Source organism: Lepeophtheirus salmonis, chromosome 9, assembly GCF_016086655.4.
Source record: "Lepeophtheirus salmonis chromosome 9, UVic_Lsal_1.4, whole genome shotgun sequence".
Classification (NCBI taxonomy): Eukaryota; Metazoa; Arthropoda; class Copepoda; order Siphonostomatoida; family Caligidae; genus Lepeophtheirus; species Lepeophtheirus salmonis.
In genome coordinates, this window is record NC_052139.2 from 25,903,917 (window position 1) to 25,975,006 (window position 71,090).

The window sequence follows — 71,090 nt, forward strand, 5'->3', positions numbered from 1 at the left end:
CATTCAAATTGTACTACGAGTTTTTTCCCACGTAATTTTTTTCTGCAATATACTTTTTAACAAACGTGATTACCTCATCATCTGACAAAGATATTGACAGTCTACTGTTTCGACTGTATTTGTATTGCGGGCCTATAATGGTGTATCCAAGTTTCATCTAGAGTAATGCCTCATTTCCAAAACTCTGATTTATTGCATTTAAACTCTGCAAACAGCTAACTTGATAATCAATTTTGTACATTTTCACAAAAAGACGCACATCAACTCACTCAAACGACTGTCACATAACAACTACGGGTCCAAAATGGTTGAAACTTTGGTGAGGTCATATATTTCAAAAGATGATAAATATATGCGATAATCTTTTATTGACGAGTTCTTCACGTTGAGGTCGGAAACTTTTCAGAACACCCTCCTATATTGTGAGTTGTGAATCGTGTGTATTTTCTAGCCGGTCCATTATTGATGAATTGGTAATATAAATAATGAATTTTCTTATCCGGGGCGCGGTTGGCTTACATATTTAATTCTTAAATACATTCAAGTATACTCAAAACCTCATTGGTGTGTCAGAAATGTCCTCATAAATCACGGAGAGTAACATTGAGGGTTTGTTGCAGGATTTTATTTTGAAGACCCTGTTAGACTAAGAGTTGAATCAATGATCAACATCGTCGTAATTCTTGCAAATGTCCTTGTTTGTTTCCTTCTCTCCCTCCTTCCTTGCCACAACTGATTCTAGCTGACCAAAACATCTTCCAAGTTGTCATGGTTACCATGTTGAATTTCGGTTACCTTATACACAGGATTTTTATTCGTAACTATACTGTTAGATATAGCGCTGTGATTGTCCATATTTAGACAGAGGACTACAGTCCAGTCCCCTTTAGTCTAGGTCCACTTGTCAGGTCCTAAATAAGATAAAATCGATCCCTCGTGATGTCATTGAGCGTGCATTTTCTTTTTTATTATTGCGTGATGTAATAGGATAAATAATATTACGAAATAGAAATAAAATATGTTCGTTATATATTGCATTATCATGAAAAAATGAATATTATTTGCAAATATGTGCAATACTCTTATTAAATTACTCGTAGTAGAGTAGGTTTATCTGGAGTTGCCCGGGATATTAAGCAATATATACCTTTAAATTTTAAGAATTCATTTTGTTGGTTGTTGATATGTATCTTTGCACACTCCAAAAAAAAGATGATTGTAAGGTTTAGAGAGTAAAAAAATATTGAAGTTGAACATTCGTTTGCTCAACTTTTATATTATTGTCAAAAAAAATCTCCTTTTACAATCTCCTTTAATAAAAAGAGTAAAAAAAAACACATGGGAACTTGCAGTAAGAATAATTCAAAGAACATTAAGGGTTTTATTTTTTGTTTGATATAAAGTAGTCGTTTTTTTAGTCAACTTTTTGTTATGTTAGAAAAAAGTTATTTTAAGGGCACTATGGCTGTTAAAGAAAAAAAAATGTTAGCAAAACCATTTCTTGAGCTTAAAAGCCTATATAATAAAGAACCAATTTTATTTTCCTCAGCAGTTGTCATTATTATTTAATTCCTGAGTAGTGAAGTTTCTTTCCTAAATATGTCGATTCATTTATATTCAAAACCTGATTGAACATTCGTGCGTACTCATAAAAGAACGAGTGTAACCCAAATGATATGTTACAGTGTTAGAATTGAAGGTCCTTGTTGGACTCAGAGTAGAATTGAGGATCAACAACGGAGTAATTTTGGCGGCAAATTTCTTTGTTTATATCCTTTTCTCCTTCCTCCATTGTCACATCTGATTGTAGATGATCTAACCATACGTCATGAACATTATTCTTCCTTTCCTCCGAAACATTGTTCACATTATCAGGGTTACCAGTCTGATTTTTTATTTTGTTGTTGTTTTTGCATGCCCATTCTACGGTGGATTTTCATAATTCGGAATAAGTATTATTCCTTGTCAGGCAGAGTAGTTATGTCCTTTCTCAATAAGGAGTGGGATTTGTGCTAATTTCCTTTGCCGCTTGGCTGCTTGTGGCTGATCTAATTGTAATACAACAGTTATAGCAGCTAAGCTGCTAATTCTTCAAACTATTAGTATTGTCCCATTAATTTTTCGTTTCTTTTTACCCACCGGCAGGGTGCATTACTATATATATGAGGGTCGTTGGAAAAGTCCGTATATTGTTGGAAAAATGGTACTACTTTTGTATATCAAGGAAATGTTAGGTTCTTCCATCCTTTGGAAGAGTAGATACCAACTTTCAGCCAGATCCGTCTATTTCTTTCTGTTTGACATTTGTTTGAATCGAAGAACGGTCTTCCCCTTTTATGGCGCATATATCCCTGTGATAAACCATTGTTTAGTTTGTTTTTTGGTTGTTTAAGGGACTCTAAATGGGAGACATTGGTAGATGAATCAGTAATTCGTTGTAATCAATATCATTGCCAGACCTGGAGTAGGGCTTTTGTCTATTTACTTCATCTTAGAACACGTCGCAGCTCACACTTTTGGTACATCCTCACTAAACAAAAGTGAAGCCGTCAAAATTACATTGCAACCGTTATGTTGTTTCTACCCATAAGAACAGAAACTGACTTAATACCACCAATTTTTTCCACAGTGGCCTTAAGGTCAATCATTACATCAAGCTGCCGGATGATCATTTCCAGCTCTTGATTGAATAAGTTGCAGTGGAAAGGTCATTTGTCTGACAACAAGACTATGCACCATGCAAACGTTTACCTGGTTGTCATATTTTTATTTTTGACTTTAATAGACCCTTTGTTTGGCCTTCAGGGTCACCCTTGTACCCCCATGTACTTTTTTTTGCGTGAGGCACAGTTCAGTGGTACAGTCATAGATCATCCTGCAACACAAAATCTGTCCTGATGTACAGGATCTGGGAGGAATTCCAGAATCTGCCAAAGGAGACTTTCGTCAAAACCTGAGCCTGTTAAGTTGGGTGAGTCGAGGCTGTTATTGACGAGATAAACGATCATAGTAAACATTTTATTTAGTTTTAATCAGCTTTTATTTATAATTGGTTTTATAAAAAAAACAGATAATTAGTCTATGAGAAAATCTGTTTCAAAAATAGATCGTGTTGGTTGTGAAACAAACATTGCATCCTATATGTTCAACTCGAGGAAATTGAACTCGGGGAAAGAAAATAGACTGCGGGTGTGAGTAAAGAACTCAATTAGATGCAAGTACATTTTTATATATATAACACATTCTCCCCTTTAATTTTACTTTTTGTAGGACAAGACTAATGGTTATTGGGGTGGAGGTGATGGTAGTTGGTTGGGTGGATGGTTGGTGGAGTTCAACTTCTACTAAATTACGTTACTCCCTCATTCCATTCCTCCTCTCTTTCTCTCCGTCTAAGTTATTCTTTAATAAATCAAACGACATCCCTTCTATATATATACTACAAAACAACGGATTCCTTAGTTTGTATAGCCATCAATAGTTAACGTCGCTAAATCTTATTTAATTCATATATTGATTCTCCTGGGATTACCCTATTATTAACTCGTAGGGTATTCATTTCTTCTTATTAACTACTCAGATGAAGTTGTAAACATCTTTCTAATTGACTCTGTCAATAAAAACAGTTCTAGAAGGACCTCAGCAGGGAGGGGGTGGCTGGAAGGGCTGTAGACCCCTCCCCTTTCAGGATTGTTTTATTCTTACTAGGAAATTTAACATTTGAAATTTAATAAAATTTCTTCAAATTTTTAAAAAAAAAATTTACTTTTCTGTGAATAGTTGTGGATTTTAGAAATTTTTCTCACAAAAATAAAAGTTTGAAATTTAATTAAACTTAATTTTCCGTGTAATCTATGGATTTTTGAAATTTTTTTCCGAATGATTCAAATATCATTTTTTTTTACAAAACATTACAAAAAAAAAGTCAGTTTTTCTGACAAACTCTGAATTTTTTATTTTTTTTTTGCAAAAATCAATTTTTGAAAATAACTTTGGATTTTTATGAATTTTTTTTCAAAAAATTTTTTTTTTTTTTGAATAACTGGATTTTTGACAAAAATTCCGAAAATTTTAATTTTCTTACAATTTTTTTTTTTTTTTATTAATCCGAAACCCAAGCCCTTGCACAGCCCCCCAGCCCCCAAATATAATTCTGCGGACGCCCGTGTTCTAGGACACTTAGCCGATAACGTTTTTAGTTCCTGACATTTTGCTGAAGGACAATTTGCTGAAAGGACATTTCGCTAAAATAACATTTGGCCAAAAACGATATTTAATTTATTCTTATAGACGATTGTATATTTTTATTCACTTATAAATGTAATATAAGTAAATTAACAAAATTCTTTTGCAGAAAAATATTTTATTTATTTATTATCATTATATAATCAGAACAAATTAGTATGTAGTTTGTAGGTATTTTGAAGTTTTACTGTTGCAGTACTTTAAGTAATAAATAAACACGATAGCGATTCGAATGAAAGAAGTGATAATCACTCAAACTATACTCTTCTTTACATTTTCCCTGGCTTACTTGTCTCGACCTTTGAGAGCCTCCTTGAATCTTCTCGTTGGTTTGCCTCACAACAGCCCTTATTTTTGACATATTTTAGATCCTAAGGACATGGAATAAACTGCTATTGTCTAAGATAAAACTTGTAAGTAAGCATTAGATGATAACAAAAAAGTAATTCACATTGCTATCGTGTTTATTTATTACTTTAAGTACACCAGCGGTAAATATTCAAACCACATACTAATGTGTTGTTTATTTATAACGATCATTTATGAATATAATTATTAAATATATATATTTTTAATTGAATTAAAATATATAATCACATAAATCAATATATTACATTTCATTTTTCGAGCAAATCTCCCTAAATGGTCCTTTGTCAAATTGTCCTTCAACAAAATGTACATTTGGGAAATTGTCGTTTCGGCAAAAATGTTTTCGAACAATTGTATTAGGAATGTATTCGAATCGGCCTGACTTTCAATATCTAACAAAAGAGGGATGTAGGATTTCATAATATGAGCCAACCTGAAATTAATTGACTCCTGAGTACGGAGAGAAACTCCCTCTTTTTAATTAAATTTATTAACAACTATTTATGCTTAAATAAATTATGTATTTTTTTAATATCCGTAATTAGTTAAAAGTTAAACATTACAAAAAGTAAGCAATTTTGAAACTTATTAATCAAGTTCCTTTTTATATAAAAATGATTAGGAATTGTCCATATAGACGGTACAGGATCCAGAATGGACTTATACTTTGGTATTGGTTCATCCCTACCTAAAACTCTTAAGGCCCTTAATTTTCTATAATGATAAAACTACAAAAATGAAAACATACGTAGGCTGCTATATATATTTCTTGCCTAGGCTACACTAAGTGTTGTCAGGTGCAATTTGACATGTTCTTTGGCAAGTTTGAGAGCATAATCCTACTCAGAATGTTTTGACGCACGACCATCATTGGTGTTGTTTACTGTGACTCAAAATAATTAATTTGACAAAAAAATGAAATTAAGTCGTGAATATATTCGTGCAATCATTTTTCACAACTTTCGGCGCGGATGATCCCGACAAGAGTGTATTGATTGACTTAAGTCTTTGAGTGTTGATAAAGCATCATCTTATAGTACTGTGAAAAACTGGTTTAATGAATTCAATCGTCCAAAAACGGCCATTCTACTAGAAAATATTGATGCTGTGCGTGAAGTGATAATGCGAGACGAGCCAAATCCAACGAAATTTGTTTGTTGAAGAAACACTTTGAATTAAATGGTCGCCTGTTTCTTCGGCAACACTGGTCATGTGGCAACGATTCTACTTGAGCATCGTAGAAGGGTCAATTCTGAGTGGTACATCACAATTTGTTTGTCTGAAGTCTTTGGAGAAATTCGAAAAGCAAACAAGAGAAGACAAATCATTCTTCACCATGACAATGGATGCTCTTACACATTGGCTCACCCCGGTGCCTTTTTGACCGGTCAAAACGTCCAATTGAGGAGTCATCCGCCGTCCAGCCATGACTTGTCACCCAAAAAGATACTGTTGAAGCGTTTTAAATCCATGTTTTGAACGTGTCTCAGTCAGAGTGGAAAAAGAGTTCCGACAATTGGTTTGAGCCCCTGTATAAATCATGCTGGAGAATACTTTGAAAAACAATAAAGCCATTTTTGATGATAAATATTCCCATTTTGATTATTAAGCCAGAGATATATATAGTAGGCTACGTAGGTACATAAAAGAAAAGGAAGTGTTTATTCCATAGACGAGAGAGATGTGAAATTGATCAAGACAGTCAAGTTTGTATGTTGGGTAGCTATAGGTAAATATGTATGTAATTTAAACTAATACTCTGTAGGGGAAAGAGCTAGGTTACACTTCTCATACTTTGAATTGAAGAGAGGGATGGGATGTGAAATAGGGGAAGAAAATGAAAATTTATTGTTCTTCTATTAGGTAAGACAAGAAAGGCGAAACTTATTTTATTTTTGACTGTAATGAACAAAGAGAGAGGTTCATTCTCTGTTATTTTTTCTTATTTTTGTTTTATTATGGATCCTTAAGTTTTTATTTCCATACCTAATTTTTTCAGGTCATAAAATAATGTATATACAAATGTACAATTTTATACACACCTTACAAAGTCATGCTTGAAGCAAAATAGTCTAAATATAGTTTATGTACAAAACTTTGATTAGTTTTAGCTCTTTTTCCTATGGACTTCCTTTCAAACTTCTTCTTCTTCAACAAAAACAAAACATGCCTTCACTTTCTTTAATTTAACAGGCAAATCCATAAACAAAAGAAAAGAATAATGGTCCCCTACCATCAAACTAAGTCATGTTTAATATTTAAGGTACACTCTGCAGAGAAGACGGGGAACAGTTGACAACATGGTCTTCTATGGACGGACACAAAACTTACATTAAAATTGCATAAGAAGAAGTTAATTTTTTTGATAAAAATTTGAAAAATTGAATTTCAAATTTCAAATTTTTTACTTTATTTTTTTTTAAATTAATATTTGAAATTATTTCCCTGCAAAAAATTTTATTTATTGAATTTTTTTTCCAAAAAAATTATTTTATTAAAATTTAAGTTGTTAAATTTTGATTATTTTACTCAAAATGATAAGTTTTCATTAAATACCTTTTGATTTTTTACTTTGAATACCTTTGGACTTTTTTTTTATAACTAAAATATTAACATTTGAAATTTTTTTCCCTAGGAAAAAAATTTTGAAGAAAAAATGAAAAATTAAATTTTTCCTAGGGAAAAAAATTTCAAATGTTAGGAAAAATTTAATTTTTCATTTTTTCTTCAAAATTTTTTTTTTTAGATTTAAAAAAAAAAACCAAGCCCTCCCCCCTAAAAAAATAGATATAATCTCCATACCTATTTTTGTTTGTTCATTGTTTAAAAAAAGGAGATTTTTTCCTCTCCCCCATGTTCTAATGTTGGGTTTTGGTGTTAGGGTTAGGATTCTGACTGAAAACAAACTAATTCTGCCCTTCTAAGAAGTCTGGATTAGTCTCAAAGAAAAATTCGGTCTACATGTGTCTCAAAGAAAAAAATCCATTCTAACCCGATTTTATAGATGAACTAGCAATGACGTCATATGTATTTCAAAACTGTGAACACGTGTATAACATCCTCATCTTCAAATCAATTATATATATTATACAGCTCATAAATCAGATTAAGCTAAAAAATCGACCTCACTATGTATCATGTCTTACCTATAATGTATCGCGCAACCTTTCATAGACATATGAACAGAGGGGGAAAGCGCAAAATCAGTTGAAACTTATGTAATTTTGGGCCAAGTCCTCCCAACACTATTAATAAACCAAAGTTAATCTCTATGAATGTATCTTAGATAAAAAAACATTCATTCCTGATCTATAAAATAACAATATAGTCATGACAATAAAATCTTGCAGGCGTTTTGTATGTAGCATCGAGCGTCTGTAGAAAAGGTTTAGCCAGGTAGCGTACTAGAGACTAAAGTACTTGCTGGTTCATTATTCATCACGTCATATTAAGTATTATGATTTTTATTCTTTCATTCTTCGTGGAGATAACTTTTCATATTGAGTAACTACACGTGAATATACTCATAAAAACGGTGAGTAACACTGACAATTTATTTTTAAAACTAGGTTTGTCTGTTCAAAGACGCGTAATACCTCTATCTAATGCCGTGTACTACCACTAGCTATACAATGATAGTTGAAATTTTTCCTTAGTTTAACTTGAATTAATTTTTATTCTAACAATCAACGTTCAAAATACGGATGAAGGAAAAGACGCAAAAACATCCTTAGCTGACGACAAGATACACTGGATGTATATTTTGTTTGCTAGTGAGGTTACAACTTTATATATTGAGACCGGTTCTGAGTTCTGAGATTGCCGTCTGGACCGAAATATTGGTACATGACATGAAAAAATTATTAATGAGCGAACCGATCTAAAAATTCGGTCTGAGACACAGTGCTAACACTAATATCAATATATTCACCTATGTAGGTAAATTAATATACATAGTTTCATATTTGCTTACGTATCTATTATTTCAATTAATTATTCATGACTCTCGTTGAAACTACTGTATTAATGTACTTTAATGTGCCCTTTTTATGTAGGCATAGAAAACAAGGACATTTTGATAACGATCCCACTATGCATATTGTACATATATTATGTGCATAAAACCAAGCTTATTAATGCTGCTGCTTTATAACAAGGCGACGGGGGGGGTACCTGCTGCTGGGCGTAAGCGGGAAAATAAAACTCTGCATTATATGAAATCTGCTTTATGCGGGGACTTTTTTAAACTAAAACTCAGTGTAGTATTAGCCCTTATTTATTCAGTACAGTTCAGTCTAGTTTTAGCACCGGTCCCATCAATCCTTGGGACCGGTCCTTCAGACTGCCGGTCTTACGGACTGTCAGTACCAGAACTCATAAAAAAAGGAGAAGTAAAGTTGAGTGACGTCATCAAGAACCAACAACATAAACTTTCATGACTGAGTTGCAAGGGGCGTCCGCAGGATTATATATATATATTTTTGGGGGGTACGGCTTGGTTTTTCAAAGCATTTTTTCAAAAATTCAAAACTTGGACTTATTGGAGTGATAATTCTTAGCGTTTCACAGAAAGTTAAATATGTTGTAGAAAAAAAAATAGTTAATTTTATATCAAAAATTAACTTACAAATATAATTTTTTTGAAATAAAATTTATAATATGTAATTTCTTGGAATTTTTTTTGCAAAATCCACACCTATTTGTAGGGATACAGCCCCTTCAACCCACACCTGATGAATGACTGAAGTGGAACGGACCGAGACTGAGCTGGACGGGACTGCAGTCTTTAGTATTTAATTAAAACTGACACAAAACTACTAAAATCTGTAAAATATTATAAACTATTTTTCAAAATCCACTTTATACTATCTTTCCTTTTTTTTAAAGTATGGTATGTGCATACATATAAATCCGGTTTGTTTTTAGCTTGCCTATCAATTTGTAATTGGTAGTATAAAGAACGATTTTTTTTTTCAAAACCTGTTTGAATGTACGTTTGTGCTCATAAATAAAGCAAAGGATTTTTTGGAGAGAAAATATATTTCGTCTCTAGTAATCACCTGAACGTAAACCTACATATATTAAGAGCAAGAGAATAACTTCTCCAAAGCTCGTAGCATGACCTACGGCGATTGTGTCAGATTCATTTTCCTTTCTTAAAGCAATTTTTTATGATTATTTTGAGCTTTTAATTATGTGATAGTTAGGACTTTAAATAAATGCTACATTTAAAATGAATGAAAATCCTTCATCAATTCGATTGATGTCTTTTGGGAAATTAAATATTTTCATGAGCATAAGTCTTGATACTTTTTACTCGAACTTGATCTATTATTACGATGAACTGCACACCACTTTACCAATATTAGAAATATATTACAATTAATAAGTATTCACTAATTATGATAAATAATGGAACTAAGCCCGCAATGTAGTATATAAATTGGCTTCAATACCTTTAAAATAGACCTAATGGTAACCGACAATTTTAAGCCTATCATTAACGGGAATTATTCTTCTGATTCTCCATTCCTTTAATATCAACGAACTCTTCCGAAAATTACAAATAATCTTGTTTTCCTCAATATATAATTTTTTTAAATTTATCAAATTGAAGCTTGGAGTATATTTATATTCTTCAAGGCACGAATTTTTATTTGTGGGACCCACTAAGGGACAAATTGGAGACTGCTTGTCCCCGGGACAAATGTGGACTTAGAATGCCAGATTTTTTTACATTTCTATTCAAACAAGTTTAAATATTAAATATATCCATGTACTATTAACTTATTTTCACTTTTGTTTTTTCTAACGGTCCTCAGGATAATCATAAACATATATAATTGCATTCTTTGTATGTTAAGAAGTACTTTTAGAATAAATCTTGTTTAGTTTTATTCATCAAAGTAAGTTCAAAAATAGCACGCCTAAGAATGTAATAACATTTTTTTGCTTTTTTTAGACAGACATACTTTTTTAAATACTATACCAGATTTTAGAACATAGGCTTATGTGTACAAATTTTTGAGACTCATGGACTCATTTGCTATTTAAAAAAATATCATTTCAATATAAGGATGCTTAATCCAGTTTATTGATTTACTACAAAAATAAATAAGCAAACTTACAACAAACATAATTAGGTTCATCTTAATATCTGTATCTGCTGGAATGAAATCCAAAGACAGATTTGGAATCAGCGTCAAAAATACTGTAAGATATACTCGAAGCTATTTCTGATGAAAATTCTATGTTGACCCAAGTAATGACCCTATATAGTACTCACATATATCAATAAAATATTTGACTGTATGAAGTAAACAAATACACTAGGATTTTCTCCATTAGTTCATTTTTATTCAAGATTGATTTCAATTTGACGTACCGCTATTCGTGTTGAGACTCTGTTTTTGATTTGCTTTGTGGCATATAAAACTAAAACTGACATAATTACTCTAAATTTAGATTGAAGATGACATTTGTATTCTTTGATAAATAAGCATCTTCAATTTCTATGAACAAAATATTTTTATTAAACATTTGTAGATAGAACAAATTTTTCTTAAAGTACATAAAATTGTTCACCACAATAAAATATTGAGGAATAGATAATTATTCTATGCAAGGTAGAACATTGGGGTCAATATAAGTCCTTTAAATCAAATTAAGGATTTAAACTAAAGCTAACATTCTTATGTATTTTTACGTATCTCACAAATTTGAATAAGCCTATAATTGACAAAAATATTTCCACATGGTATGGGGATTATTGCTTACATCGGATCTTACTATAAGGTGTTGTGGAGGTGTGATTGGACATTATTGCTCTTGGCCAGTTCTGTAATGAATTATCGTGCGTCGAGTATGGAGGCCTCAAAGGATACAAAGAGAAACACTGCCTGAAAAAGAAAAACGCGTCAAAAGCGATGAAGGAAATTTGCAAAGTATATTTGGTTAATTCTACCCTTTACTGTGAACAACTCGACCGTTTGCAGCTGGCGATCGAACAGAAGCGGCTAGAATTGGTGAATAGGAGACAAGAATACATTGTCAAGATAACGCTAGGCCACACATATCTTTGATGACGCGTCAGAAGCTCTGAAAGCTCGGATAGTAAGTTCTTGTGGTAGTCATCAGGCTTGGGTCTACAAATTTGCCTTCAGCAAATACCTTTTAAAATTGGCTGTCTGAGTTTTTTTCCAATAGTGATAAATACTTTTTGTAAAAGAGCATTATGAAGTTGGACTATCGTTGGCAACAAGTTCTCAAACAGAATGGGGCGTACTTGGCTAAAATTGGATGATTGTAACACTTTTGATATAGCATATATATAGAAAATAACAAACAAATTACTTACAAAAATTGGGATATTCTCATATTTTTTGGATTTTTGATCAAAATCATTTTGATATTAACGCAACACATACTAAAGTTCCGACTGTGTTCGATAAAATTTATGTTTTTGGTTTGCTCATAGAGATAATATGGCCGTTCATTCAAAATCAAGCTTTAAGGCTTTTTCTTAAAATTCTGTAGAACAAACACAAACTTTCAGGCAGATCGGTATTTTTCTTTTTGTTTGGCATTCGTTTGAATCGAGGCAGGTGAGTGATTTTCAAAAAATGAATGAAAAATAATTTATTATATTGATTATATATTACTTTATGAAAAGCAAAACATCTCAGGAGAATGAAAAGAAGCTTGATAAACATTTTATGGGACTCTGCACTTTCTATTAGAGCAGTTTTTATGTGGTTTCAAAAATTTTGGAGTAGCCATATGGCAAGAGTGACGTTGGCCGCACTGTCGAGGTTACTACTCCAGAAATCATTGATGAAATCACTGATATGGGGATGGATGAAAAGAAGAGTGAAGATATTTTAGATTATTACTGCTGTGGGCATCTTGAGTTGAAACCCTATTTCCATTAATTTTGCAACCACAATTCCTGAGGTGTGAGCTGATGCATTGTGGTAATGGAAAATGACTTTTTTGTTGGCCAATCGTGGGCGATTTTCTTGTAGTTCGATTTCGAACGGTCCAATAACGGTGAATAATATGAACCCGTAATAGTTTTACCCTTTTCCAGATAGTCGATGAGGATTATTCCTTGCAAATCCAAACGATAGTCTCCATAATCTTTACGGACGATTCTACAATTCAAGCCAATGCCAAACAGAAAGAAATTAACAAATATGGCTGAAAGTTGGTCTGTGTTCTTTCAAGAGATGATACTAACTAAATATAGTCTCAATACGCTTCAATAGTCCTATCCCTTGCATTTTGCATGGACTTTTAATACACCCCTCGTATTCAGAAATTATAAAAATAAATAGTTCAAAATTGTTTTTATGTTGATGAATCACATATATTTTGTATTTTTATGGAAAGATTTTGTACCTCGACAACTTAAAATTTTATGATATTTAGTATTCATGGATATTTTGCCACTTAAACCTTAAATTTCACTTTTTTACAATCAAATTAATATGAGGACTTTGGATAGCTTCGAGCTATTTGTTAAAATATAACAACAAGTTCCTTAACGCTTATGTTAGTCACATGTACAGTGTAGTCAAATTTAAAAAAATTAATAATTTCAGCAAAATCCATTGTTTTGTCTGGCTATGATACTTGGACACACATATACTTGCATTATGTATATAGAGCCTATATACATAATATGCTGAAATAAAGACAAATCAAAGCTAGAAATTAAATACATGGTCCTATTCTTAATAGTTTAAAAGACAGTTTTCGTAGTCCAAAATTATTAATTCGTCAAATAGGGTGTCTCATTTGACATAAATGAACAGCAAAAGAGTATTTGATAATAATATATTAGACCCTTGGTATCAAAAAACGAGATTTGAGTACTAAAAACGAAGATAAATATCAAAATTAATGCGAGTTATACACGGTACAAAAAGAGAATATTTATTTATGGGCAGCATGTTTGGAACTAAAATACTTACACAATGAGGCAAGTTAAAAAAATTATATGTAGGTGTTGTTGGAAAGTATATGTTTCACCTACATATAATACTTATTTAAAAAAAAAAAAATCATGTATCTGGATTCAAATCAGTAATTTGAAAGAAGCAACATCAAAATTTCATTTTTTTTCCCCTCACTTTACAGATTTTCAAAGACAAAAGCGTCCATGAAGGACCATTTTTTTGGACGTTTGAAGGTTATTTTCCTGTTTAATGGAATAAAAATATCTGACAATACCAAATTCTCAACGTTTCTCATTATGGCACAGTCTAATATATATATATATATATAATAACTTCAAATTGTGAAATTCTATCTTTGTTAATTATGAAAATACACAAATATTCAAGGGTAGTGGTTTGTTTTGAAAAATATTAAACACATGTAATAATCCCACTTGCAGCTTAGCTTGTATTGCTAATGAGTTCCCCCCTGAAAGGAATGAAATAAAAAATGAACCAATTATTTCTTTTATATTCTCCTCATTGGGGAATAAATATTCCAGGTCTCTAGAATTCCATGTCTACAAGATATGTAAAAACTGAGAAGATAATACCTTTTATTTTAAGAATATTACAGTTTGAATTACAAATAAAATGCACTTCATTATCTAAAAATATTATTTTCATCATATTATGAAAATGATATTAAAAATTTAATAGTTATAATATAATGGACTGCATTTCTTCCAAATCAAAAATATCTCTAAAAAAAATTATTTTATCCTTTTATAATTCAATATCATGTAGATATCCTTCGAAGCTAAAACACAAATTAAATTGAACTAGGATATAATTTGATCCATGAGATCAAATTTAATGTAATAGGCTTTAGTTTAAGGTATTATGCTATATCTTAAATAATTTATTTGCGTGTCATGTAAGTCCCCCTTTGAAAAACAATTATAAAAACGCATCTATTTCAAAAACAGAGACAGCTACAGAATTGGACCATAAATAAAAGTTGGTTAGAATTGTGAGTTACGTACGTAAGACTATGTTTCATTCTGATCAGACCAGATTCCTTGGCCTTGGAGGGCAAGTATGATTTTTTTATGTAATAAGTTGATTTGATTTTATAAAAAATGATCGATTTCCCGCGTGATTTTTACAGTTTTTTTTTAAAGTACGGCTTGTAGATTTGAAAATTATGGAGCAAATTGAAAAAAGGGAAAATTTTAATTACATATTAATGAAAAAACAGGAATTATGGAGATCAAAGTGTGTCTAGCACCGAACTTTTTTTTTCGGTTTGGTCTTATGTTTTTTTTCTAGAACATTTGGATCGATTTTTTCGTCCAAACTCTCAGACCGTGGACGGATCTTTTTTTGGGCTCACTTTGTAGAAAAGACTTTATTGAGTCTCACTTTGGAAACCGGTTTTTTTGGGTATTATATATTATGAGAGACCAATTTTTTTTCCTATATCAACTGTCATATCATTTTTTCCAAAAAAAATCTCAAAAGTACACAATATGTTCTGAAAAAAATACAGCGGTTATATAAGAGACGGCAAGATCAAAATTAATTCGAACATTCCCTGTTTAAACTTTATATAACGTCATTGTACATGAAAAAACATATGATGTTATATGTTTAATTTATCTGTAAAAACGGTCAAGTCCACTTTTTTTGGGACTGTCATAAGCAGAATTTTTCCTTGGGACCCATCTAGATGGAATCTTTATATTAGATGGGTCCAATTTGGCCCAACAAAAAATATAACTAATTCAGACCGGTCAAGAATTTCCAAACCGAAACCAAACACCAGTATGTGAGTACAGCAAAGTAAGGTTGATAGGAAGGTCATTTTGGTCGACAAGGAACATGGCAAGTTTGCAATGGGGTTGACCAATAAATAAATCACAAGGTCAAACATTTGAATAAATTGCTTTAAATTTACTACAATCAATATTTCCACTTGGTCAATTATATGTTGCCTTTTCAAGAATGTCAAATGAGGTGTATATTTGATTATATTTACATCAAATGCACAGAAAACAACAACAAAAATGTTGTATACAAGAAGGTTTTTAAGTAGAAATTTACCTATTATATAATTATAGAAAATCGTTAAAATAACAAAAATAAGAATGTTCACTAAAAAAGGGTTAAAAGTATCAAAAATACATAACATTTTATAATTCATCATCCAACGATAAAATGATTTAAAAAAAATGTGAAAACCTACTTCATTAAAATTTCCCATGTTTAAAATATATACACCAAATTTTTATATCCTTCATTGATTGTATACAAACAATACTTTAGTTTGACGGCCCCTTGACTTATTTTTTAATGTGAGGACAAAGAAATCCTCCCTTTCCAATGACCTCCCAAAAACTTTCCTTAATCATGCTACCAGATTTTAAATGATGTGTTGGTCTTAGTATTTTACATTCATGTAGCAAGTGCAATGATGTTTCTTCTTGTTCATTGCACAAGTAGAAAAGTTTATCCCACAGAAAGAAAAACAATGTATAAAAGATAAAATAATTGATTCTGAAACTACTTTCATGCCCTTCAGTTTAGTTGATCATATTTTTCTCCCCTTTAAATTTTTTAAAATCATGCTTCAAGATGACAAGACTTGGGATTTGTGTGACATTGCTCAATCCCTCAAAAGTTGCTCACTTTGTTCTTAAAATAAATACAGAAAATTAAGATTTTACTTTGACTACTCATTCTTTGATAATATTTTTCGAGGGAAAATCCATCTTCAAAACCTTCCGCCATTAGGGTCTCTTTTTGGATGCAGTTAGTGATATAATTAGATAATCGGATATATGAATGAACAAGATTATGACAACAGCTTGTGTTGATATCTTGGCTGTTGCCTGGCAACATCCCCTTACGCCAAAACTGAGGATTTTGGTCTTTGAGCTATGACTCAGTCATAGTAGAAGTGTGTGTAGGAGCACCATTCTGTTGAAAAATCACATCAGACCTACTCTGAACCAGTTTTCTTGATGCAATGCAATTGGACCAGTAGATTTTGATCTCTCGAAAATTGGTTCAAGATGACCTTCCAGACTATCTAGACATAGCTATAAGCTGTCGAGCGAAAGCCTTGTGGCATTATGTGAGTGTCAGAGAGCACAGAAACTGGCATTGCTCCACAGACTTGGATTCCTGGAGATTTCTTAACAGTCTCAACGGGTATAGCATTTTCCCGATCTATTGCGCAAATTCGATCGACCCGCTAGATTGGGATCCAAGACAAGGGAAAGGGTGACTCGTCACGAAAGATAAAACATTTCCAGTCTTCACAAGACAGTTTCCTGGCTGTTTTCGAGAACTCGTGCCTACGATGAATGTTTTTTTTGCGTCAATCCTTTTGATGGACTTGCTGCCAAAAGTTTTTGCTAGATATCTGTTAATAGTATCCTTGGAGCCTATTTTGGTAATCCTTGATAAACAAAAAGCTATTTTTCTGCAGCTTTGAAGCGTTCTTAATAAAGATTTAAAAATAATAATTTTTACTTTGAAGCTGTGTTTTTTCTGTCCCTTTCCAGTCTTGTCTCGCAGGCTATCACCTTTCTTGGACCTCATCAACCACTTATGAACAGTTCTGTATGGTATATCTGTTTCATTAGCCACCTTTTTGAGTGATGATCCAGTCTTTATTCTAGCCACAGTCTCTGATTTTACCTCCAAATCATAAAACATGACTTGGCTCGGACTATTTTCACCTAGTCTTTATTCTAGCCACAGTCTCCAAATCATAATACATGACTTGGCTCGGAATATTTTCACCTCTGCTTTTGAACTATAAATGCTGGCATACGTAGTTATAAACAGTTATTGTATTCAAATCCCTTTTTTTGTGTGTGTGTACTTTTGAATCTTGAAAGTATACCTGTTCTAATTAACAGGAGAGAAATAGGCTGATTGATCAATGTACCACTTATTATGAGACATAGTGGTGGTATATATCAATAATGAAAAAGTACCTTAGATTATTTAAAGTCTCTCCAAAAAAATAAAGAATAATAAATTATTCGTATATTGAATTCATAGAGTCGAGGTTTTGCAAAAATCTAAAAATTGTTCAGAGGAATTCATTATTAAAATGATTTATCTAAAATAAATAATTGTGAAAATAAACAATAACAAACTTATACAACTAATATTGAAGGAATCCCAATACTTACTCCGACAAAAACGTCTTTAAAATTAAATTAACTTATTTACTGCTCAGTTTTTGTCTTAAATCTTAAGAAAATGATCATTTTATGTTAATTTAAAGTAACTAGGTCAAAAGTGGGTAATTTTTTAATGTACATTTATTTGGTCAGATGGAGTTGCACTGATTAAGTATAAGTAAACATTATAGTTTTACACTTACTCCATATGACCTAGGAATGGTATTTGAAATCAAGGAACATTAAAAATCCTTCCTTCTCTAGGATTGATGGAGAATCGAACCTACGCGCATTAAGTTAAAGAGAATAATTTTTCTCCGTATTGTTTTTATATTGACGCACCTCACATAAAAAAATTATTTTTAGGAATGATCCTACTTGTTTTTTAATGGTGTAGGATTGTCTTGAAAATCTCATTTAAAAAAAAAAAAAAAGAAGCAAATTTAGTCATAAAAACATATCTTATTTCAACATCTGTTGAATTTATATACCTAATAGAGTGGTTGAATTGATTTAAGGTCACTTCATATCAAATTGCCTGAATGATATAATAATTTATCACCTCCACAATTCATAATTTGATTAAATTTAGTATACGAGGCTGGATTGAAAAGTTTCCATCCTAACAGAGATGCCATACATTTTTTCTTAATTTTTATTTATTCAACATAGTCTCCTTGTAACTCAAAATACTTTTTTCCAGTTATGCTTCCATCTTTGAAATACGCCAAAGATGTACTCGGCATTTTTCTCCATAAAAAATTTGTTTACAGATGCTTATTATTGTTTTTTGGACAATTACTCCAAGTTTGATTGAATTAAACACGTTCAATTTTAACACAGCAATCCTTTACCAGGTCGTGCAAAATGGATGTACCACGAATCAATGATCCAACTTTTGCTCCACCTTAGTTTCAATTAAGTCAGAGGTGCTAGATTACTTAAAGACATTTATTAAGAGCACAATGACAGATATTATTTACGAATTTGACCTCAATTGCTCTCAATGGAGGCCTTCAAGCTGCCACGGAAGCTGGACTCCACTCTGCTAAGGAAGTCACTTCCCACCAGCTTCCATTCCTTCTCAACGAAGAACTTCAGGTCGGTGACATTGCTGATCTGTAGACATTAGACTCGACTTGCCCCCAGATAGATTAATCCAAAAGATTCCGATCGGGGCTCCGGGGAGGCAAGAAGTTCTTGGTTCAAAACTCCATGTTCACTTTCATTGAGGGTTGTACAACATTGACTCTGTGGGTGGGTGCCACATCCTACTGTAAGATGTAGGACGCATTGCCCAACTTCTTGGTAATCTTGAGGACCTACGCGAGTACTTTAGTCTTCAAGATCTCCAAGTAGTCGGACCAGGCGTTCTACGTCTTTCAGCAAGATGGGGCACGCCCGGGACACGTAGTTTAGGTCTTCAGAAGAGTCTTCAAAGCAAACAACCCGATTGTTCTGCTTATTCGAACGGGGTGAGGTGGAAAGTTTTTTTTTTTTTTTCATCTGAGAAGACGATCACACGGTCGCCATGTTTATGTCAAGTCATTAATGGCCTTTCCACGTACCTCTTGGAGTTTCTCCGGGCATCCTTTATCACCCTGGACACGGTAGAGGAAGCCACTGACTAATTTTCGGCAAATTTGGCCATGAACATGGTGGGCTTGGCCTCAAACGCCTTCTTGGCCCCTTCTGTTCTCAGTTTGGCCGACCTTCCACAACTGGGCTTTATTTTAAGGCTTTTCCCCTCTTTCATGAGCTTTTTGACCCTATTGGCGGTGTGCCTCTCAATCCCAACAATGTTAACAATTTCATGTGTGCTGTGGCTTGCACAAATTAAAGCAGGAATCTGATTTAGCTTTGCTTCCATTTTTGTTTATAGCTCATTCAAAAGTTTAAAAAGTAAGCTGTCGCGGGAAATATTGAAAATTTACGAATTACAATCATTATACCTTGAACAATTAGTCTAAAGTAGTGGTACATCCAATTTGTCCAAACCGGTATATCTCTTCTGAATCAATTTAAAGTTTACACTTTTGTAAGCTAATATTTAATGACAGCTCGATATTCAATTGTCCATTTTCAAAAAAACCCTCACGTTAACGAGTTAAATACGACTATATTTACGAGTTCTGCCATCTTCAGATTTTCAGACCAATCTGGTAGATGTGGATTTTTACACCCAATGAGATTATAGATTCCAAAGATATGGATACCTTTATTGTTGAAATTTTAGAACAACCTTTAAAACAGTATAGACAGGGACCGTTTACCATAATTTCAACGTCCGGCAAAGGAAATAAGTTGTTCAGTTAACTTTTTATTCCACCTTCTGAATAGAATATTCTTTTTCAAGTTAAATTTACCGATGATATGTTTGAAATAAGTAAAACAAAAAATAAATATGAAGTTGAACAATAACCTTTTTGTTGGTTGTTGTATTTACTCAATCATTTGCACATCTTATCGCCTTTTTATAAAGTTATGCCTACTGATAGAAATTGCGTGTATTTTAGGCAATATTAAAAAAAAAAAACGGATATCAGTATGGTGACCCTAACAATAGATAAAAGGTTTTGAACTGTATAGGATCTGTGATACAAAAAGTTACATTATATTTATACTTTATTAAAAAAGTATAAACAATAATGACTAGACTTTTCATCATGTAGAATAATTGACTTCAAAATTATAGTAGTAGTTTAAAATAGAATAAAGTTTATATTCTAAATTGATGATCCGTATTATAGATAGGGGAAATTTACTCTCAAACCCTTCGTCAGAACACTACCCAGACTAAAAAACATACTTGATGTGAAGTGAAATATTTTAAAATAAAAAAGAAGATAGGTGCTGCCAAGGTTATTGAAATAGAAGGTTAAACCATCATGTAATCCGGCTTGCTAGAACTTTCAATTTAATGTATTGTACCGACTGCTGGGTTAGACAGGCAGACTTTGACATAACAGACAACCAATCACTTACTATGACGTCAATATGAAAATTGTGGTCCAACTCAAATTTCGGTCGTACAGGCTTTATGGTATACACTTGTATTTCTATTAACCTTGGATGCTACGTTTGCTCACAGTTGATTAAAAACAGTGCTGTGAAGACGTATCAATTCAATGTTATCGAAAGTTGACAGCGACAAATCAGAATTTTAGTTAGGTTTTAGTTTAAACTGAAGTTTTTAAATTAAAATTTCCTATAAAAATAGTATGAAAGAAGAATGTTTTTTTTTTGTTTTTGCTTTTTTTATGTGTGTTTTCTTTGTAAGGTCAAGTACTTCTGGGACAACCTTTCTGGATTTAGTATCTTACTTATTGCCAGGCCTAATTAAAAGATTAAGCATTCCCAACGAGTTTATTGACACATTTTATGGACTACCTCTTCAAATTAAGAAAAAAGTGATTTTGTATTGTTTTCTTTATTTCAATGCCTTGTCAGAAGTGTTAAATCATTCCATTTAAGCCAAGTATATCCTTTTCATTTGGATAACTTGTTACCAACGAGAATCAAAATTCATAATGCCATTTCTAGTAGAAGCTCTTGTCCCTATTGGCAAAATACTTGGACAACCAATTTTTACTGCACTCTGTTCAAACTAAATGTGTACACCCAAGTGTATTGGCCATAGACAGGAACAGGGGGTAGTCTCTTGGTACCAGGTCTGGACTGTATGGTGTAGGCATAACAACTTCCCATCGGAGCTCCTAGAGCTTCTGGTGCGTCATCAAAGATGTGTGAGTATGGTGTTGTATCGATCAAACACAATTCCTCTTGTATTTGAATTTCTTTTTGTATCCAGTCTTTTTTGTCAAATGGGTTTAAACAGTTTTATGATAAATGTTCAGCTCCTGAGCAAAACTACGGTTTAAAATAACGGTCTATCTCAATATTCTCAATGGTTTTATCGACATTTTCCACGAAAGGCCTCCAAGTGCATGCTGCATCAATCACTTCCAATAAACCAGAACGAAATGCTTGACCAGTGATGTATAACACGAACCAAAATAAATCGGCTCCGTATTTATCTAATTTTTCTCAATCTCTTTAGACGCGTTCTTCCCTTTCAGGGAGTAAAAAAGTAAAAATTAGTGAATTTCTTCATTTGATACCTCCATACTCGAGGCAGGATAATTAGTGACTAAACCAGTCAATTCCTGTACTGTCCAAAGGCATTTGAAGAATATACCTACTACTACCTTTTCAATGCCTTATCGTATGATCCGATGTAACCAATAATGAACAAGACATACATAGTTAAGAAGGGCGGAAAAGGGCGAAATTATTTTTTCCCCCAACCTATTATTATTACCTTATCTTTTGGCAAGACAAAACAATCAAACTGAATAAATATTGTTTCCTTAATCCAAGTGAAAGATTCCTTCAATTACCGATTTTTTTTTAGTTTTTTTAATAAGTTTTTGAGCAATATCTATGTTTTTGTGACTAAAATGTCAGTCATAAATTAAGTTGAGGAGTGTAGAAATGATACTTTATGAGGGGTATAACTTACATATAATATCATTTGAAGACTCTAATAATTGTTTATGGTCATAATATCTCATTATCTATCGAGATAAATAAAGGTTAATGAGCATCTTTATAGGAAAGGAGGGGTATAATAGCCTTCCTTTCTCCTCCTGTATCATCTGTTGTTTATCCTCAAAATCATATTTTATTACATTACCCATTACCCATATTAAAACAAGGTCAATTTTATTGTAAATGAAGCTTTAATTGACGGATTAACAGCTGGTGTTATATTGCCAACCTTGCTCGGAAACTTTTGTCAAGCCCACATTCATTGTCTATTTGAAAATGTTGACTTTTTTTTTCTTCATATTTATGAATAATTATGCCCAAGTCTTCAGTATTAGGTAGCAAGAGCTTGACTGAATGTTAATGCTAATTTTCTCATTAATATAGGAAGGTTTCGTGATTATTTTTTGAAATTCTGGATGAGCCATTCTTTGTGCAAACTAAAATAGTCATTTCGTCATCTCATCGTTATGAGTGAGCAAAAAAGCCAAGGGCAGCAAATTTCAAATCTCCTATATGAAATTTCAATGGGGGGGGGGATGATTATGTACATTGTGAAATGCTTCAGAATCCTGATTTTCAAGGTTACCAATATGATGAATGATGCAGAAAACATCTCCAAGAAAGCAGGAAGTGAACGGCGTAGTTTAAAAAGGGATCTGGAGCTCCTGTTTAGCTTGAAGCAGAAGATCAAGGATGACCCCACCAAATTGATGAATTCCCGTTCCAACGACTTATCCATGGCTGTAGGACCATCAAGAAGACCTGCAAAGGGTAAATTGGGATTTTTTTTTCATATACAAAGACCCTACAACACCTTTTGATAGAAAACGTGAAGACCATGAACCTGGAGAGGCAAAGAGATGCGCCCCTTCCTAAATCACGTCCACAAAGGAATTGATTTTTTATTTGCGATAATTTAAGCTCTTCGAGAGCCACCTCCGCTATTCTTGGTGAAGGGCAGACACCTCTGAAGCTCACCGGTGATATAAAATTCTGGAGCTTACATATCACCTTCGACGCCACTTGTAGTCCCTCCTTGGTTCCTTCAAAGCCGTATATAAACTCCTCTAATCAGGGCTCTTTCTATTCTCTCTCCTAAATCTTTTCCAACGTTCTCTACTTTGCCCTACAAAGTCCCACAGTTCTAAATATGGGAGAGATTGTCTTCACTTGATTGCAGTCCACACAGTGCGCCCGACGTCATTAAAAGGTTTCCGGCTAAAGAAGACTCCCGACGATATCCGATAGTTGAGGTACATTTCCCTTGAATTGAGGATTGGATCCAAAATTGTCTTGAGATATTGATTTGCTTTTTCCATCTTGACTGTTGCTCCAACAAACATATTTCTGAAATCATCCTTTGCCAAGTTGATCCACATCTTTCTTTTGGGGATGCTATATGGACTCCCCTCCTCGTAATTGGATTGAATGGGTATCCTCTAAGTTGATTTTGAACCATAATTATCAAGGGATGAGTAGTTTAAGTTTTTAACACATCGTCTATTGTTCTCAAACTAAGAGATGACTTCCCATTTTCAGGTTTTAGTTTTATTTGGAGAATCTCACTCCCATTGAGCAAGGCCACCCTTTCTACTTTGAGTCAATACATCTTCCTCTTCTCTTTGGGTATGCTTTGAATTTATCTCCATGGCCTGCATTTAATTCTCAGGAAATAATATTAGGAGTCCACGTTTTTGCTCCCTTGTAAGACCTTCCCCCAAAAATGCCTTGTTAAAAGTATAACTGGTTATTTAGCTAGTTCCGGGAATTGCTTATAAAATTCAGGAGTAAATCCAGAAAGGCTTGGTGGTTCGTCAGACTTGAGCTTTTTGTCAATGTATCGCCAGATTTCAGATGGTGTAAAACCAAGGGAAATACTCTTTTTGTCTTCGTTAGAATATTTTTTTTGTTGCATAAAGTATCTTTTATTGATTTACTCTTGATGTACAAAGGTTTTGATAAAATTTCCGAATGTATTCTGTTTTCTGTTGTATCGTTGCATTGTCTCTATTTTCTATTTGTAATACCATTAACATTTGTTTTCTCCATGTGCCTTAGCAGATTTAGATTTTTAGAGTTAATATTCCGAATCAAATTTCATGCTCTTATTTTGGACACCTCAAGTTTGTGTTCGATTAAGCTATCGAATTCGTCGATCAGTAAACAGTCCTCTTTATTTTCAATATCTTCTCTTAACTGTTTCTCTCTGTGTCTTCCCCTTGCGGCCTATTTTCTTCCCGCATTAATTAACATACATTTAGCCGAGTTATAGAAACTATGCATTGCCTCTTCTATAGTCCAACCTGGGTCGATATCTTCCTATATTTTATAGCCCATTTGACATCCTCGACTTGAAGAAGTTTGGCATTCAATTTCCACCGAGTAGGTTTCCTATGGAGTATATGCCCCACTATTACAGATTCTAGGAAGAAGTGATATGACAGCCCATTTGAAGTCAATCTATTAAGCTTAAAATTATTATACATCGGAAAGAAGATCCATTCTGCTCTTTGATTTTCCGCCTGCATTTTGTTTGATAAATCTGGGCTTGTAGTTTCCATTCATATCTGCCAAGTCATATCCGTCCTTAGTGTCTTTCCACGCAACAAGCTCCTTGGAATTTGAAAAACCAAGGGAAGATGTGAAGCCTCTTACTGGTTTTTCTGCAGTATTCAAATCTCCAGCTATAATTACTTATTCACTCATGGGGTCATATCATAAGTGTGCTAGTTTAGTTTAGGAAAAGTTTATTCCCAGAAAGTATATATACCGCTAGTATTTTAGAATGCGATTTCTCAAACCATACCTCAGCTGATATATAGTTCCAATTTCCATCTACGATCACAATAATCATTTCTGACAAGGATTGTGGCCCCCTTTGCAAGGTAGCTGGATCCAGTTGTTATTACATTTGAAGAGTAGTTATTATTTTTTGATTAAATGAAAGACTACTTTACATATGATGCGTATTCTTGTATCATCTAAACACACTACCTCTGGTAAGTTAATGGCATTCAAGGATTTAAATAGTTGAGAACAAAGAAATTAGCTAGTCGTGAAAAGAGTTAAATCTACTTTTTATTCCTATGGAACAATTTATATTTCAAACTCATTCAACTTCAATCATGGCTTAATACAATATATTATACTTACAAATACGTGCATAATTAACTGATTACATATATATACACTATTTGGGGGGGAGTGATTGGTTCTCGAAATTTCTTTGAAGAAATTGTAAATATTTAACTTTTTGTCACAAAATTTCAACATTAAATTTCATATGTTAATTTTTTTGGAAAGAAATTCAAAGATTCATATTCATTCAAGAAAATTATTTTGCTGTAAAAAAAACTTCAAAAATATTTAAATTTAAATCTACTATATCCTTAGCATTGATACACTTAATTTCTAACGAAGGAATTGACATATTTCTTCATATTTATGAAAGATCATCTAGGAGAAAAATAAGAATTTGTAGTGATTATTTGGATTAACATTTTGGTATCTTACTCGACTTGATCAGAGTTCCCAGAATAATACCAATGTAGATATAACGTAAGAAATGAGCAAAATGTAGAATGCACTCTGTAAATCCGCCAATGTTAATGTAGAAACATTTGAGCGTGGAGTGTAGGATTTAATAGTTCCACCCTTCTTTAAATAATCAATTTTTAATTGATATAAACTTTTTCTGGCCCAAAATTCCACGAGTCCAGCACGAATACACTTATTGATATGCTGAAAGTCAAAATAAGACTCTAGAAAACCCGTAGTTTCAATTTATGGTTAATCTATTTGTCCTGGATGCATTTCTATAAGGATCTTATAGCCTTTCAAAATGGTAATAGGACAAAATGTAAAAAGACAAAGACGTTCAAACGTATAAAATATAAAACGGAAATTGCTATAAATATATTTTGAAACAAATAAGTATTATGGATTAAAAATAATAGGGATGGAATTCCATAAATATCTGGAGTTGTATCAAATCTACTGTGCAACCAGACCCATTTAAGTATTTTATTTTGATATTGATAAGTATATTTCGACGTATTTAAGGAGTTGATCAGGAAATATCTTCTGGGATATTTATTATAAAATCATGTACATACTCCTTCAAAAATCCATCCGTCTATTTATTGTACTTAATACCATACTAAATCTCATGGTTTTGCCAATTTGTTGTCATGGGATATTGTATAAATATTTATCAAAGTTTATTTGTTATGAATGGGCTGAAAAAATCGATCTAAGTATCTAATTTAATTGAAAAAATTTCCTTTTCATTATTTAAGATAAACATTTCGCCATGTGACTTGTGAATACAGGAGATAAAAATTAAATATTGAAGAAAAAAATAGATATTACATAATGACTTAGGACCTGCCACTTTATTTTGTCCTTAAAATGTTTTTAAACCCACGGATGAGGTGCCGTAGAAAATCGGATTCGAATCCAGATAGTTATAGAACTCACTTCCTGAAGACAGTATGAAATTGCAACGAATTAATGAACATTTACGTGTTAAGTATTATCTTATTTGCTGAACTTCACTAAAAATTTATGGTTGCAATGGCTTCAGATCTATTTTTTTTTTTGTACGTTTGTTTGTTTCGAAATATCCTTTTAAAAAGTTGTCTGGTCTCAGTTTTATATGTTGGTCTTTTTGTCCTTTTACGTCCAAGCACCTTTCAGAAAACATCCGAAGAATTAATAAGGATTACATTATCAAAGATAAATTTCCATGGATTATTAGCATTAAAGTTCCATGCTATAGGACTCTTCATGAAAATAGGTTCATCTGATACATGTACAAAGGAAATGCCATCCTGAGTCGAATAGCCGGATTGAACGGATGCCTGTAATCCCATTCTATAATCAAAAACAATACGTTTGGACTGAAATACAGATTCCACCTAATGAACAATTTCTTTATATTAGACTGATTTATTGACAAAAATAGTTGTTTAAGCCTCTTTTATAAATTTAAAAGTTAAAAATTAAATTACGAACATCGGGCAAGGCATTAAAGGGAAGAAACTCCATGTTCTTCCAAATCTTTTTGATGCTCGAATCATTGCTTTTCTCCATCATTTTTTGTTCCTAAAAAAATATGAATAGTTATTAATTATTAATCTAACTTAGGGTCGACGGTTTTCTTACAAGCTCATCATATTTGACCATGCCCCAAGGAAGTCCACTTTCAAGTACATCTTCTATCGTGTTGATTGGTTTACTATAAATTGGATTGGTGAGAAATGATTTGAGTTTGCTACTATAACCAGCCGTGATTATTAAACAAAAGATGAACCAGCTACCACAAAGCCATCTGAACATAAGGGTTAATTATTTGATGTAAATATTCATTCAAGGTAAGAAATACTCACGTAACAGCAGAGGAGGTTGATATTTTTTTGAGAGTTTTCGTTCTCTCCAATAAATGTTACATACGTAAACCAACAAGAGCGTGCCACTGAGATCCAATTTCTCATTTCCTTATATTTTTGAGGATTCTTTATAATAGAGTATTCTAATCTGGCTGTCAATATGAAAACCGCAGGAACAATTACCACTGATAGGAGTACTAAAATCCAGAGATACATAGAAAATGGATATATAATGGCCAGATATTGAGGTATAACAGAAGGGATTGGCGATGCAGGCACTAGGTAATCGTACCAAAACGCGGGTGTCATATCTAAAATAAGGTGGCGAGAGTATGTCTGTATAATAGTGGATATTATCATATCTACTTGCCCTCTCTGGGCCATGGCTGTCACACCACTCCATTTACCATCCGGTCCAACGCTTCCCCAGAACCCATTTGGGTCATTTTGTATTTGATATGTAAAATTATGAATATGAGAAGCAGCATTGAGCATATCTATTTCGAAGCCAGAGTAATCTTTGTAAGAAACATAGTCACCTCTGGCTTGATCATCTTCGTCTAAAACTACGCCAGATATAAATGGTGAGTAAGGAATGGCTCCTATTTGGAGTTTAAACCCGTGAAAGTTGTCAAAGGAGGGGAAAAGAATAAAGTCTTGAGGGATGGGCTCCTTTGGAATCCACATTTGGGGACGAGAAACTTGAGAGCCTTTCACTATTTGGAAATGAAAGAACAGAAAAATATTTGCTTGAGGAATGTATTCGAAAACAGAGACCCGGGGATGTTTCTGGATTTGATGATTTGAAAAGATCAAGGCCATGTCCTTCTTATTCTCAACATAAAAGAAAATTCTAATCAAGGCCCATAATGTCAACAACAACATAATTTGGATTAAAAGAACAAACAAACACCAAATTAAGTAGTTGTTTACCTTGATTCCGGATGAAGTAATCCAAAGTCATATTTTTCATCACAATAGTTCATAACAGAGAAAGTGAGTAAATTTAGAGCCTTAGCAGTTGAGTTTTGAACCCATATAAATATAATTCGATGTCGTTTCTCAAATGTGAGAATGTCGTTCCTTACATATACTTTATTCTCCTATTTAAAACAATTGTGGATACCTATAACTCATTCACATACCGTTCAAAAAATTAATCTATTATACTCACAGGAATAAGAATTGTGGCATATGTGATATTTGGACTCACACTAGCCCCAAAGACTGGACAGATTTCTTTGCCTAGGTCCCTTTGCTTTTGAAGGATAGAGTCTTGGAAGAGAGAAAATTAGGTGAATAAATATATATTTTACGAAAAACTATTATCCTTTAAAAATATCCGTGACCGGTAATTAAATTCCAAGTACATTCATTTTCGGTCTTTTCATTCCTGGTAATTTTATTAAAAGCAAAGTTTATCCTTGGACATTTCAATCCCGATTTGAAGTGGAATATTTAGAGGCACCATACAATTTATGTTTCTCAACTAGCTCATAGTTATTGTATAATGATGTATAGGGAGGTTCTGACTTGGTGGTTGGCACTAGAGATGACAGGTGATCACCTTGCTAACACACAAATATCCTATGTATGCTGTTGTCAGCTGATATATAATACTACAAAATATAGATGCTCCATTTTCAAAAGGACATAAATAAAATTTAAAGGAAATATGGAAAACCGGGAATTTTAAAAATTGTTCGTCCATCATGTAAAATACCCTTTCTATTTGTCTATTTGAATAATGTGGAGTGGCATTGTTTAATATAGGAAACTACCGCCAAAAATATACCTTCTGAAGGACCGTCCTAATTAAATGAGGGGGCTGTAGAAAGTATCAGCAGGGTGGTGAAACATATGCAGATATTTGCTGCCGTATGCAGACCTATTGAAGGCTGTTCTTAAATCATAAATGAACCACAGGTCCACAAGTTGTAAAGGGCATCATTGGGGACCAAAGCATGATATAGAAAACAGCAGGGTGGTGAAACATATGCAGATATTTGCTGCCGTATGCAGACCTATTGAAGGCTGTTCTTAAATCATAAATGAACCACAGGTTGTAAAAGGCATCATTGGGGACCAAAGCATGATATAGAAAACATCCGCCAAATGTTTATATGTTGACGAAACATTATAAAAGAGCCAACCCCGTAGGCTTGCAAGAGAACATCAGGCTCGTAAGGTATAATACAAAGAACCACCACCATATATAAGACCCGGTTTATGGGACTTATATATGGTTTCTTAATTAACAACAGGCTCAAGGGGTTCCGCCTTCTAATGCAGACCCGTTAAAAGTCTATTATAACTATTATTATAACTATCAATTTATATTTTCTGAGTAAATATTCAAAATAAAATCATGACCTACACGTCGAAAAAGGTAATGGCAGACCGCATTATATGATAAACACAACCGTTAACATACATAAACCTGTTAAAGGGCCATTATAAATATCCCATACCACATCCCCATGAAGATTTGATAAATTTTTTTCGGAAATTTGGAATTTGTGGGTACAGTTTTTTCTTCTTATTGGAGTGATTTGAAGTTAAAAATTACGTGTATTTTTATCATGTTATGGTGTCCTGTGGTTGACTTAACAACCCGTGGATTTAGTTTGTTGAATATTTTGCAAATCGCTTAATAGAGAGGCCATTTTACATAATGCCCAGCCAATTTGCTAAATGGTCTATTTCATTTTTTGTTCTAAAAATATACAAATATACATATATATCAAGGCGTTACCTTGCTAACAGAAAAATACCCAATGTTTTTTTTTTGTGGGAGCTGTCACTCGTCTTAATTAATACGTCCAGTCTATTTTATTGTATATTCTTTTTGATAAATAAACGAATATACAGGGTGCGTGGACAAAATCTGTCGTATTTTAAAGACGACATTACTCCCTCAGCTGATATCTGATCCGTCTGTTTATGGTGTTAAAATTTTTCCCGGGCCATGGGCTTCAGTTATTGTTTACCACTTGTAGCCATAGCATCATTTTAAGTGTCCAAGAAAAGTCATTATGTTCAATGAGACAGATCGTAGGTGCGCTGCTAATCAGATTATGCTTAGTGATCACATAAAATTAAGCAATGCTGACATCTCTGGCCTTCTGTCAATGCCAGTTAGAATGTTCAGAAGTCTCAGGAAGCAGCTGGAGGAGTCATCAGACCCGATGGACCCAGGGTCATGAAGACCAAGTTTCCGGCCACTGTCATTACCTTTGGGGTCATTTCAAGTGAGGGTCATGTCATGCCGCCCCACATCTTCGAGATAGGCCTCAGGGAGAACACAAACATCTACCTACAGGTCCCGGAGGACGTTGTGTGGTCGTGGATCAAGTCTGTTGTTAGCGACACAAGAATGGCTGAAAAGCAATGCTTTTGCGTTCTTACCCTTCTCCTCTTGGCCTCCCTCATCACCGGATTTGAACCCGTTGGACTACTTTGTCTGGTCCTACGTGGAGAACATGACCAACCACTCCTCCCATAACACCAAGCAGTCTCTCATCACCTGCATCAAGGAGAAATTCAGTGAGATAGAAGCAGTGTAGATCCAAAATGCCTGTTCTCGGTTTCGTAGCCACATTGAGCGGGTTTTGGCCGCAGACGGCGGGTACATTGAATAGATAGCTACTCTATATCCTAATAAAGATATTCGTTTTTATTTTATCAAAACATATTACAAAATAAGCTTGAAGTTGTTGTTTTTTTGAAGTGGCAGATTTTGTCCACGCACCCTGTAATAAGTATTGTACCACTAGTATTTTTATACTTCATTACCAAAGGGACAGGAGTCCTAGAGATTAATTACACAGAGTGATGATGTGACTAAGTAGTGGAGGCGGTCAAAAAAGAAGAAATAGTTTACAAAAAAATGTGAATTGTAATAGATGGGTACGTTAAAAACATTGAAGTAACTTCCAATACTTTTATTTTTATGAATGTTTATTGTAATAGTCAGAGCTTTTGCCTTGGGGGTAGGGGGTGAAAACCCCTTAGAAGTTTTTCAAGCGTGCCACTCGAAAGGAAATAGGATATCAATTGGGAAATTGTATAAAATTACAACTATATAAATGTTATATATTGATCCAAAATATTCCTAGTAAAAGAAACGCAATAACTCATTTTCATGTTATATGTACTTATTAGGCATTAACTAACCCAAAAATAAGCAATGAATCAATATATCCTTCAATATATTTTTTACTCTTCTTTCTTGATCCTTTTTTTATGTACTAATTGATCCCCTTTTCTAATTATTTAATATAAATTAAGAGTCTTATGAATTACTTAGAAAATTCATTACGGATTAGCGATTATTTAGAATTATAATAGGTTTTCATTGTTCTATCAAACTTTCACACATTCGAGTATACTTTTCTTCTCAATTTACAATCACGAGGATTTAGACAATCTTCAATGCCCTAATTATCATTTTATATCAGTTGCAGTTCCACCAGTTGAAAATAATGACATTTTCCTTAAATTCTTACCAAAGGAGGTTAATATATGTTCATATTATCATCAAATATAATTTTACAACTTTGTTTCCCCATGTAGCTTTTCTAAGGAAGAAACATGCGAGTTTTAAATACATGGCAAACTTTTCTCATGAGAGGAAATCTATATTTCCATTAATTAGATTGAGTAATCATCTCGTCTTGAGAATACCACTAACAGTTGAAAAGGACAAAAGAGTACTCAGTAATTTGAAGCTTATAAAAATTCATCCAAGAACTAATATAACTGATGGACGTCTTCAATCAATTTCTAATGTTTTGTCCTACGAGAATGATTTGACTGATAAAATAGATTTATCAAGGATAGAACACTCATGGGCCTCCTTGAAAAGTCGTCGAATAATGTTACTTTACGTTAAGTCATCCAATATTACACTATTCATGTAACTTTTTTTATCCTTTAAAAAGGGTTATAATGGATTTGAGAGATTATTTTGACTCGAATTCAATTCAAAAATAGGATTGTGAGTATGCTCAGAGCTTTGCTCCCTTGAGTCCTCTCACTTGATATTTTCCCCCCAAATTGATATATAATTTATGCACTTGAAGTAAAATATGAGATTAACACAATAGGCTGAGTCTATGTCTAATATTTTTATAAGCCAAAATTAATTATGCTTAATAAAGATCATCCCAAAAATATAAAATATTCTCTAGCTCCGTTTTAATTAAACGAAAAAGCTTATATTTTCCTTGTTGGACATTCCTCATTCTCTTTCTGAATTTCATTCCCAGCTTCTATAATAATTTCTCGGTTGTGGTCACAATCTTCACGATTTATCTAAAATTGTTCCCATATTTTGAGGAATTTGTATAAGTTGCCCTTCTGGAAGTACAATTATAGACCACAAAAATTGAGATATTTATACATTTTTATCTGATTTAGGTAACATGCACGTGTAGTAAGGATCTGGGGGTTGATCTGATGTAATGACTATATAATGAGATATAAATTGTTATTTCAATTCGAATAAAATCTTGGATCTTACAGCTAGATATATGTACTATGTTTTGGTCAACTATCCAATTTCTTTTATCTGATAGTTGCGGCGTCAAAGAATTTTCCTTGCTATTGCATAGTATCGTCATTTTATATATTATATCTCTATGACAGGAATACAATTTTATTGTTGATTCCTCGTCGTATATCACGTCCTTATCTTTATCGTATTACGCAACCTTTCTTCAAGAAAAAAAAATTAAAAAAGCCCGAAATCATCTATTATTTAACCAAATACGTTAATCCTACCAACCCCTATTTATATCTTATATAATCGCACTTTTAAAAATAAATTATACATTATTAAAATCTAAATCTATTAGTTATTATAGTATTTCTATGAAGATATACCCAAAATTTCTTCCTATAAATAATAAAATGCCCAATAATATATTATAAAAACGACGATGGATCAACAAAAAAATTAGATTAGGGTATCGACAGCTGACAATAATACACATCGGGTATTTTTATGTTCGCGAAGTAACGCCCTTATATATCTATATATAAATTCCAGCCATTTTATTTTTTATATGATGAAGTTTTGGCCATCATATATATATACAAATGTATAGCTATTCGCTACCCTCTTAACAAAATATTACTAAGTAATATTATAATACAGAATTTTAATAAAATACTAGATGTAGGATTTTAATATTATGAAATCCAGGAGATCTTAGCTTAGTGGGGTTTTAGGGAACAATAAAATTTGTGATATATGAAATCCGCGTTGTACAGGGACGTTTTTAGTACTAAATCTGTACAATAGGATTTTTTTTTTAGTTCCACTTTTTATTATTATTTTTTCCAAGTATTGTTAGAACAATACAAACATATTTTTCACCAGAAATTATTACAAATTGTATATGCTTTACAAGACACTTGTAATAATATAGTTGTAAAATTCAATCTTTGTAGGGTATTTACCAAATTTTTAATTCCGTCATTTCAATACTGTAAAATTTAAATAATCGGAACTTAATTAATATTTTTGAAGCAACCTTATTAATTGGACGTCTCTAATGATAAATAATAATATAAAAAATTAAGTCTGGGTATCAAATCAAATACTTAAAGGACTCTGTTAAATCATATTCTAATTTTATATAAGTGTATGTATAGGCAGAGTATGAACAAACATTTCAACAACTTCAAAAATTACTGTCTGCCTCAATATAAAGTATTTTATAATTTATTATCATGATATAAATAACGGGGTATGTGGGAAATATACTGCACTATAAAGAGGAGTCCTTATAATTCCAAACACTGCCTTATGCGAAATCTGTGGTGTTTGAAAAACCACGCTATCCTGGGACCTCCTGAAAACATATATAATTCATTTTAAATTCAAATGACAATGAATGTCTGTGAGTATCTAAGAGATAAATAGTAGTTGGTATGCTTGACTAATTTGGCTAACTACCAGATGATTTAGGGCCTTTCTTCTGTTTCTTTTAGGAAGTAAGGTTGCTTCATACAATCAAGGTAAAAACATCTGATGGATAAAAGACGGATCTGATTTATGGATTATAAAAGGTATCATCATGCATCTTTAGTAATGGAACAATGGTATCTCGGGAGAAACAAGTCTTCCCTGCTATCAACTATCGTCCATACTAAAGGTCTCTAAGGAAAGAGTGGTTAAGGGGAAAATAAACAAATCAATCTAAAACAGAGGGAAGAATATGTTTCTAACGTAGTCGCCCTAATTAATCTCTTTTCACTAGGGAGAGACTCACTCCTTCACAAGCTGGAGGAACATGTAACAGCTTCTAATTTTAAGCCAATCATAATTTAGAACTACTAAATCCTACCTTCCTTGCCTTGGGTATCCACTCTTTGCCTAGAGTCCTTTAGCCTATCTCTGGTCGAGTTACTCCTTCTCGTGAATTTACAACCCCTTTTGCTCTTCCTTTTAACTCCTTACAATTTAAAACTACGTAAGCAATAAGTACGTTCCTTGGCCCCTCTCTGTACAAGGGCGGCCGCAGGATTAAAAAAATATGTATATGTATTTTTTGGGGAGGGGGGGAGGGGCTTGGTTATTGGAATTTTTTGGAAAAAAAAAATTGAAAAATTAAATTTTTTTGGAAACATTTGAAAAATTACATTTTAAATATGACATTTTTTTTAGAAAAATTTGAAAAATTACATTTTAAATATTACATTTTTTGGAAAAATTTGAAAAATACTTCAAAAATCCACAGCTGTTTGCAAAAAAAAAAAAGTTCAAAAATTAAATTTCAAATATTAGATTATTTGAAAAAATAATTCAAAATCCCCAATTGTTCATATAACATTGAATTTTCTAACAAAAAATTTAAACAAAATTACAAAAATCCTCTGCTCTTTTAAAAGAACTACATTATTTGGAACTTTTTTTTTTCAAAAAGCAATAGCTATTTTCTGAAAATTAATTTTTTGTATAATAGTTTCAAAAATCCCCAGCTGTTTACAAAAAATTTCAAAAATCCATATACATTTCTAGAAAGTCTAGTAAAAAGGAAAATATACTCAATTTTGTGAGGAACTTCCTTCAGTCCATCCCCTGCGGACGCCTTCTGTACAGCACAAAAACTGCTAAATAGTCTAAAAATATAAGTCGTTTGTCGTCACGAACTTTTTTTAAATTTTAAATAGGAATGAAATGTCTGGGGATGAATTTTTGCAGGGAATGAAATTAACTGGAATGAAAGGATAGCAAATAACTCAGCACCAAAAATTGCATAATCAATTATGTAATTATGAAGATATAAAGTTTGCATGATAAATGATATATTTATGTGTGAGGAAATGCAGTTTAGATTGACTTAATTAATTATGTGTTAAGTGAGAAAATAGTCATATGTTCGAAATCCACACTTGCAATTATTAAATTTAAATGATTCATTTTGCCATTTGATTCATTTGCAATATGAGAATTTTTACACTTATTGTGACATTCAAAAACTGAGAAGTAAAGAAATTGTTCTTACACATCCGTATTCCATTCCATTAATGAAAAGGGCATTGAATTAAAGTTCTTTCATGATTCACAAACATACATAATATTATGCAATTTGGAAAATGAGCGCCGTTCATTTTAAAGGGCCTGAACAGGAAAATACATCATTAACGGGCGGAAAACCTATGAACAGACTCTATTTATATGCTTCTTTTTTAACTGTTTTCCATGTTAATATTTTACTTTAAGGCAGTGGTGCCTGAACTATAGATGCCATTGGTCCCCAACTTTTTAAGACTTTGTGGAATAGTTATAAACTCAAAAATGTAAGGTTGCGTGACTATGATGACAACATCATATAAATACCCATTCCCAGCCTTTCAAATACATTCTGGTGCCGCTGCCTCAAGGCTGAATCTGAAACCAAGTGGCGAAACGACGACTTAATTATCATTTTTGTCCAAATATAATTGGGTACGTTAATATTATTTTGTCCGCTGGGAGGAGATAGGGTGAACAACATTTCACTCGTATAATCGGATCTTTTAAGTGAATTCTACAAAGGGCAGCAAAAATAGATATCTTGGCTGTCAACAGAAAAGCAAGCTAAAAAAGCACACTTAAAGTAGTCAAAATTGATAATATTCGGGACAATATGAGCCTTTTAAATGGGATAACACGTCTACAATATTGCTAAAACTCATTTCAATCTTAACTCACCCCCCCCCCACCACCACCACCAATTTGTATAATGAGCCTATAAGAGACTCATATCTGACTATGAATTATTGGGCTGAATGCACATATGTAGTAAAAAAGAAAAGAAATTTGCATGTTTTATTTTTCTTGCTTTTTGTACAAGACTGTTTTTATGTTGTCTGACCAAATATTTAATAAATAAAAATACATTAAAACGTCATCTGTGGAAATAAGCTTTGTCATGGCTATCTAAAATTGTATGAAAAATGATCACATGAGCGCTTCAAGGGAAATTATCAAGAAAAGAACGGATGAACGGAAAAAGTGGGAAAGGTAATATTGTTGAATTTAGGGATGAAATAACGAATCCATTTTATAATGTAACTTTACTCAAAAAAAGGGGGGATCTAAACTTACCTATTTGAAAGATTGACAAAGGATATTGAATCTCTTCTATGACGGATGATTGATCCGGAGATCCAAAATTAGAAATATAAACCAAGTCTAATCCAGTACGAGATGTGATTTGATTTATAAAACTTGCGAGCATGTTGGGAAGAGTTTGAACCTGTGGGTTTGAAACGAAAATATCAAGAATGAAGGAGTTAATGTTGTATTATAAGCAGAAGTGGATTAGTCCCAAAGGTCTTTGAGGCCGAGAAGGGGGGAGAGAACAAAATATTCCTCCCCTGAAAGAAAAATACAAACACGCACCCTGGTAAGTCCTTATAATGAAAGTCCAAATCAAGTTTCAAGTCTTTACTCACAAATTTTAGTTCCTGAATATTTTCATCGAGTTTAGTTTGACTCCTGGAATAGATTTGGTCATGTACAGTTCAAACCCTCAGAACTATCTAGAGTTCATTAAAAGTCCATAATTGTAAATAAATAAGACAGTCTATAGAATTAAGTAGGGACATTACTAGCTTCCATGATTGAGGAGAGAAGGACCTATCCTCAAAAATGATCAACACCGTTGTATAATTACTTATATAAATAGGTTTTACATTATTATATATTTGGTGGCGGGAAAGGGTTCAACAAAGGGCATTCAATCCCAGTGTGTTATAATAAAGCTTTTCCTCAGTTCAGTATAAACTATCATTCTAGTCCAATTAAAGTCTGAGCTATCAAATCCAAGTCAAGTCGGAGTAATTGGAGTTTGAAATAAATACTAGGAGAAGAGGGGGAGGGGTCAAATCTTCGTTTCCCTATATTAAATATTTGGGATCAAGGTGCAAGCCCCTGGTACTCCCTCAAATCCTCTCTATACAAGTAATGAGTCTTGCGTTACAATATCAAGTCGAATTGTAGTCCAATATGTACTGATGACAAAGTAGAGTCCCAAGGGTCAAAGTCCTCACCACTGATGATAAATTAAGACTTACAGTACTCAAGGAACTCTCGATCCGTGTACAAAGGAGTAAAAAAAGGAGCAAAGAAAAACCCCAGTTCATTATTTTTTTTTTCTAAAAAAAACCAACGTTGTTCTTTTCAAAATCGTTTGTGACATACTGTCGTATAAATTATTCTTTATGAGTCTGCTATATTAAGAGAAAGCTGACTTCATTAGATATTAGCGTTAAGATATAGAATTGTCAAGCTTCACGTAATTATTTAATAATACAAATCCTGAGTAGATCTACACAGTTTGGTTTAATTCATGCAATATGAACATAATAATACAGAAACTTATGAAACATTCATATCAGGCAGTGGCTCTCAAACTATTTTGAAACGCAATAAGAAAAAATATATATTTTCATGGAGAGGCTAAATCATTCAGCGATTCCTATCGTTAGAGAAGCTTAGGCAATATATAAAAGGGGACTTGAAGTCTTGAGTCTTGGGGATGTATTGTCTATTAAGATCTACAGATTAGTAGTGGGTATTTGTACTTAATTTAGTCATCAACGGCTTAGATTTAGAGGACCAATCAAATCTTCAGTGTAGTTTTACTGTTTATTTATAAGAATGTGGGAATACATATTTGAGCTTTATCTAAATCAAAGAGATTAAAACATAAAGGAAAAAGGATGTTTGCAAAAAAAAAAATAATACTTCTAGCATAAATGGAATTGAAGGCCTTCCAGATAACAGATCAAATCCTAATCAAGTTGAAATAAATTGCAGTAACAAGGGATTACGTCAAGGAAAGTATGATACATCACTAATATTTATGTCATTAACTTAGATTAATAAGTAATAAATAAAGAAGTATTTTTATTGGTATTGTAAAGAGGCATACAAGTCTAGCAGTATTTTTTACAACTACCTTTAACTATACATATATGTATATACACTATGAATACTTCAAAACCACCCATAAAATCCACCATAGAGTTATTAAAGAATATAAATAATTAATGCAGGTTGTAAAGTGGGCTGCTTAACGTAAAGTGTAAGGATATTTAATTAGCTTTTTTGTTGACCTCATAACTATATCAAGCTAAGAAATGAGGGCAATAGAAAATAAGGGCACCATTTAAGTAAAAAAAATAAAGATAACAACATTACTTGTGCACAAATTAACCATTTTCTATTAAAAATATTACGAGTAAAAGTTGTGAATGAAATGACACGCTCCTTGTAATTTTATTAGACTTTTTTGTCCATTGTTTTTATTTATTTATTGAGATTTTCATTTTGATATGCACAAATTACATAAGAAATAATTGTAGATTGTCCCAGTGTTCGAACTCTAAAACTATTTATTTCTTAAAATGTTAAGGGGGGGACTAGATGGTCAAGAATCAAAATTAACAAAAGCACGAAAGGGCTCCCCGAGAAAGACTAAGGCGTTGGAATGAGCGTTATTGAACTACAAAGCTCTTATAGCCGACAAAATTACAAATTATGAACCCTTAACTGCTGACGAGATAAGAGCCGTATTCATTACAGCTATTGCAAGGTATGCCGCCTTCTGTTTGATGGTTACAGACACTTTTAGTTCTGGATGTAAATATTTGGACTCTTTAAATTAGATTGTAAGATCTTACAAAGCTTTCTAAAAAGAAATAGTCTTACTATGCATTCGGTTTGTGTTTTTAATGGAGATTTCTTTTGATACTTTATTGTTACTACCTCCTGTTTAGGTTTTTCTTCTATATTATTCCTAATTACGTATGTTGAAGGATTTTATTTAGTAAATATGCCAAACAGAAAGAAATAGACCCATCTGGCTGAAAATTGCTGTGTATTCTTCCAAGAGATGCTACTAACTAAAAACAACGTACATACACGCCAGTAGTGTAATTTATCTGACTTTGACCGGACTTTTCAAACAAACGTAGTATATATGACTCAATGTAACCTACATCGGCCTCAATAACGGCCTCAATTCATATCCTTAACCATGTATACCCTTTAGAAACAAGAGTCCGATCTAACTTCTTGCATTCCACAATAATGGAGTGGATCATTGTTTTCTTGATGGTATGAGAACCTTTCACTCAAAGGTGTTTCAGATAAAATAATCTATCAGACTGATTTTAAAGGGAGCTATGTAAGTGATCAAATATTCATTTACACCCATTCTTAGTATTGCTCACAATAATGGTCGTTTTGGGATCATTTGTCCCCACCAGGGCTTCTTGGTGGGGTGATGAATTCTGTTTACCTATGACTGAAGGAGTAACAGACAAAAATATCCTTCCAATTCATATCAGGAGAGCTAGGGGGCTAATATTCTTAAACACTAAGTCGTAGCACTACTCTCGGAGCCAGTCCAGAGTCGTTTCGGAGGTGTGGCAGGTGCCTGATTCCTGTTGCTATATCCATGAAAAGTCTCTAGAGATATTGATACCTCAATATGCTAATGTCCAGATCGTGGTTCATCAAAATCAAACATCAGTGCATCTGTGATCTGTCTCTTAAAATGAAAAAAAGCTTGAAATCTTTTGTTGTGGACTCAATATCGGTGTTTTGGCTACTAAGTGATAGGTTTATATGTATATATCACCACAAAAAAATACTATGCCAAAATAAACCAGGCCAATCGTTATTATTTACTCATCTCAATTACTCAAATTTTGAGAGGTTAAAAGTAATTGTCTAAAATTTTCCGATAAAAAATGTTGTAGAACACATAATTACCGGTCGATTGCTAAGAAAAACATTTTCTTAGTCTGCACCAAGAAAACATAAGTTGAGAAACAACTTAAAATAGTAGCACCCTCCGCAAGGAATTGTTTTTCATAAAATAAAAAAAATCAAATATTGAATTTTTGGAAACAGCTATTTAAAGAAAATTGTATTTTTTGTAAAAATATTTCAGGAATTAATTTTGGAAAAGTTGGATATTTGGCTATAGTGCTTCCATTCTCCCTTAGGGTTTCCTCCGAAAAAAACAAAAAATATATAATAAAATTTTTGTAGTATCTAAATTTATTGACTCCATAATGTTAATTAAATATAAAGGTAAATATATTCGAATTTTAGCGAAAACGTGTGTGCACAACTCAGACAAGGTAATTACATACACACATACTATATTTTCATACCTTCCTCTCACTTCTTCTTTACCTTTCTAAAAGGGTCTTTACCTTTTATTAACCATGAAGTGTTAGGCTTCATTCTGAAACTCCTTGACTAGTGTGAGAACATATGATTTTTAGTTATCAAACTTAGTCGGTTCTATAAAGAAGTTTGGTTTAGACTAGTCTTTAAGAAAAAAAAAAGTGGATAAAGATTGGTCCAACAAATACAAATCTGTCTAATTTAAAATTTGGTCTATGGCGATTCTACCATTTACAGGAGTGGGAACCCAAAACTTGATGCATCATTTAATTTCAGTTTTAAAACCGGATTTTTTTTTGTTTTAATAGTTAGGTTTTATTATGCCATCAAATGACAGCTTAAATAAAAAATAAACAAGTTTTCGTTTTATCTCATGTATCTAAGCGTACAAAATGTTGGAGCATCAACAACAACAAAAAGCAACGCTTGTACGATCTCCTCCGAGAATGTGTCCGTGCCGAAAAGGCTAGAGAGACCGTTAGCAACTCCATTCCGACTGCTTACAATATCAAGAGGTCCATTACAACCAAGAAAAAACACACTTCTCCAGAAATAATATGGGTGACTTGTGCCGTGCCTAAATGCAGCCCACCTCCAGTACTGACACCAACTCCCTGGATTTTACAGTTTAAAACATCTTAGAGAACAATGTCTACCGCACCTCTCATCCAAAATTGTATTGACTTTCAGCTGCCATTATGACTGGTGTACGCATGGACACGTCCATCACCGTATTTAAGCATATCACAAATTGATTTTGATATGTTTAAATTCCATAAAATCACTTTTCTTGTAATTTTGTCAGTGTTCTGCAAGATATGGGTCTCCACACTATTCATAAATTGATGATGATGTCAGCCATGTTTCAAAATTATGAGCATAAGCACAATCGAGTCAGACAAATTGTTGCATTCATCAAATTTATACAATTTATAAATCAGGAGTGTGGAGAAATCAATTCATACGGAGTGCTCCATTAAAATCTGAACACTTTGAATTTTAAAATTTAACAACATAGAAGTTATTTATTAAAAATCGAATTTCAACGAAATTAATAGATTTCAATAGTTGAGCTCTCTGAATCATTAGTGTAGCTGCCCTAAGTGGTAATGATGGCTTCCAGGCGGCAGAATGTACTTATCTTCCATGGTGTCGCATTGCTTTCTGATAGTAGCTTTGAGGGCCTTGGTCTTTGGATGACGGACACTGCAGGCCTTACCATCGACATACACCCAAAAGATGTAGTCGAATAGGTTGGCTGAAGGGGGGTAAATGTGTCCAAAAATAGTTCAAAAGAACTCATTCAAAGTTATCTTGCAACGGAGGAGATTGGTTTTTTCATTGTTTGTGTCAAAAGTGAACCTCTTCAACCTCAGAGGCTCTCTCCACCCACTTTTTTACAGCTCTATGGACAGTCTGGTGGGAACCTCCGAGATTTCTTGCATGGGCCCCTGTTGGGCTTAAAACGATTGCATGGGCTGTTTTTTTTTTAACTTTCCTGTGTCCAGTTTGGCCTATTTGCCAGAGTATTTCTTTCTTTCTAACGTTTGTCACTTGCTGACGGCATAGAAGGTGGTCCTGGAGACGCTTAACTGTTTGAAGTGCCCGAATGGAAATTCGTCAGTCACATTCAAATGTCAATTTTCCGACTTGCATTTAAGCCAAATTATTTAGAGTTTATTTTTTATCTTTTAAAGTAATTATTAATGCTTTAATATATCGAATTATGAATTAATTTCAATCACTGAACCTTAATTAGTTATTGAATTAGCAAGTGTTCAGATTTCATTGTACCACCTGGTAGATTGACATCGAACAAAATCCATCTATATATTTATACCTTACAAATCGGTTCACGAGTGTAAACAACGATTTACACAATACGGTCTGCGATCGCAGTTTGGACTCAAATATCGGTCTACAAAATCACTTAAGACCAGACCAAAATAAATGTTCGGTCTTGGGCGGAGGCTGACCACTATTAATAGTATAATACATTGTATATACACTGAGTGTGTGCTATGAAATGCAACTGAAGAAAATCTAAAACCATCATCCGCCTTTTTAAGTTTGGGATTTCCTATCAGAAACAATACAAAATGTAATTTTGTTGTGTGTTAAGAATACGTAAGCCAGCTTTCTGTGGAAAGCTTAAAGTTACACCCGCCCCCCTCAAACACACACACACACACAAAGTACACGAAATAGGGTGATATTTAATTCTTTATCATGCCAGACAGGGTTAGTATACTTTAAGTTAGTTTTTGCAATTAATATATGGTATAAATACTATTATGTATTCAGTAAGAGCTAGGAACTTTTACTTGGCAACAAGAAAAGTTTAATAGTATTTGCATGTTTGGTCTGTATATATACATATTATATACAAAGGGATTCAACAATAACTTATTGTTACGAAAAGTATTATTAAGTATAGTTGCAAAAAATATAATCATAGATTAGTTTGAGACTTTTCCTGCAGCATTCTAGTACTTTTTATAGCTGTGATCATTAGACTTAGGATTAGTGAGCGAACGCTGAGTGTCCCTAAAAATTGCTCATTTTCAGTTTTTTGAGAAAAACTGCACATTTTGCCTTTTTTTTGTGTGAAAATTGCTCGTTTTTCTAAACTGGAAGAAATAAATAGGTATAGAAAATTTGGATTGTAGTTGGATTACACAACAGCTTTTAATGATATTTTTCACTGGAAAAAAACTGTCCTTTAGAATGATCTCTTTTTGGAGGTAAAAATATGTACATGACAAAATCAGGGTTATGATTTCTTGAGCGGATATGTCAAGGAGCCAGATTCCGACAACAACCAAGTAGAAAAAGAAGAAATTGGATAAAATTTGACTGTTGAATAATTCCCCTTGAATCTGGCAAAAAATAATAAATACTTTTGCGTCAAATTTTGAAATCCTGATCTTCCATTTATGTATAAGATTGTACGTAATATCAGTGCTGGTAATAATGAGAAGCCTCCATCTAATGTTGGCCTTGAATGGTCTTTTTGTATGGTTAAAACTATATAAGCTGCTTGAAGACAAAAATTAACGGGATTTTTTTTTTCTAAAATCGTGATTTGACGAAGTAATATCGCAAAATTTTAAAATGAATTATGATAAAAATTACATTAAATTTTTCTTATAAAACAGTGGTTTTTTTTTCGTCATTAAAAGACAATACTGTAAGTCAATTTTTACATCAAGATCCAATGTCAGCAAAGGTGGCAGAATCTAAGGAAGACAGTTCTGATATAAAATAAGGTAATTTAAGGGTGTTTTTCCCCAAGTGTCTTAATGTTTTAATTGTCCCAAGAAGAAACATAATTTAGGGGTATTTCCTTAATATAAATATTGGAATATCGCCGAAAGAAAAAGTTATGCATTCATGATGATGCTTAATTTATATTGTTTATGTGGAGAGCATTTGCAAGGTAATTGTGCTTCTCAGGGGATATATTCTTCAGGTAATTGAAAACATAATTCGTAATTTAATATTGAAGAAATCTAGGATAAAGGAGTTTCTAATCTAAGATTACAAAATCAATTTCAAAATGTTGTTCATTCTTATGATGTAGGACAGCTTAGTTTAGACTTCTTTAGGTTTTTTTTATGAATAATAATATCATTAATTTCATGCAATAACCGTCCACATATACATATATATATATATCCCCTCACAACCTCTCTTAAAGTTTCACCAAATTATCATTCACATATTACATACAATAATCAATTCATTTCTAATACTCATGAAAGAATAGAAAAAAAGAATAATTATAAAAGGAGGGGAAAAACGAGAACTTGTAGATCCAAAGAGGCTCACGAGCCAATTCTAAAGAAAAGATGCTTTTAAACATTATTATTTATTCCTTTATAATTCCAAGCCCACCGTTGCTCCCCTCTCGTCAAAAACACCAAAAATTCTTATGTTCATCGTCACTAGCCCTTCCAAACCTTTAGACATAGCTGACTCGGAAGACCTCACGCCACACATTTTAAATAGCACCTTCCGTATGATTTTTTCAATCTTAAATCCTTACTTGGCTCTTGTATTGGTGGCCACCAGCCAATCGGATTTTTTTGGCTCAATCCCGTACGCCTCCCGGATCAGTGCCTTAATCACAGTCCTTACTTGAGTAACGGATTTGCGATAATGCTTTAGTTAAATCACTTCGATTAAAAGGAAATAACGTACTACTCAAAATAACTGGAGTATAGGATATGTATGGGTCGACAAGTGAATACAATCAACATCTTGCATCGATAAAAGACAAATGGGAAAATTTGGTCAAATTGTCAGCTTATGAAGTCAATTAATTGTCGGATTATAATATAGATGTACTTCGTATAAGAGTTTCTTATCCTCATTTGAGAAACATTCCTTTCGCTGATAAAATAAACCTTCCTTGGAATTCAGACATATTAATTGGTGCAGATACAATTTCACTATTTCTCCTCGATAATACATCAGGATTTGTCAAGCAAATAGTAGCTATATGGAATAAATGTATATTTAGAATGGATTATTGGTGGTAACGTTGAAGGAAGTATTCATTGAAGATCATTAGTTTCTTATGTAGTACATTACAACGCAGAACCGAGTGGAACCAAATTCTGGGAGATGGACGACTGTATTATTAAGTCCAAATCGGTATATTCTGCTGAAGAGAAACAAGCTGAAGAACTATTTCATCGTAAGGTAGGAAGACTTCAAGATGATAGAATAGAAGCGTATCTATCCCTTATGAAAAACACAGTGTTTGGGTAATCTAAAGAAGAAGGCCTTGAGAAGATTTAGTTCATTATAAGCTAAGTTTGGTAAATATCCGTCATTTGCCAAAGAATTTTTAAATACAAAGGGAATTGAAGTAGTCGAATATGTTATTTACCTAATCACGAAGAAGTCTCGTCAAATACAAAATTAAGAGCTGTTTTTGATGGATCAATGAAATCAAGAAATGGGTTTTTGTTGAATGATTACCTTTACTTAGGTTCGAAGAAACAGCAAAATCTGATTAATCAATTATTTAATGGTTGTTTTGTAAATTTGCTTTTGTATCAGATATAACAAAGATGAATAGCCAAGTAGCCGTGGCTGATGAAGATAAAATAATATTACGTTTCTTTTGGAGAAAAAGAAGGGAGATCCAATTTGTGAATATCTTCAAGCTAGAGATGTATTTGGTACATCGATTGCTGCTCGTTTGTCTATATCACCTGTGAAATGAATCACTGAACAATGCAAAGAAATATGTTTATTTAGCTCGGTCGTTTTTTGGAGTTGCCAAATTGAAGTGTATTCTTTTTTTTTTCTAAGCTCTTGTCATAAATATTTTTATCCTGAGGAGTGAACTTACTTTTCTACTTCATTCAATTATATTCCAAACCTGCCTGAATATTTGTGTGTGCTCATAATAGACGGAGAGTAACCCAAATGATTTTTTGAAGAGTTATAATTATAAGTCCTTGTTGGACTCAGAGTATAATTGAGGACCCACATTCGAGTAATGTTTGTTTATGACCTTGTTTATATCCTTCTCCCCTCCCCTTGTCACAGCTGATCTAATAAAACGTCATGACAGATAAGCTGTTCTCATTCAAAACCTTCTGTCAAATTGTGTAGTGTACCATTTTGATGTTCGGTTTCTATTTTTTAAGATACTCAAACTACACGCGAATTTCGTCATTAAACAACCCATTCTAAAGAAGCAAAAAGATGCATTGCATATTAAGCAAATACATTAGCTGACCAAAGGGTTATTGTATTGTATCACTTAGCCGAGTCTTGTTAAATCAGGAACTCGACACAATTGGTTTCTTCTTTCATTCAAGATATCAATTGATCAGACAGGAGTTAATAGTACCTGTGACCATTCACCCTCTCTTTTAGATCAAAGAGCCATTGCTCCCAATTATCCCAAGAGTTATGATGCTGGCCGGAAACTTTGTTTTAAAGACGTGGGGGTATTATTTATACATGTGGGCAACCATCTGTCGTTCTGGATGTTGTAGGATCTGTCGATAGTTCATTTTTTCTCATTTGTATAAAAGATGATTCGGTTACCTTGGGACTTCAAATTCTTCTACAATTTTCTTCCATGGGCAGCTTGTGTTGACTCTATTTTGTCTGTAAAGGTATGTCTTTTGTAGAGGCGGTATGACTCCATTCTCAGGTCAGTCTTTATGGCCTTGGAGACTGTTGCATGGCTTATTTCTCACTTTTCGGCAAGAACGTTAATCGGAATACCAAGAGATTACTTCAAGGACTGCTCCAGTCCAACGAAAAATATGGAAGTGTGTTTGTTGATCACTCCGGAACTTGTGGGCTCCTTCCAGCGGCTGTAAACGTACAAGACTGAGCATTTTGAATATATGAGCATCTTCTGTATGCTTGTGTTTTCCTTATTGTTCAAGATGAAGTTAAGTATCGTCCGGATTTCCATGAACGACCCTGTAGATTTTAAATCTACTAGTGGGATTTTTGGGGTATCCAAGTATTTTAGTTATAGTTTAGAACCATTACTTGATTTTTAAAGACTTATATTTGACCCAATATGGTCCTTTTTGTAAATGTGAAATCTCATTCTCTTAATGTGACAATCTATTTAAAAATTCTTCAAAGTATACAAATATTCCAATTCCAATTTTGAAAATGATCATTCCATCTTGCTTTTGTATTGACAAACCATTAATGTAATGTTCTTTCTTCATCTTGCCTATATCTAAAAATATATGTAGTTTAAAAAAGCCGTAGTTAATATTATTATTATATTATATAATGTCTTAATTAAAACGACTAATGAAAGGTCAATCTAACCAATATGATGTGGACATTTTGTGTTCATTTTGCTTATAAAAATATTATTTTATATAATATACTACACTATATATTGCGCATATATTTTTCAGTGTAAGGAATACAGGCAACATCTGTTATACTTTTTCCTTTTGGTTCAATTAACATTACAACACATATGAACATATCTCTGTTATAGTTTGAATCTATTTATAGTTTATTCCTGAGGCCCTGGGGGAAAACATGAGGAGGCATGACTTGTTGAAGTGGGTGCTTCTTGAGGCTTTGGAGCTTGTAAAAGTACTTTAAGTGCTTCTCCTTAGACTTTTTGTCAAGATCTGGCCCTTTCCTCATCTTTTTTGAGTTGTAAAGAAGGTTTTAGTAAATGTAAAGCCGTATAAGCGACTCTGACCAATCAACTTCTCGATTAATAAATTCATATATTTTGACGATGCTTATAAAAATTTATATCTTTTTTGAGATCATAAACTAATACTATTAAGATTAAGTTTTTAGAAAAGGATATATTATTTACTATTCTCATACAGGTATTTATTGGATTTTCATTGATGTACCATGTACAAAATTGATTAAATAATAACACAAAATTGTTACAAACTTAAATAGTAAATTTTCACCTACAAAAAATAACTATTTTTGACATTTTTCCGATTGCTTCTTCTTGGTTCTTCCTTAAAATACCTCATCATTAGAAAAAGTGAAAAAAAAAGTCAATTTTTAAGATGTAATTTTTGCTGAAAATGATTTGTGTAGAAAGATTGTCTTACGGGTTATTTTGATCTGTTTACTTAAAATGGTATTTTATATTATTAATAATTTTAGAAAATCAAATACAAATGTATGAAACCCCAAAGGAATATTGATGTATATTCTTGTAACAAATGTTTATTATCCTTTTGGATAGAGTATAAAAATACTCGAATTGTAGAATGAGAAAATTTAGAGCAACAAATATATTTGAAACGCAATGTGTATGTACATCAACACCGGACATAAACTAAAACTAACTTGTCAAAAGATCCTTTATGAGCAAGAATTGCAAGATCCGAAGTTTGAAAAGGATACATTGGAAGAAGATGATGTTGATGAAATCTTATCTCATTTTCAAATGAAGTAGAGTTTATTATTTCTCAATGGGATATTTTTTGTCAGAAAATGGTAGATGGAATGGTTCTTATAGGCAAAAAATAGAAACAAGAATTATACTCATAACATCATAAAATTGACTCCTGGGCCCATATGGCATGATTTAATCGATTTGAAGGACATCCTTTAATCCTTTTTGATCAAGTTATTCTAAAAATAACAAATTTGGAAGGTTTAACAGGATAATGCAAGAATTAGACAGCTATCCTTCTTTGAGCTATTAATATTGCCAGGTGTCTATGGAGTGAGGCTATTCTTAGTGTTTGAGACGCATAGTGTAATTTTAGGCCTACAATGCATTTGAAAGACTTCCAGGCATACTCAATTATATTAATTTTGCACCTTCAAAAGGGAGAAGTAAACGAGTCCTTCATTTACAAAATACATCTGTAAAGCCCAAACTAATCGTGCTATATGGATATGGTCCAACATGTTCAAGCTCTTTATAGGTTTATTTTATATTTTCAATTGGGTTTTTTTAACTGTTTATTAGTTTTCCAATATGAAATATAGGAAGCACTTTTTGTGACTTTTAATTGTATTTGATCTTTTAATAGCCATTTTTCATATCGAATTAATTAATATTTAAATTACAATTTAGTAATGAATAGTAAATTCTTCCTATAGCAAATGATTTGTTATCTATTATTTTATTAATCTTTTATTAATTCTTTTGTCAATACAGTTACATTCAGATCCATATTGCATCTGAACTAGAACTACTAAAAATAATGATAATAAATCATTGAAATGCTTGAAATTGTAGCTAGAAAAATAAAAGAGCTGACTGGATTATTGAAAAAAAAAGTAATATAAAATCTTGAAAATCAATATTTTCAAGAAAAATGAACAAAAAGTATTGTTTTTTTTTGTTTTTTACAACAATACTCAATATATTACAAAGCTGGGAGTCAAAACGCATTGAATTAGGATTTAATTTCTGTTATTTTTTATTACAAAATCTCTTTACACAACCAAATGACAACGTAAACAAAAATAAAGCAGTTTTTTTAATCCCATGTCTCTAAGAGTAAAAATTTCGGACCAAAAACAATAAAGAAAAGACTATTCTATTTCAGATGTCAGTGCTGAGATGGTTGTGTCTCGCAATAGGATACCTACAAACTCAGACAACCAAATACTACACCATACAGGCACGAAGAACAAAAAAATCTCTGCAGCAAGACTATGATAGACTTCGGGCATGCCTCCTCTTTCCAGCTATGACTTTAACCACCTAGATTTTAAGTTTATGGCGTCTTGGAAAAGGGGGTCTGCTGGACTTTTCATCCAAATTTGGAATTGCTTCAAGCTGTGATCATGGCAATGCATTAAACCATGGACATTCCTTTCATCGTATAGAGCTGCCAATCTGTTCTCCAGCTTTTTTAGGCTCTAATTGATTGTAAAGGAAGACATTTTGAATTAAAACTACAGCCGAATATCGTTCAATAAGTCACGAGGCTTTCTCACAGATGGCACTACTATTGACAAATCCTCATATTTTTTAACGTGATACCAACCTTCAAACAAAACATATGAAATTTGTATGAAAATAAAACTGTATGTTTACATGTTACATGTGCTTGAAGTGATTCTGGTATTTGTAAAAAAATGGATTCAAACCAGTTTCATTTTTTCTTGGGGGAAAAATACCGTAAAGGCAAAATTTTGGATTGATATCTGTTATCTGAACTCTGCTCATTCGAAAGCGACTGTGGAACGTTGGTTTGCTGAGCTTAAATGTGGCCGTAGAGACACCGATGATGCTGAACGCTATGATTACTCAAATTCTGCATTTGTTCCCAAAAACATACAAAAAGTCCACAAATCTTTTTTGTCCGATGGTAAAATGAAGGTGCATGAGATAGTTGACATCCTAGAAATATCAAATGGCAATATGTTAATATTTTGCATGAAAAATTATGTATGACAAAGCTATTCTCAAAGTGGGTACCGCATTTCCTTACCGTCAACCTAAAACTCCAACCAGTCGAAGACTTGGAGCGTTGATTATAGCTGTTTACGGCATCAAACCAGAGTTTATTAAATAAGAAAAAAAAACATAAATATTTTTTTTATATAAATGAAGCTCAATTTTGGAAAAATATTCAGTTTTACTTAGTCTGCCTCGGGACTTATTGAACGATGTGTTAGCATATAAAAAGATCCAAAATTTGCTTGTAGTTTAAATTGGCGCGATTACGAAAAACTCATGTTTTTCGTAATTACCTCCGCCTACAAAGTTCAATTGGAATTATGATATTCCCATAGTTTGTTTGTTTGTTGGTGACCAGGATTACGACAAAAGTCAATAACTGACTGTTTTCTAACTTGGTATGCAAATTTTGAGGGGTCACGGAAGCACAAAACGTACAAAATATATAATCAATCGGACCTTTGAAACATATTGACGTACAGAGCTCAAGTTGGGGTCATTATTTAGATTTAATAAAGATGCACCATAAATGTAGACAAAAAAACCAAGGTCTTTGTTACACAAAAGGTCAAAAACACAATGTCAACCCTTACTTTTAAACAAATTCAGATACGGGGAGCTGATGTCATCTCTTTGTGGGACACACTACCTATTTTACATGAAATAGTGATTGTGATGCATACTAAATTTCATTCAATTCAACATGTTGAACACTGTACATTTTTTAGATTAACAGAAGAAGTAATATTTCATTTATGAAAAATGACTATGGGAGGAGGTTTGCAGTCTATCTAGTGGCCATTCTAGTTTAATTATTCAAAGGAGTGTTATTAGCTTTCATTAATTAGAGGAGTTTAGCCCTAAAAATTAGAAACACTGTTCTATGATTACTTATATAAATGACTTTATTTTAAATAGAATAAATGGTCTGACAAGTCCTGATCTTATTAATTAAAAAACGTTATTTTTTGGGGTTTACAATTGGTTGTTTTTTTTTAAAATTATTAATATGATTATTTAATTATTTTGGATAAGAGGTGCGAGACACATTCTTCTACAAGATGTTCAAAACTGAAAATTGTAAGGAGTTAAAGTAAAAGCTGGCGTGAGGGAGCTGGCCCGCAGTCAACACTATTATTACTGTAGGAGTTTTTGTTTTTCTTGGTTGTATGACGCTGTAATTAACTTTGCAATGATAAAGATGCCAACTGTCTTCTCTTCAGTCTTCTCACCATTAACTCCGACCTGGAGGACATCAAACTTTTATTTCAACATAATTACAACATCGAATTAATACAAACTTCTATTATATTAATCACACGTGTTCACAAACAGGGATTATCGTACTTCTTAATTTATATAAGATAACCAGTACTTTGGTTACAATAAAATTTATTTTTTCCGACCCAAGACCAATGTTAATAAAACAGAAATCTTTTGGTCTTAAAATCAAGTTGAATTTTGTAAAACAAATCCGGGGATTAAGTGGTCCCATATGTCCCATCATTGTTTTACATTGAAATAAAAAATGGGCGGACGTCTCTATATTGTTTTCACAGAAGAAACAGATCCTTTCTTCGATTGACCTCGCCTGAATATTACCAAAAGGGAGAGTGTTCGTAATTACTCAATATTTTTACCAATATAAGGAAAAATCAATCCCTACATTCCGGAGGGTCCTCAATACACCTATTGGGTTGGATTCCAATTGTAGTCGTTCGATCTTTCTCTCAATCAAGCGTAAGAAGTGCTTCTTATCGTTTTCTGCCATTAGTAATTCTCGAATTGTTTTGTTTTTTTGTTCCTTTCACGTAATTAAAATAACATTCGCTCGGGCCAAATGTCCTCTTATTAAGCTATATGTTTGTCAAAATCTCCCTCTTTTTCAATTCTTCACAAAACGCAAAAAAACAACTCATTTTATTAAAAACTTCTCCCATAAAGTCTAGTCTCCTTCTAATTGATGAATTTGTCATGTAGTCTAGCCTTGGATTCCCATCCACAGGTTCTTGCTATTTCTTAGTTGATAAAACTGTTATTGAAATTTCAGAATTAATTTGATCGTTTTCCGACTTTGCAATGATAAAGATGCCAACAGTCTCTTCAGTCTTCTCACCACGGACTCCAACCTGGAGCTGATCAAACACTTGTTGACTTTTTCCTTGTTACTCTGACATTATAACACTTAGAGACGGAGTATTAAAAAAAGTCTTCGGGTATGCCTCCTCAAGTCCTGATGCACGACTCCTAGACTTTGCAGTTTGGATCGTCTTGTAGAAGAATCTATGTCGCACCTCTCATCCAAATTTGGATTTCCTCCAAGCTACCATCATAACAGTGTGGTACACCATGGACACGACCTTTATAGTGTTGGACTGCCAATCTGTTTGCTAGTGTGTCGCGGCTGCTATTACTTGTGAAGGCTGACTTATTTAAAAAAAAAAAAGATTAAACATATCACCAATTGGTTTTGGGTGGACTTTTCTTGATTCAGTCATACTACAGTAAGTTTTGGGACCCCACTCTGTACACAGAGTGGGATTTGTGTTGCATTGGTTCCTCTCATAGTTAGTCTAATAAAACGTCATGCCATCTAAGCTACTCTCCTCTCAGACATTATTTTAGTTGTCAGGATTACCACATTAACATTTGGGTTTTTTTCAAACACCGCAGGCCATATTTTATATGATTATGATACATCTCAATATGTTTTAAAATGTATCTTTTGAATACACTAGAAAAAACACTTTTGTAAACTGTTCAAGTTTTCTCAACTTTATCTAAGGATGGATTTCAATGTAATGTAGTCTAATGGGTTCTCACTCTGTATATAACAGACCAACCGTTATTATTTATTCATCTCTACAATGCAAATTTTGAGAAGTTCTGTATTCTTTTTTTTTTTTAATATTCCGATAAGCAATATTCTGAACACATAATTAGCTGCCGATTACTAAGAAAAACATTGTCTTAGTCGTCATAAAGTACAAGAGGATTGAGATTCACGTGCTCCTCCACGTGGAATTGCCCCAGAAGGCTGTTTGGGAGAAGGGTGGGATCCGAAAAAGACGATTTACAATTTCTCCATACAGTTGAAGGTGGGGGAGGACCTCCGACACTCTCCAGGAAACCCTTTGGGTTTTTTAATTGCCTGAATTCGATCTTCAAGAAAAAACCGAATTTTAACAATGTCCTTGTGGAGCGTAGATAAAAATCCTGATCCACGTCAAAGGAACCTGTGTACTCATTGTGATCTTTTCTGATGAGAAGACCTTTACTGTTGACCTTGTCTTCAACAGGCAGAATGATCGAGTAGTGGCATTTGGGCATGTAGCAGAGGAGCAACGATTTGTCTTCACCACCAAACATCCTGCTTCATTGATGATGTTATGCCTCCTTGAATCTAACAGAAAGGTCTTGAATCCATTGTGATTCTCTTTAGGATATTGACTGAAGGCTGATGAGTACGTCGAAATTCTAGAATACCAAAGTTATCCCATGGATAAAAATCCATCGTTTGTCATTCTCTCTGGGTGTTCCAACAAAATGGAGCAGCGAACCACATTGCAAAGAAACCCCAAAAGTGTTTCTAGGTCAACATACACTTCTGGACAAAAGGCTTCTGGACGCTGTAGAGCCTATACCTCAACCCCCTCTACTATTCCAACATCAGCTGTACTCTGAGGACCTTTGTCAACAAAGCCTGAACCTCTATGATCCCCGAGTACATCCAAAGGGTATGCAGCAGCTTCCACGGCCGCCTCGAGCTCCCCATCAAATATGAGAACGAACTCACTTTGCGTTTCAATTTATAGTTAATAAACTTGTTTCTTAATTCATTCAGGATCCTGCCTTGAACTTCAATACTTTGTGTGTTAAAATGCGTAAATAATAACGGGTGGCGGGATAATTGCTGTGTAAGTTTTGTGCCCCTATAGTTCCCCTGGCTTCCCTACGTATACACATAGTTTATTTTTGTTTATATTGTATAATCAGATTTGTTTCGACTCCAATTTGCTCAAGAAGGAGGTTAAGTCAAGGGTTCTAAAAGTTCAATTTGTATTGCGTGTCTATCATATTTGATCGATACATAAATCCTTTCCTATGAGGGGAGTAAAAGATGTCTCAATCCATGATAATGGTTTACTCTCCCTGCTCTACAAAAGAGGGATATTTGATACTATATACATACATGAGTATAATAATCAGAAACGGAAAAAAAAGAGAGCATATGAAATAGTAGGCTCTTTTATGTTCAAAGATGTTAGAAGATAATCTTTAACCTCGATAAATGAAAGAAGAGTACATCCCTACATAGAAGAGCTAGAGAATATTAAGTCCTTTATTCTTTGTATTGAATCACTATTGAATACAACACTTTTTAACCATTATTCTTTGTACAATGTATATTCTAGAGGATACGACAACAACCCATCCTTTTTATAATGCTTTAACTTCATACGAAGTTACAGATATCATCATCAACCATTCATCTAAATGATGGTGCTCTAAAATGTTTCCGAACTCAACGTGAAAATTACAGCACTCATTAGTAAAAGCTAGTCACATATGTCTAGTATCTGATGACAGTTATTCCCCAAAGTGTCAGCTGTTTTGGGCGCGGAGTTGTTATGTATCAGTCGTTCAGAATTCAGACAAAATGTCTTGTATCTTTTCAATTTTATTAATTTTTGAGACAAACCTCGTCGAATACGTCTAGACCAAATTTTAAATGTGTTCCGTCCTGACAGATATTTGATTTGGCGGATCGATCTAGATTGGATTTTTCGTTTAGATTTCCCTTGAACAATTTTTTTTTTAAATTTAATGTACAATATATTTTTACATAAGTGAGATAACCCTTTGTTGTAAACATATGATTTATGCAACACTCGTAACTTCATATGACGTCGACACTTGCAATATTTAAATACACATGGGGTCATCAACAATTTATCCATAGAATCAGTCAACACCGAATATTAAATGAGAGCGATCCCGAATGACATACAAAATATGCAAAGTATTTTGTTGTCAACTGTTGATGTTTCTACTTTAATTTCCCAAATCAGTATTCTGAACATTGAGTAGTTGAGTAGGAATTAGCTCTTATTCTGTAAACACTTCTCATCGAAAAAGAACGACCCATTTCAGTTTGTAGAAGCGAGTCAAATCTTTCCAATAATGAAGTTTATTTTCTGTCAAAAAAGTACCGGGAATTTTTAATTCAAATTGCCAGCACTCTTGGGATTTCAAAACTCTTTTTTTTCTAGAACAGCAGCACTTACTTTCATTATGATGCCAAGTTTGAGCGCGATCTGTATAGCAGTTTTTTCGCAACAGCTGGATAAGTAAAAAACACTCGTGTTCCAAGATTTTTACAATGATTTTTTCACCTCAATTCTGATGATTGTTGCCTTATACTCGTTGACCCACGTCTCATCACCAGTTATGATGCGTTCCATGAACGTATGGGTGGAATTTGCACGATCAAGCATGTCCGAAGCAACTTGCTCACGGTGCTGTTTTTGCAGAAACTTCCGGGTTTTTTTTTGGAAAAGCCTTGCAGCAACACGTTTCATGCCCGAATTTTCAGTCAAAATGTTACGGACTGACTTGTAAGGGATGTTAAGGCAATGTGTTATGCTGGTATGAGGATTTTTTTGTTCAATAATCTTGTTCATTGTAAAAATTGGGGAGCAATAGTGAGGTAGACTGACTTCTTTTTTTTTTTTGTTGATATATATGTCGAGTAAAATATCTTTAAGGAAACATATTACCGTAGAAGGTTATTATTTCAATATTATATTGCTTTAATAAGTAAACGACAACGTCACAAAAAAATGTACTTACTTTTTTTTCCCCTAAGTAAATATTGATTTACATAAGTACAATTTGTTTATTACAGTGATTAAGAGCACAGGCGTCTATAATTTTGACATTCTTTATTACCCTTGCTCTAGTTACATTTTATTGATAGCATAACTAAATAGCTTGTACGATTATCCCCATTGCTATTTCTCAAGTAGTTTTTTAGTCTCATACGGCATGAAAAACTTCTTTCACAGCTAACTGTTAACACAGGAAGTATTGTAGAAATACCAATTAGCTTAAATAAATCGATAAAAGTATCTGTGTAAGGGTCTATCAAATAGAATTTTTTTTTGAACTGTGAATACTTAACGAAATAAGAAGCAACACATTACTCTGAGTGACTTCTTAACGTAGATGGGACATTCCTTATCAACCTTTTAGAAATTTTTGACATGGTCACAATCGATTAAAAAAATATTGGTCAGGATGTCTATCTCCCATCAAAGCCACATGTGTACAATACGCGAAGGCCTGTTTGAAAGTCCCTCAAAGTTAGCCCCCTCCCCTTTGTAAGACCTTCAAATTTGAGTAAGGCATAACTCCGTAAAGAATAAATTGATTTCCTTTTTCTTTCGATTAAAATACTTTGTAGAGTACGAACTTCAATTTCTATTTTTTGAACAAATTGCATATTCCACTCTCGACTCGGCTGAGTCGTTGTATTGCCGAAATCTAAGGGATGTATCCGTTTCAGATATAAACGCATAAAGTTTCAGGGTACCTGCTATGGTTTTTTGTATTTTCAACCTCTTCTTTAAAAAATTCCGCTCAGTACAAAAATCATACATCATTCATTTTAAATGTTTAGAAACAAACACAAACAACTGAATCGGTTTCGTGATTTGATTCTCATATGGGCAGAGGAGACTCTCTTTTGTGGATTCTCTTAGTGACAGACACTCTGAATGACAGGAGAGCCTTGACGCACTCTCTGTGCCTTTGTTCTTAGTTTACTGCTTTAATATTAGTGAAACCAGGCCTGTGAACGGAACTCAAAATTGATCGACGTTCCATTGAACGTGTGTTCAATGAACGGAACATATTTTTTTTTTTTTTAATGCTGAAAATAATATTTTTGTGTTCGTTCCAATTGTACAAAAAAATCCCGATATTAAAAGTTGTTGTTTTTTTTAACTTTTTTAAATATGATTTGAAGAGCTGATAAAGCAAAGCAAAGACAAACGCTTGGAAGACCGATTTTGGGGAAGTGGCACAAGTTTACCTGGCAAAAAGACAATCAGAAACTCTGTTAGGTATGTAGAAGACGCTAGAGATTAAATGGAGACGGAAATCAAATTGCTGAGAAAGGTAAAACCAAGCAAAAGGGTTTTTGTGATTAAGCAAATTTACATACCTACAAAACGTATTGAAAGTACCATTACTATCCTCAACCGTGTAGTTTCATAATTAAATAAAGCATTAATGGTATTAAGTATAGTATCATACAAGTTGGTATTACATAGATATACTTGTTTCCCTATCTCTCAATTGGATTTTCGCAAATGTTCGTCCCTAAAATTTCACATGCACAGTCACTAAGATTTTCAATTGTCTGTGGGGGATGACTATTATAATTTGAATACCTGTTCAACTAACTGTCCTAAGCAAAAACCTCGAAAGAATAATCTTTTAAAAGAAGTAGTGAATACTTCAATTCATGACACAAAATGTATTAAAATTTGACGGATAGTCAAATATACATATTTCTCTGATGTTCCGTCAGTAAGGGATGTAATCGACTATAGCAACGCACCTAAGCAAGTTAAATAGATAATAATTACATCAATTCAAATTAAACCCCTTCCAGCACTTTTAGACCTACAGTTTTTTGACGTTTTCTAGTTATAAGCCTGAATAAAAATGATCCCATTGAGGTTCCACTCTAATAGAATATGAGTAGGTTAAACTTCCTATAAAAAATTAGTGAAATCAATTTTGAAGCATGACTGGGGCGCATTTGTTATATTTTACAATAATACTTCCATCATATCTTTTCCACAAATACCATTTTTTTTATCAAATATATATAAAAGCTTGTACTCTTTAAAGTATTTGAACTGAAAAAAAAGAAGGAAATGGCTTATTATAAATGCAATTATGGCAAACTCAAGTATGAGGGTATTTCAAAGGGGTTCAAACTTTGAGGGTGCCCCAAGCGGATCCTCGCAGCTCCCCATGTCTAAAATTTTACACATGTTGTTTCTTTAAACGGATAAACATCCTGACCAAAATTTATAAAAATCGGTGATGGCAGAAGGGTCTCTACACTTGACATGGAATGTCCCAGATACATCATGAAATTGGACTGATCTCGGACTCAGAGCATGACTACTGGGAGTGAGAAGCATGATGACTTTGACCGAAAAAAAGTCGGTACCATTTATATCTAAAGATCTTTGTTCAACTGTGATGACAAGAATGATGTATTACATGGATTTGACGAGCTCAATTCGTATTTGAATAGATATTTTTTGGAATATTAAATGAGCAATGAGATAATAATCGTCTCAGAGCGTTAAAAAAAAAGAAATTAAATATACATAGTAAATGAAAAATATCAAAGTTATATAATATAAAAATATGCTCAAATAAAAACTAATCAACCTTAGGAATTAAGGAATAAAAGGTCGTATTTTTGAGAGTTCAATTGACAGTTTTCGTTGGCGTATTTGGCATCAATGAACAACAAGTGTATATTTGATAATAATTTATAAGATACTTTGTATCAAAAAATGAGATTGTAGTAGATAAAATGAAGAGAAACGTCTGAATAAATGCGGAATATACAAAATACCAACTTTTGACTTTTCGCTACAGTTTAATGACAATATATTGAAGTGATACATTTGCCATTTTGTCTGGATACTACCAGAACTTTGGTACTCCAGTCATTTTATTATAGACTTGGACTCTGAATATGAAGAATCAGACTCAAAATGTACAAGATAGCAAGAAGGCACAAAGGCATGGTAACTTAGAGTAGTCTGGGAATCTTTAAAATAACTTGAACTCGGAAAAAATAGACTCGACTTCAGCAAATATTATGATATTTACATGAGGGAATGTTCTTTTAAAAGTCATTTGCTCATCTAAGGATTTATGTGTATTCAGTCGAGAGAACATCATGATCGACCTAAGTATCTATATGATACCATTGGAGATATATTTAATAAATAAACAAAAAATGAACAGAAATTATCAAAGTAACAACTATAATGAAATGTGAATATATTTATTCATCATATCCTATTTGTTATAATTCCTCTATATCAGGGGTTGGCAACTTCAACAGTTATAGTAAATGAGTCTACCACTTTTAACAATAATGGTAAAAACGCACTCAAACTAGGGACATATGTTCTAATTTGCGCGTGCCAATGAATATGCATCAAAGTCCTCGAAGTGACACACATATCATAGGTTGCCGATCCCTACTCTCTATTATGATAGAAAATGTGGCCTTTGTTGGAAATGTGGACTTTTGCCAAAATGGAGAATTTAGACATAAAATAAAAGTCGTCCAAAAGGGTACCTTATTTATAAAGGTATATCTTTTGATTCGAACAAATTCCTGGGCCCCAGAAGGAAAGTTCATGCAGAAAAAAGAGGAAACGTATACTGAAACGCATTTAAAGAAGGAAAATAGGTAAATGACTTCAACAACAACCCAAAAAAGAAGATTTTTTCATATAAAAAGAAGCTATTAACATAAACTAGAGCAATATACATCTTTTTTTTCCCCCTACTTAATAAATTTTAAGTATATTCCAAAAATCTTATCATTTGACTACTTCTAATTGCACATATAGTATAATTTCGATATTCATTTTTTTTTTGTTTGTTTGTAGTTTGATGTCTTTTAAAGTTGTAAACTTAAGATATTTTAGAACCGGGCATCTATCTTTGTAATTGAAGCAGTAAGGATCCGTTAAATGATTTTCAATCAGTAGTATACCCCAAAATATATTTAAATCGTGATCAAACTATAAGGCAATTTTTTTTATTTTTTTTGGAAAGGAACATTTGGCGAATGAAATATCCCCGAAAGACAAGTTGCAAACATTTTAAATGGACATTTTGCCGAATGATCATTTGGGACACTTGGTCGAAAAATGATATTTAATATCTTGATGTCTACAATCGTATATTTTACTTAAATTTAAAATAATAATTTGATAAATAATTATTGGTAATATACTATATTCCTCATATAGGTAAACTAATTTGTGCTATTTTGCAAAAAAAAAAATATTTTTTTATCAACTGCAAGGTCTTCAATCATAATTATCTATACAAATAAATATACAAAATCAATTTAATTTATATTCATTAATGATCAATATAAAAACAAAGCCCTATATGTCTAAATCTATACCGTTGCAGTACTTTCAATAAAAATAACACAAATCACGACAGCAATTCAATTATAAGAAGTACCAGTCACTTCTCCGTCATCATTTGATTATCATTCGAACCATATACCCGTATATTGCATTTATGTAATGCTCATATATGAATATAATTAATAAAATAAACATTTTCCACAAATAAACACTTCTGAAAGAAAGGAGATCAACTTTTATTCTCAACTTGATTGTTTAAACTTCATTCGTGCTCTTTAATGCCCTCCTCGTGAATTTTAAAAGAAAACTCCTCTAAAGTATGGAAACATCTGCTCCCTTGAATGAAAAGTTGAAGATCAGACAATGCAGACAAGTATGGGTAGACCTCAAAACCTTAATCTTATCATTGAACATAATGTATATCTCCAGTAACATAGCTCTACGTATATATTTATTAACGCGAATATATCCTTGTTTCTAGCTAGTAGCTTGTAAAGTAAATTTATTAAGTAGGAGAAAATAGGGTGTAAATTACTGAAGTTTACTTTCGATGGCTTTTCTTTCGATCTAAATATCTTTTTTTTGTTGTAGTTATTTACTTAAATCCCTTTTTTAAATGGATTTCAATATACGTTTTCTCTTTTTCTGTTAGCACAATATTTATTTTGGGGGACTTTAGAAATAAAAGCAATAAAAATACTGCCCTTAGCGGACAAAAAAAAAACCCTAGCCATTATTCAGCTGTTGATCACACAGATCCTCGTTTCTCTACTGTGTTTAAAGTTTCAATTAGAACAGCTAGAGTTAATAAACAGTATTAAAAAGATTTGTTGATCCTTGACGCCATGATTAAATTAAAGTTGGTATATTATAATGTGAAATCTCCTAAACATTCGCTTAAAAGGTGACGTTGAGGGGGTTGGCTTTGGGCATATAAGGGGCTAAATGTGTCACAAAAGAGTTGAAAAGACTCATTCAAAAGAGTCCAAGAATAGAGGATATGGGTTTCTTTTATTGTTGGTTTCAAAAGTGGCCTCTTCGCCCTCAAAAGACTCTTTTCGTCTACTTTTTGATAGTTTTCTTGACAATTTGCGTGAAACCAGGAGGTACATATGTTGATTGCCGCTCATGGACTTGAGGGAATTGGCCTTTATTTCTAATCATGAAATAGTTATACGTAGTGTTGTGTCAGTCCTTGTTCGGTCCAGTTCAGGTTTAGAACCGGTCATATTAGTCCTTGGGCCCAGTCCTTAAGAGGGTATGTCTTTCAGACTGTCAGTACTACTAGAACTGATTTTAAAATAAAGAGTAATACAGGACGACGCCTCAAAAATTAGAATCCCCTTTGAGGCCGTCTTCTAAAATCCTGACAATTTGTTACTTGGCACCATTCGAAAAAGCTGAAAAAAAATCTACAATTTCGTATTTCTTTTGTTTTTGTACATTCAAAATGTCCGTGCAACAAGAAAAACAGTACAAGTGTTTCAATATCTTCCGCGTACAAGTCAATCTCTGACAAGAAGATCTTCTCTTGTTCTAAACAGGAAAAATAATCGTTTCTTGGCTGAGTCATTTAGTATGGAGGGGGAGAAATTTGTATAAAAAGGATAAAAAATTGTTGAATTACCAAATTTTGCTCCAAAAATTTGCCATAAAATCTCTACAAAATAAAAATATGGATAAGTGAAAACAACTTTTTAAATTTTCTAATTTTTGAGTCCTCACCCTTTGACGTCATCAAGGGCAGAATTTGGTACGTTTTAGGACTTATATGCAGGACTGACCTGGACCAGAGGGAGACTGAACTGTACAGGACAGCAGTTTTTAGTTCAAATTAAGGATCAACACAACACTGGCCATACGGACTAACTTTTACATTTAAAAAACGGCGGAATATTTTTTCTACCCACCCTGTATGAATATATGTTCAACCTATGAAAGGAAATCTTGATTGAAATCAAGGAGGAGCAGGCTCCGTTTAACAAGATTGATATACCTATGTATATTTCTCAAAAGATTACTTTCTATTTTATTATGTATATTATTACAAATAATAAATACAATATTATGTACAATGTAATGAAAGGCTTTGATGTAATGAAAAATTAGGCTTTTTTATTATTGTGCTTGGAATCTGATTCATAATATCATCAAGGTTCCTTCCCATAAAATGTTACTTATTACATAAATGCCCAATAGAGAGGTTTGATTTTAAACTTTTATCGAATGTCAATTAGGGGTAAGCTGGGAAAAGTTACATAGGGCATGAAAGTTACTTTACAAAATTGCAATGTCCGACAAGGTCATTTTTTAAGTCACATATCTGAATCAAATTAGGAAAAAAGACAAAAACTCTTTATATGGTGAATTTAGAGGATTCAAATACATCTTTAGTTATTTTGCAATAAATGTTTTTGACAGACAATGATCTAACCTACAAAATTTAATTAAAAAGTTTTCTTGTAAAATGCCTTATGGAGCAAAAAAAAATAAATATATATTAGTACAATTTGTATGATTCGCGTATAGCGCGCTTCATTTACTTAGATTTTGAGAAAGGACAGTTCACATTTTTTTTCTAATATTCTCTCTTTTGCTTCATAGAATAGCTCTAGACTAAAAAAATTAATAATCTTTTTATAGGTGAGAATTTAATTAATATAAAATAAGGACTAATTCTGTATTTTAATCTTAATTTTGGGAGTAAGGAACTTTTGTCTCCTTTCAAACTTTGAATTAGATGCGCTCCATACAGATAACATATAATGGAATTTTGCAATAGGTTTTTCCATGCCCATTCCCAACTTTTCCAAACTTGCCCTTCTCGAAATTCGAAAAAGTTGAAAAACAAACCGACCTAATGTACAGCAATAATACGTATGATGTACTACATATTTAATTATATAATATTAATTTGAAGTCTTTTAAAAAATAGAGTAGCAATTCATTTTCGATAATGAGCATGATTTGTGAGGTTCGTTCGTAGCATTGGATCAAGATTGGAAATCACGACTTTTTTCATAGGGAAAATAGCAATACTACTCTTAGAGATGACAATCCTAATGAGAGTTTTGGTTGTCTAATCTGGCAACCTGAAGGTTGTTGTTTTTATTCTTCAAATTATTATTTCGTTCTTGAGGAACGAACATCTAAGTATACAGTAATTACTAGCTTAAGAGTACAAGGAGTAACGCTGAGGATTTGTAACGGAGTCATAAGTCTAAAGACGGATAACCACACCTAAAGAAACTAAAAAGTAAAGACAAGTCGAAAATCCTGTAACAAATATATGCATACGAAACCAGATTGAACATTTGCGCGTGCTCATGAACAGACAGAGGAGTAACTCTGAGGATTTGTTTCGGAATTATAATTGTAAGACCTTGATAGAGTCCGAGAAGAATATGTTCTGCTGGTATTTAAAAATAAAAGAAACCAAAAATGTTAATCCTGACTGTTTGAATAATGTTAGGAAAGAGAGTAGTTTAGCTATGATGTCGTTTCATTACATCAGCTGCAAGGAGCCGTCCAAGGAAAAAATAAGCTCATATCCCACTATGTAAATGAGGGTGCAGAGAAAATTTGTACCATTTTAATTTCAGTGGTGGCAAGATATTGAGCTTTTGAGTTAAAAATCCCTAAGGTGACCGAAGGTGCTTGGGATTGTGCATCTGATATCATTAGATATCATACATCAAATGCATCAATACATTTTCTGACTTTGCAGAAGATGCTCAAATTTTTTTGGAAGAGCAAAAAAAAAAAAAAAAAACGAGCTATTTGTTGCTTTAAACGCAAATTTGCAATTAATATTATGTTTGAATTTTATTGATTTTAGGTGCTTTTAATTTATGTATATATATATTGTATGTTTGTAGGCCTTAATTTGGTGAAGAAATTTTAAAATTAAATGTTTAATTATATTTTTGTAAATGCATCTTCACCTGAAAGTTTTAGATAATTTTACTTTTTATACATGATTTGTTGTCTAATGAAGGTTTTAAAAAAAGATCCCACTCCGTATCTAGTAATTACATGGATCGGAATTATTCTAATGTCAATCTTTAATTCTCCTCCGAGTCTAACAAGGACTGACTCTTAAATTCTACAACAAATTAATAGTGAATTTCACAAACTAGTGAATATATATAAATATTCTCTCTTAAGAAATAAAAGAATAATGATAATAAAATACAGATTACAAGGAGAAAAGATACTTTTCAGGTTGCAACTAAAAAAACTTCTGCTGCTGAAAAGGTTTCGTGAATCAAACAGAAGTTGTAGGTCCCCTTTCTATATTGACATACTCAGATTACAGTATTAAATCCATATTTTATTAAAACTGTTTTGTTATTAGCGTTGGATTGGTCGAAGGAATTATTGGTTGATCCTCAGTTCTACTAATAATTTGTGGTACAAGTAATTAATTATCCATTAACTCACGCACTTTATAAATAAATTTTCTCTCCTTGAAAATTTAAGAATAATTATTACTGTGCTGGAAATTAAAAACTCTGTTTAGTCTGCATCTACAAAAATAATCTACCTCGTCTCTGTTCATACTTTTACACCCTTTAGTTAGTTAGATGAAGTAACAATGAATAAGCATTCTAGTACAACAATTACTCAATTTGACGTAGGAATCGTCTTTGAAGCACATATACATTACGTGTATTTCCTTCTCAAGGAACAACCGGAGTACTAACGTAGGCACATTGAGTTCACGATAATGTTTTTTTTTTTTCGAGCGGGTTATCCATTGAGCTACGACGTCCACTCATATTTTAAACAAAATTAATGATAACAGCTTTGTATAATAAAAAACTCTGTTTAGATTACCATCAATGAACAAATAAATAACAGTCGAGTAAGTGCATAGTTTTTAGAACACTAGGAATGACTAGTACAATAAAACATCATTTGACCCTTAATTAATTAAGTAAGTTTCTTCAGTATTGTGCTTTCTCCGCTTCAGTGGACCAAAAAAAACAACCTTACTCAACCGTCCACCAATCATATAGGTATGTAAATATAGATGAATTAAGTCATAATTAATTATTAAAATCTATTATATATATGTAACTTATGACCAACTCATAATAGTACTGAGTCATTATAATAAAATTACATATTTGTAGCACGTCCACCCAAAAGGAAGCTAGATAATTTTTCTCAAAATTGAACATGGAATACATTTTCCAACAAATTATAGTTCATTTAAATGAAAAAATGATTCTGATTAATCCTTTGGAGGCACCACAAATTGTACTTAAAGTAGCCAAAATTCACCGGCACATTTATAGAATTAGTAAATTAATAAATTATATCTCTAAGACAATATTGGGGCCAAATTAAGTCAGATAGATAAAACGGAGGTTTTAAACTACAGTTAACACTCTCGGGTATCTCAATTCATCGCAGAAATTTGAATTCAAATCCTGTAATTTACCGTAATATCTCTTTCAAATATTGCCTGTCATTTTATAAATATAAATGATTGAACCTTTGAATATAAAACGCGTTTTCCGCTTCCCGTGATACATTTCTGATAATTAATAAATTACTGCAATTATTTCAAGAGTACTTTACAGCCAAAAATAAAAAACAAAGACGCACACAACATTTTTCGTATGGATTTAAAGTACTTCACATTGAGTGGATATTTGAGTTAGATATTACGTTTAACGTTACTGGTTGCAAATGTGAAGTACTTTACAGCCAAAAAAAAAAAAAAAAAAAACGCACACAACATTTTTCGTATGGAGTACTCTTGAAATATTTAAGAGCGTGAGAATTTGTTTCATTGAATACAAGATAAATTAAATTATTACTGCTTAAAAGGGACATAAATAATAGTTATGTACTTTTTAGAGTGGATTGTTGCAGTAATTTATTAATTATCAGAAATGTATCACGGGAAGCGGAAAACGCATTTTAACAGAGAGTTGGTGATTTGTTCTATCTGTCAGAAGGAAATACAGAAGGACAACTTTAATGATCACAAAGTTAAACTCCATAAGAATGACCCCAGCTGCAAGTATCAAGTGAAAATTGATCATAAGAAGCAGAAAACATTGAACTTTGCTGTTAAGAAAACTTCCTCTGCTACATCCTCATCCTCAGTCACTGCCTCCTCCTGTCCCGATGACCCTGCTCCAGTTGAGGCCTTACTGCCTGAACCAAGATCTGAAAAGTCCGTTTCTGCTGAAGAGAAAGTTACTGCAGACACAGAAAATAATGGCGACTCATCAAATTACCCCAGCGGACGGATTTCTCATGGAATAAGACTTCCTAATCTCGATATCGGACCAATCTTCTCTCCCGAGCAGCTCTCTGTAGTCAACAACAACAATATTCCCTCTGCAGAGGACTCTGAGACTAGCGACAATGTCCAGGGAGGTGAGAAGAGCAAGACTGAGGAGATGGAGTTTGTGGACGGAGGCCCAGAGTACCCTGTCGTCTTCACGAGCCAGCTGGGTGACCCGATACTTACCGGGCGGGAGCCAAAGCGGAAGGACATCCAGACCAGAACCAGAGTGGAGACTGAGCGGGAAACTGTGCCTAAAGTCGAGAGAGATCATCCTCTACAGCCCAAGTTACAAACATACAGTCCTCAGATAGATGACAAATACTCCAGAGACTTTCAATATGATTGGTTCCGTAAGTTCCCGTGGCTAGAATATGACGAGGTTGAAAAGTCAGCCAAGTGTTTCGCCTGTTCCAAATTTTCCATTTCCAACCTTGGGAAATTTGAGTTCAAAACATGGAAAAACAGTTCCTCGTTGAAAGTTCATTCTAACAACAAAAAACACAAACTGTCGATGGAAAAGTGGATCAATTTCCTCACATCAAAGAGAAAGAATACCTCGGTTCTCGGCCATGTTCAGTCTCAACATGCTGAGGAAGTCGTGAAGTGGCGAGCTTATTTGAGGTATCTTTTCCAAACTGTTGGGTTCCTCGCAAAGCAAGGATTGGCTTTTAGGGGCGATTCCGAAACAAGAGAAAAGTTGACGGAATCTAATGAAAACAATCGAGGAAACTTCTTGGAGCTTTTGTCCCTGCGTTCACACGACAATCATATTCTCAAAGATAAACTGGAGGCCGAAGTCAAAAAATTTGGTTCAGCTGGGGCAGGTTTGCCAAATGGACTTCACCTGACATCCAAACTGAGCTGATAGAGATTATAGCATCCAAAGTGACGGAAAATATAATTGAAGATGTCAAGACTTGTGCCGGCGATGATGACTACTGGTTCTCTGTGATTGTTGATGAGACATCAGATATGTCAAACACGGAGCAGTTCAGTCTGTCACTGGGATATCTGACGAGTGAAGGCATCAAGAAAGAGAGCTTCCTCAAGTTTGTAAAAGTTACCCAGACTGACGGCAAATATTTGTTTGAGAAGCTTCACGAGGCTGTCAAGGATCTCGGCCTTAACCCCGCCCGCACTGTCTCCCTGGCCGCGGACGGTGCCTCCAACATATCCGGCATCAAGAAGGGTCTTGCCGCCAGGTGGAAGGAAGCAGCCCCACTGTGTGTCTACATCCACTGCTACGCCCATGTCCTCAATCTTGTAGTCAAGGATCTTCTCTCAGATATAACCCTGTTGAGAAATACAATGGGGACAGTACAAATTTTATACAACTTCATTGAAGGGTCACCAAAGAGGTCAGCAATCTACAAGTCGGTGAAGATAACAAGTAAAGATGAGGAGCATGCCAAGGTGATGACCCTGAAGAACCAGTCTGCTACCCGCTGGAGTCTCCGCTACGATGCTGTACACGCTGTATCTCTAGGGATGGTCAGAATCATGAAGACCCTCATAATAATGAGAAAAGATAAAGATACATTGTCGAGTTCAACAGCAACTTCTCTGCTCAACAGCATCTTTAGTCACGAATTTGTTTTCGGCATTGAACTGTTGAAGACACTCCTCAGACACACATCTAGCTTGTCAGATGAACTTCAAGGCAGAAAGGTTGACCTAACAAAGGCCCGGAAACACGTCAACCTAGTGATTAGGACTCTTGAAGATCTTAAGAATGAGAAAATCTTTGAATCAATCTGGAAACTTGCTGAGTTGAAGTCGTCTGAGATGAAATCAGTATTTGACCAGGAGGACTCAATTGATTTGGAATTCAAGGAGGCGAAGATTCCAAGGAGAATAAAGTGGAAAGGAACAACTGAATCCTACTTCCGTGAAACACATTTCGATGTTGCAATCAATAAGATTGTATTAGAGCTTGAGAGCAGATTTGCCACCGACGATACAAACATCACAATGGATCTCATTGCAATCGTCAATGACAGTGAAGTGGAGACCTGTGTCATTGAGCGTGTCGCCAAGCACTACAGACTTGAACTCGAGCAGCTCCAGTCAGACCATGCAATCTTCCAGCAATTCAAGGTTAATATTATAATGTTTCATTTTGCATTATATGTTTAAAATTTATGTTTCTCTAGGCAGATATTGACACAGAAGACATGGTTTCGTCACAAATTGCTGCGGAGTTAATAAGCTCGGGAGTGTTCCGCCTGATGCCGGAGCTATACAAGGTGATCGTTATCCTGGCCTCAATGCCCATCAGCAGCTGTGAGGCGGAGCGGTCATTCTCCTGTCTCAGAAGGCTCAAGAACCACATGAGGACCACCATGGACCAGGAGAGGCTCTCCTCCCTCACCCTCTTGAACATGGACAGGGTGATGGTGGACAAGGTGCTCCATGAAGACATGGACAGTTTGATTGACACCTTTGCGTCAAGGAAAGAGAGGAAAAACTTCTTCTTCTAATCATGATAAAGAACACATGCATTTTTTTCTTCATTTTTTCAAACACATCACCACGTATACATGCGAGTTAAGAACATCAAGACTTGTGAACATAATTTATTTTCTGTCGATGTAACCGTTTCATGGTATATTATAATCTCGTTCATTATCTTCATCCGTTATTATTTTAAAAATATTTAAGGAGGTTTAAATTGTTTGACTTAATTGTATAGTTCAAAAATTTTCTCTCATTCTTGCACCGTGCATTTTATACTCCATTATACTCCTTCCTTTATGAATAGGTCGGCATTGACTTTCCGTCTAGAGTTTTTCCTTTTCATTTTATTTTTCCCAATGTTAAATAATGGTCAGACAGTCCATTGGACGATATTCTTGCAAGATTTAATCTATGCTGTAGCATTTGCCCTGTTTAAATATCCCACGTTCACCACTGAAAATCAACCGTTCACCCTTGTAAAGCGGACCGAAAAATCTTCCTAATTTATATGGAAGCATCTATTAACTTCTTTAAATTCCTTGTACATATAAATTATGTAATTATATAGACTCATAAATAATTAATTTTTTGTCGGAATATTAATATAACAAATATTCACGCAACCTTTTTTAGATTATCTTATTAATATTTCTTAAAAAGATGGAGCCCCGGTCACACATTCAATGCTATCCAAAGATACAGCTTGTATGATTTAGAAACAAAACAAACAGATTCCGGGATAGAGATAAATGACCTTTGTCATCACTGGAATCTTCTGTATTATTATTTTTTGAGCTT

General features: G+C 33.2%; 2 protein-coding genes across 4 annotated transcripts; one reads left to right on the plus strand and one right to left on the minus strand.

Annotated features, from left to right (window-relative positions):
• Positions 1-25,366: 25,366 nt before the first annotated feature.
• On the minus strand, positions 25,367-38,396 carry LOC121124871 (glutamate receptor ionotropic, delta-2). The gene is made up of 10 exons (XM_071891001.1): positions 38,269-38,396; positions 37,298-37,448; positions 28,871-28,971; positions 28,630-28,799; positions 27,697-28,549; positions 27,473-27,638; positions 27,323-27,412; positions 27,034-27,225; positions 25,820-26,047; positions 25,367-25,762 (listed from the first exon to the last, which is right to left on the minus strand). The coding sequence occupies exons 1-6, from the start codon at positions 38,335-38,337 to the stop codon at positions 27,624-27,626; spliced, it is 1,359 nt and encodes a 452-aa protein (XP_071747102.1). The 5' UTR covers positions 38,338-38,396; the 3' UTR covers positions 25,367-25,762; positions 25,820-26,047; positions 27,034-27,225; positions 27,323-27,412; positions 27,473-27,623.
• Positions 38,397-66,511: 28,115 nt separating this feature from the next.
• Positions 66,512-70,463, plus strand: LOC139906335 (zinc finger MYM-type protein 1-like). Of its 3 annotated transcripts, none has more exons than XM_071891096.1 (2): positions 66,512-69,932; positions 69,989-70,463. In XM_071891096.1, the coding sequence occupies exons 1-2, from the start codon at positions 68,808-68,810 to the stop codon at positions 70,313-70,315; spliced, it is 1,452 nt and encodes a 483-aa protein (XP_071747197.1). In that variant the 5' UTR covers positions 66,512-68,807; the 3' UTR covers positions 70,316-70,463. The 3 variants fall into 2 exon arrangements, with proteins under 3 accessions (XP_071747197.1, XP_071747198.1, XP_071747199.1); XM_071891098.1 differs by having other exon boundaries at positions 69,993-70,463.
• Positions 70,464-71,090: the final 627 nt, after the last annotated feature.

Bases quoted from the DNA above. Each gene is read 5' to 3' on its own strand.
- LOC121124871 (XM_071891001.1), bottom strand. From the start codon at position 38,337: ATGAACTGGGGTTTTTCTTTGCTCCTTTTTTTACTCCTTTGTACACGG. The intron at 37,449-38,268 runs GTAAGTCTTAAT...TCAAACCCACAG, and splicing joins TCGAGAGTTCCTTGAGTACT to GTTCAAACTCTTCCCAACAT. The intron at 28,972-37,297 runs GTAAGTTTAGAT...CTCTCTTCCAAG, and splicing joins TTTGTCAATCTTTCAAATAG to ACTCTATCCTTCAAAAGCAA.
- LOC139906335 (XM_071891096.1), top strand. From the start codon at position 68,808: ATGTCAAACACGGAGCAGTTCAGTCTGTCACTGGGATATCTGACGAGT. The intron at 69,933-69,988 runs GTTAATATTATA...ATGTTTCTCTAG, and splicing joins CAATCTTCCAGCAATTCAAG to GCAGATATTGACACAGAAGA.